We start from the raw sequence: 72,089 nt of genomic DNA, 5'->3' as shown, positions 1-72,089 counted from the left end.
TATTTCATGAAGTTAGTTTTCGAGCGTTCTTTGTCGTATTTGTGCATGGAAGTAAATATGTATTCGAATTTATAATCTGATTAATTGACAACAATGGATCGTGAATAACGCAACCATTACGTTCGTCAGTGTATTTTTTTTTTAGCAGAAATTGAAAGTTTAACTAACTGCATGATGATGTGAACAGTGAATAAATCTAACGTTACGGCGCTTTTTGGTTCTTTTAATGCTGGACCTTGCCGCCTTTGACGCACTGGCGCCTCGTCAATTCGTAACACATTTACCTAAACTGGCCATTGTTGTAAAGATGATATGTTGTAGATTGCGTGGAGCGATGGATCTGTAACGTGTAACCAGGCGTTAATATCCCAAACGTCCGTTCCAGTCAATACTTGGATCCAAGTTGTCCACAAACAATACGGTAATGCTAAAAACTACAACTATCTAAATTATGCACAATGAACTAAAATATACACATTGACTCTTTGTCGATATAAAGTAACAATGGACAATTATATATATACAAATATAATACAATAAACCAGCCTGTCCTCAAGATGGGACGATGTGTCACTGATAGACAGTTTGGCTGGTACAGCTTGTCCTCCGGATGGGACAGTCTGTCAATACAAGCAAGCGGTCTGGTACAACTTGTCCTCCCAGTGGGACAACCTGTCACTACCAGACAGTGCGGGCTGGAACAACTTGTCCTCCGAATGGGACAACCTGTCACTACCAGACAGTGCGGGCTGGAACAACCTGTCACTACCAGACAAGGCGGGCTGGTACAGCCTGTCCTCCGAGTTGGACAGTCTGCCTTGTCAATCCTGTCAATGTGTACGTTCACTTTGTACTTGGTACAAAGTGTCCTTTATATATTAAGGCTCTTACTAGCGCTTAATATAATCAACGTACGCTCTGTTGACTTGAGACGGCTCATCGACAGCCAACCGACAGCCTCGAGTGCCGTTTCTCACTCTGTTATATACCCCAGGGCGACTATACTATTTCCTTGATAGGGGTGTTCTCTAAATGTTACCCTTACGGACAGCCAACCGACAGCCTCGAGTGCCGTTTCTCACTCTGTTATATACCCCAGGGCGACTATACTATTTCCTTGATAGGGGTGTTCTCTAAATGTTACCCTTACGGAGCATAGCAAGTCCTTTACGATCACCCCTATAACTTTCGACCCTGCCACTAATTTCCCCGCCAAACGTCTAAATCTGCGTAACTCTTTCTCGAGCGTAAACCATACATTGTTACACTAAGATTCTACTTGATTTATAACCATAACGACCAATAAACATTACATAACCCACGCCTCAATCTACATGCGTCCCGCATGATACATTCAAAATTACAAAATATAATTCAACAAAATTTAGACACAATATGAATTTCACTTATTTACATTATCAGCCATACATGCTGGTCTCTTACTCTCATGACGACCATTACCCTCCTCTAATCTTATTGAGACACGCTTCCTTTTCATTTGGCGTTTTCTCTTATAACACTTAGCACAACTAGCGACATATGCCCTAACGTCGGACTGTATACCAGGCCAATAGTAAGACTGACATATCTTCTCTCGAGTCGTACGCGTACCTAAGTGACCAGCATAGTCTGTGTCATGACAGTATTCTAATACTTGCTTGCGCTCCGACATTGGAATTACCGCTTGTAATTTCACAATGTTCCGCTCCCGATCGTCGTGACGTCTAACTACTACATCACGAAGGACTTCTAAACAACCAAACTGACTCCATAATGACCTTAGAGAATATCCCTTACTTGATACCTCATTGCACTGTGGCCTTTGACCTTCTGTCAGCCACCGCTTAACAAGTGTAAGGTCCGAGTCATTTGATTGCAACTCTATTAAAGTCAAGTCTTTACTTTTGTCGGGCATCTGACTTTTAACTGTATTCACCTGACTTTGTTCTCTCTTAGAACAATCAGAAACCGTTATTGACTGTCTGTCTGATGTTAACCGACATTGTTTTCTCTGAACATCAGCATTTCTATTTTGGGTACCTTGAACACATAGGGGGACCTTGACGTTATCGATGTGTAATACGTTAGCAGACACGTCAATCAAACACTTATTTTTCTTCATAAAGTCTAAACCTTGAATTCCTTCGACTTGTAGGTCAGCTACAACAGCCTCTGAAGTAAGCTTCTCTTGACCAAAATCAAGTGTAAAATTACCTTTTCCCCGAGGGCTTAAATACTTGTCACTGACGGACTTTATCTGTGACCTAGTTTTACTCAAATGTGGCCTACATAAATCAGGAATTGAATCATATACTCTTGTAGAAACTAAAGTAAGTGTAGCTCCGGTATCAACCACAAATTTGACTGGTACACCTTGAATGCTCAGCTCAACAAACATTCCTGCATTCTCTGATGCTGTAACAACAACAGCGCCTTTGTCATTATACTTAACCTCAGACTTCAGTGTCTTGACCGTACCGTCCGTATATGTTCCGTTATTATCTGTTTCCCGAGTACTAAGTATCTGAATATTATTGGGACAATTTCTTGCAAAGTGTCCTATTTCTTCACAACTAAAACAAGGACCACCCATTTTACCTTTACTTTGTAAGTTATTTATCTTTCTCCGTGGTTGGAACTTTCTTTGGGACTTTAAATCTTTAATTTCTTTTGTTAAGGATTGTATACTATTTTCAATTGTCTGCATCCACGTCGTCATTTGTGTCATAGATACAGCCGTATCAGGACTAGTAGGTGCTTCTGTCCGTTCGTCACTAGTAGTCCGTCGTAAGTGACCTATACTTTCTATTGCTCTACTCTCAGGTTTGTTATATGCTTCAAGTTCAACTGCCAACCGTATAGCATCGTTAAGACCTTTTGGACGAGACTGTTTAATTCTCAATCTCATTTCAGAGTCTACTAACGCATCTATAAATTGTTCTTTGGCGAGCGTGTCTCTTAATTCTAACGGAGCAGTCGGGTATGCCAGATTAGAAAGTCTTCGAACTGACTGACCTAACCCCGGCAAAGTGTCACTTGCTTTTTGTCGATATTCCTTGAATTGTACACGATACAGTTCAGTTTGACAAGATGGAGCAAAGCGTTCCTCCAATGCATATACTAGGTCTGAAAATATTTGTCTCTTTTCCTTTGGTAAATCACCAAGGACTGCTTGAGCCTTTCCAACCAGTGACACGGCCAAGTACAAACCTTTCTGGTATTCAGACCACATATTAACAAGTGTACACATCTCAAAGTGTGCTAAGTAATCTATCCAAGGAGTATTGCCATCATATTTTGAAGGTTTGATTTTCAAATCATTCGAACCATAGCAAACAGTATGAGCAGTACTTTGATTTTTCGTTAATTCCTGCTTATGATTGAAATATCTATCTTTATCTTTAACAACCATTGGACGTACACCCTGCTCTTTAGGTGTAGATGATATAAAACCTTGTCCATGTTGTATTGTGCTTTCACTAAGAGACTGTATTTGTCTACTTATTTCTGCAATCTGATCGTCAATATTTGACATATTTATTACAGTACAGTGTAATCAAAATAATACAATTTTTATTAAATAATACACTCGTGTTACAACTCAGCCGTGACTAATAACTATGCCTCACGGTTGATCCGCTTTAATCTTTCAAATCAATACTGAAAACACATTAAATGACGACAAATCAATCCAAAAATTAATTGATAGACAACTTGAATCCCAACCGCTAGCCACCAAATATGTAACGTGTAACCAGGCGTTAATATCCCAAACGTCCGTTCCAGTCAATACTTGGATCCAAGTTGTCCACAAACAATACGGTAATGCTAAAAACTACAACTATCTAAATTATGCACAATGAACTAAAATATACACATTGACTCTTTGTCGATATAAAGTAACAATGGACAATTATATATATACAAATATAATACAATAAACCAGCCTGTCCTCAAGATGGGACGATGTGTCACTGATAGACAATATGGCTGGTACAGCTTGTCCTCCGGATGGGACAGTCTGTCAATACAAGACAGAGCGGCCTGGTACAACTTGTCCTCCCAGTGGGACAACCTGTCACTACCAGACAGTGCGGGCTGGAACAACTTGTCCTCCGAATGGGACAACCTGTCACTACCAGACAGTGCGGGCTGGAACAACCTGTCACTACCAGACAAGGCGGGCTGGTACAGCCTGTCCTCCGAGTTGGACAGTCTGCCTTGTCAATCCTGTCAATGTGTACGTTCACTTTGTACCCGGTACAAAGTGTCCTTTATATATTAAGGCTCTTACTAGCGCTTAATATAATCAACGTACGCTCTGTTGACTTGAGACGGCTCATCGACAGCCAACCGACAGCCTCGAGTGCCGTTTCTCACTCTGTTATATACCCCAGGGCGACTATACTATTTCCTTGATAGGGGTGTTCTCTAAATGTTACCCTTACGGAGCATAGCGAGTCCTTTACGATCACCCCTATAACTTTCGACCCTGCCACTAATTTCCCCGCCAAACGTCTAAATCTGCGTAACTCTTTCTCGAGCGTAAACCATACATTGTTACACTAAGATTCTACTTGATTTATAACCATAACGACCAATAAACATTACAGATCCTTGAAAAATATGTGAACAATGGGTATCTTTTCGGGGGAAAACTCAAAATTTTGTTGATTTTCTTCAAAATTAGACACCTTATTGACAACATTGGATTAGGATACCTACAAAACTTTACTGTTCTCAACTTCAGGATGATGCATGTAAAATTTTGATGTCTGTTTACGATTCTATAAATAGCGCTAGGTCCCGATAGCATATTAAATTGTTGCATATGATAGCGAAAAATAAACGTTGTGGATAATATTACCGATTTTCACATTGTTATGAATTACAGATACAAAAAGGTAAAATCTATAACTTTTAGCCTAGTTTGAAGAGCTAAAATTTAAGTTTCCTGTGATATTTAATTTTTAACGGACATCGAGTGAAAAAGTCTTTTTTTGTAATTTTTTACCAACGTCGATAACACCAATTATGCATTACGGCAGATATGAGTTTATTGACGTGACGTTCCCACAGAGTCCTTACTTATATGCCATTAAAGGTATGCTGATTTTTTTCAGTACATTAAGACACCATAAAGTGTTGCTTTGACATGCAATGATTGTCACTTTATTTGAACTTAAAACAAAAGAGCTGTGTCTGCTTGAAATTGAGGAATTAACATAGCAAGCAATGGGGCCATGAATTAGTGGTGTACTTCCTATTACAGAGAATCATCAGAAATTCAATTTTTAGAAGTTTTACCTATTCCAATGAAAATTGGTCATATTTGATGTCAGTAATCATGATTAATCAACTTTTGTGGATGAACAATTCTGTTTATGCCAAGTTTCAGCTCTTAAATTGACACAATAAGGTATTTTAGCCTTTTATGGTCATACAACATGCATGCAGTTAAGACTTGTCACCCCAAGTTCTTATTTTTGCATTATTTGGGATTTAAATCAATAAAACATGCATATTATGACTTGTTTATTTTTAAAAAAAAATAGCTCTTGGTCAAATAATCCAATGATTTTTCAAGTTTTATTGGTTTTATACACTCATATAAGAATTCCAAAATCTCACTGTACATGCAATTTTGAACCAGTTTTGCATGTTATCCAGCTGAGGGATATATAAATTGCTCTCAATAATCTGTATTGTACCACAGAAGTTTGGTTTGTACCAAAAATGTCCCTTTTCTAATTTGAAGAAAAAAGGGGGGACAATATTCTCAATTATGTCTTAGGTTTGGACTAATATATTTTTATTAAATGAACATCCTCTGACAAAAATATGACTATTGGTAAGCACATTGTTTTCCTAGTTTAAATTAACAAATAGAACCACGATATTGAGAATAAAAAAAATCATACTGGCCATTGGTAATATCCCTATATGCAGGTTTTTTTTGCATAACACATATGTTACTACCAGTCCAATTTGAGCTTAAAATCAGTAAAATAGTGTTTGGACTAAAGCTTTATATGTTTTTTATTGCTTAGAATATATCATAGAATGAAATTAAGAAATGCTGAAGTCAATATGGCAAGTTTGGTTTTGTTATAGGTGTAACAACACTAATTCGGGCCCGGCCGGAAAGCACATACCATTGCCAGAAAGTAGTACGTATTTAACACAAAATAGTTCCTACGCATGGGTGTAACTTTCAAAATATGTAGAATATTTAGGCAATTTTGATATCAAATGAAAGCTGAATGACTGGTGATCATTGTTGAACACTTTTTGACTTATAATTTTTAATAATAAAAAAAATTGCATGAAATTTAAAAAAGAGGGTACATTTTGCCTGTTTGTCAGATCTGAAGTACCTATTTTGGTACATCCGAAGTTTTGGGAACCAGTTCTTTCTTATATGCCATTAAAGGTATGCTGATTTTTTGTCAGTACAAGACACCATGAAGTGTTGCTTTGACATGCAATGATTGTCATTTTATTTGAACTTAAAACAAAAGAGCTGTGCCTGAGTGCTTGAAATTGAGGAATTTAACATAGAAAGCAATGGGGCCATATGAATTAGTGGTGTACTTCCATCATGACATCTATAGTTGTGCACCTTGCCATTTTAATTATTTATCTGGTCAAAATTGTGGTCAACATCCTGAGGATTTAATACCAATGTGGGAAAGTAGTTTTGTCATGGTCTTTACTGTTGTGAATTAAAGTAGTAGAGATAACAAGAAAAATAGTGTTTGGGGAGATAACTCTTACGAAGAAAGGCGTTCAGTTAAACTGGGTCAGTTTCAATAATGTATAATCTGCTTGATATCATATATAAAATAACTTGGAAACATCTTTTTAAAACAAGAAAACCTTGCAATTTAAAGAATAAGACGGGGGAAATTTTTTTTTTAAAAATTGTTCAGAGAATAATTGACTGAGGTCTAATTCCACCAAAATTCACTTAAGATAAAAAAAATAATTGATAAAGTATGACTGGTAGCAGAAGATACCTTATCTCATATTGATTTTAAAAATACAATGTTTAAAGGGTTTTAGCTACAAGAAATATAATAAAGCAAGATATAGTTATTTTTGGCCAAGTTCATTCATAGTCAAACAGTGAAATAATAATACGCTTTTAGTGGCAAGTTTGCTTCAATTTTGACAAAATAAGCTCAGAAACATTGCTGATGAACTATATTCACTTGCAAGTTTAGATACTCTTCATTACAGATTCTTGTGTTATTTGGAGGAAGGTTCAAACCCATTTTTCGGTGATTCAGTGTTGAACTAGTAAATTGGATACGTCTACAAAAAACCCAGAATGAACATTTTTGTCTGTTCTTTGAATAAATGTAGGTGAAAAACTGTTGAAATGGGTGCAATTTGACGTATTTACACTTGTATGCAAATTTGTCCGCCATTACGTAGAATCACACAGGTTCCCGTAAACTTTGACATAACAATTCACAATAAAAAAGTGATTATTGCTTGACGTCAAAGGGTTATTTGGAGGCGATCTAAGGTCATTTGGAGACAACATCCAGCCAAATACCAAAAGTGTAAAAACGTTTAAGATAAAGTACTGATAGTTAATTTCAAATAAAATAATACTTATTTCGTTTATCATACTTTTATCTTTTAGCAGTCCGAGTTTGTGATAGGCTGAGTCTGTTATAGACCAAGTTTGTGAAGCCGACTTTGTAATAGGCCGAGTTTGTTTTGGGCCGAGATATCTGGTAGTCCGAGTTGAGAACAATTATACTCGGCACAACCCACAACATGGCGTCATCCTCGAAACCTAAACGCAAACGGCACCGCTCAAATTCAAAAATTTCTAAACATGACAAGCAGACATCCTTAAAAAGATATATTTGATAAACCGATATATACGCCTCGTTAAAAGTTTTTTTTTCTAGCAATGAATCTCACGTGATGAAATACATCACATGTAATGTGAAGGACATTTGATTTTATGTACAATCTGTAGAAAATGAAAGTTATATATATTTTGAGATTTACACTATATATAATATTACGAGTTTATCAAGGTATGAGACTTCCAAATAGAATTTGGTTTGTCTGGACATCGGTGGACATGCAACTTTGCCAAACCACTCATTTACAAATGAAAATCAACATGTGTTGATGTGTGACGTCAGCGACGTAAGCTTTGTTAATGTAGCAAATCAAGTCACCGTCCCGCAAACCAGCTTTTCCAGCAACGCTCTTGGGAGATACCTATAATTAAAGATCTAATAATATAACGTATACAAGTATTAAACTATAATAGACTTTTGATATTAATACCATTAATACTCATCGTTGAAATTAAAGGGCGTCTCCGTATGGATGAATACATATAGATCAAATAATTTTTTTATTGATTACTGGGTACTTTTTACATAAGAGAAATATTCAGCTACAATAATTATGGGATATGACTATAACAACTATAATATAGGTCACAATTTATTTAAAAAAAGGAGCGACAAACACCTCGTTATCATTTAATCAGACCAGAGACATATAATACAAGAGATTGGCAACTCTAGTAGAGTCTATATAACGGCCAATGAAATCACTTGGCCACCGGAAGTGCTTGGGATTATGATGTGACCTGGGATGAAGGAGGATCGAGATGAGAAAATTCCGCCATTGTTGTTAAAAGAGACGATACGCTTACAGATTTTTTTTCTCGTTTATGTCGATTGCTTTCACAGCTAAAGCATGTAAGTATATTCAAAAGATACATTTAACTAGTTCTACCAATTTGTTTATACTATAATGTGTTGAGATGAGGATAATAATCAAATGTAGACCAAATTAAATTCGGTCCATTCAGCTTCCCCTCTTTATTGCTGTAGAACCGGTGTGGCCCACCATTTTTTTCCATAAAACTTTAAAATTTACGATTTTATATACAATTTTAAAGTGTTATTCTACTCCCGATTGTTATCCCGTTAAAATGATACTATTTTCGTATATTTTGATCAAATAGTGTTTTCATAAAATACCATCAAAGGTGATTTATTTTTTTCACATTGATACCCAAATCCAGCTATGCGAGAATTACCTTTTTTTCATAAAACTTAGAAATTATCGAATAAATATGCAATTTAATGAGCCTGTATAAATTCCAAATATTATCTTGTTAAAATAAGATCAGCGGGGCATATATGTGTATACCATGGACATGTACACATTCCCAATATATATTCTTCTTTTCTTTATAAATTTTGCCCATTATTCTCTATTCTTTATTTATTTTAGCACCCCATCATTCTCCAATCTTTATATTTTGATAAAATGTTTCCTCTTGTCTTTACTTTTCTGATTTCAATTTATGCAGTTATTCCAATACTCCTATTGTATGAATCATGTAGGACAGTGTCAGAAAGTCACAGGGCAAAAGTCACTATTCATTTTTTCTGATTATTTCTTTAAACAAAAAAAACGCTTATTTCTATTCTTGAACAATTGTATATAAACCAACTTTGTAAACAAAAATTATCAAAAACAATTAAAAAATGATCAAATAATTGTTGAAAAAACAAAATGTCAAACTGGTTTGGCACTTAAATGGCTTCATGGTGCCAAGAAATCTTTCTTTTGCATGATTAAAATTAAATAAATCTTCATTTTTCAAATATAATGACACATTTATTAAACTTTAATATGAATATATGTATTAAAAAGTAAATATTTAAAGATATTTCTCAGATTATTTGTGACTTTTTGTCCTACCAAATTTGTGACTTTATCATGTTTATGTCCTTGTGACTTTCTGTCCGTTTACCTTTTGTAAACACCTTCCCATTGGCGGATCCAGCCCCTTTTTTTGGATGATCAATGAATTTAAATGGGGACATGTGGTTGGAACCCCCCTTTATCCTGGGTTGATCCGCCCCTGCTTCTAGACCCTCATGAGATAGAAGTAGAGACTAAGTAAAGTTGATGTCAGCAACTTACATTGTATGTTCACTGTATGATGTTTAACAATTGACAAATATATCAAATATTTGTTCCTAATAGCAAGCTTGAAAGGTCCATACATGGCAAAATGAAATTTAAAATAGATTTAGCATAATAAAAACCTGCAGAATGTTGTATGACACATGTAGGAAGTAAAGTTTAAAAGTAAGACAAATAGATCTTGTATAATAGGCTCTACAAATTCAAATTTCTTTTCAACTCTAAATTTTTTTCATTTTTTTTAATTTAGAATGCCAAAAGAGGAAAAGATGTAGTAAGTTAACAAAAGGAGTTAAAAAGAAAAGTAATCCTCGACCATGGACAGCTGTTGATACCATTATGGAGGAGATATCTGTTGCAGTTTCAATCCAGAAGATGAAAAGGATCATCCAATTATACACATCTCTGGTCGAGTTTGTACATTCTGAGGAAATTTCTATTACATCAGAAGAAGTCAAAGGAGAACTCTTGTTAGATGAAACAGCCATTTGAGAATGAAAAAATATGTACGCTTGAATTTGATTGCCATGCTGATTTTTTTCTTGCACCACTGGAAGGCACAGAGCAACTGATTACACAATACATTTGTAATTGAGATATTTGCAGTGAATGAGACACACAATGAACATGAAGAACCTTGCCTTTCTCCCATTCTCCCTTTCAGACTTTATGCAATTTATTACAAGTTAGCATCAATGATACATGTACATATATCCTTAGCTGTACAGATACCGAAATTTGCATACAGTTGAACTGTACCAGATCAGTTGCAGGGAAATTAGCAAGAAGCTCTCGGTTATCATTGACAGTAACATTATAAGTGAATGTTTGATAATAAAAATATTATTTATACCTGGAATGAGTTTTGTTCTCTTATATCTTGGTTTAATTATTGAAAAAGGATGGAATGATGTGTAGTGATAGTCTAGATATATTGTATACATAAATACTTGTTCTGATTCTCAGTCTGACTGGTCCTTTTCATTTCAGAATAATGGGATGTATGACAGTGTTTTTTTACAGAATGATGTAATTTGGTCTATCCAAAAGCCACACCAAATTAATTGGTTTATATGATTTATAGATGCTTACTGTGGGGGGGGGGGGGGAACATAACAAACGAAAACATAAAATTGTACGGCCTTTATTATCTTTGTGTCTTTCCAAAGTAAGAAGCCTGTAATTCACTTGTGGTTTGTTGCTGTATATCATATTTGGATTTTTTTGTACATAAATCGGGCGGTTAGTTTTCTTGTTTGAATTGTTAAACCTTTTTCATACATGTAAATAGACCTTGTATAGTTCGCAGTGCAGTATGAATTTTACTCAATGCTAAGAGCCTTATGGTTACCTACAGTTGTTAATGTCTGTATCATTTGGTTTCTTGTGGAGAGTTCAATATTATATTGCATATACTGTACAGAAAAGAAATGTCATATACTCGCATATCAATATATTAAAAATATGCCATGAAATATTTTCCACTGGACGTTAGGCAACCATCAATTAAATCAGCCTGATCAACAACAAAGGTAGGCGCATTTTCGTGCAGTTTGTATAAAGTAAAACAAAAATGTTTTGACTTACAAATCAAGTCAAATAGTTGTAAAACTATTTACACATGTGCATGTCCGTTTCAAAACTAAAAGGAGATTTTAACTAGTCCAAAAGTTAAAAAGAAAGAAAGAAGGGAAACGTGTTCATTTCGAAACATTTAGATATCAATGTGGCATTAAAACTGGTGTATGCTTTGAAGTCACCTTACCAAGCTGACAGAAGTATAACATAGTAAAATGTTTCTTCTTACAAAAATTGTTACATGAAAAGGCAGCAATACCTGCTGCTTTGAGTCTTTATCGTATATTAATCAGTTCCTTACACTTAAAATATGGTTTAATCTCTTTCTATTCGAGGTCAAAAGTGAGACTTATATTGCCATTTTCTATTAAATGATCATTAAATGTAAGTCCTAAATACACAATCCGTGAAAAGGAGAAACCATAAATAAACCGACAATCATAAAAAAAAAAAAAACTCAATGCAAGCTCACAATGTAATTTTTTTAGAAAAAAAAACACTTAAAAAAACAATTTACCGACAATCATAGAAAAAAACTTAATACAAGCCCAATTAATAATGAACACAATAAGTATTCAATTTTTAATGATCTATACAAATCCTTGATCTATACAAATTATGAATAAAAGACGAGGTCGATCATGATTAACGATAAACAAACAAATTAATTATTTTTTTTCTACACATTAATTAATTTTATATTTTTTGTAAATAGTATTTTCGGAAATAGTGTGGACACCTGTGGTGTAACAACTTCTTGTGTACCAGGTGTCAAATAAAACTCTTCAGTTTTAACAGGTTGTGATTTACCTGACCATCGAATAATTCAAGCCTAATATACATGTCACACTGTGAAATTATGTCTCCGAGACAGGTGTATATTTAATAGAAACCCATTGTGAAAGTATCAAATAAAATGAACTCTGATACAATTTATTAAGTGTTAATTATTTAATATTGTTTTTTTTTTAATTCAATATCAAATTATGTCTCTTTTTCAATAATACAAATAAAAATTAAAAGGACATTGAAATAAATAATTATGAATGTATGAACTCAAATTATTTAATTAATTATGTTAAATTTAACACTGAAACAGTTAATTTATGCTTAAACATTCACCATTGCCTCGAGTACTTTTAATACTTTGATAATAACTCTATTACCCAAAGAGATCTCGCGAGGTTTAAATGTGGCCGTGTGATATTACGGGATTTCGCCGAGTTGCCAATCTCTTGTATTATATGTCTCTGATCAGACCAAGGAGGTTATATGTCTCATATAACCTCCTTAATCACTGAGACAAACAAACGAAACTGATAATTATAATCTAAGACTACTGTGATTACAATATATATATATAATATATTATATTATGTTGTGTTTATTTGTGGTCATTCAGGTCACAATTGTTTGTCGGTATTTAGCTAACAAGTGCTGCGCATGACTTTTAAATGGTTCTGGGGACGTATTCCGGTGCTGCATTCGAACGGTTCTGTGACCGTACCGGCTGCCGTATACTGATGAGTTGAGAACAATTATCCTCGGCACAACATGGCGTCATCCTCGAAACCTAAACGCAAACGCCAACGGTACAGCTCAAATTCAGAAGATGATCCACTGTGGACAAATAGATTAGATGGCGATTATTATTCCGCATCAAGCGATAAGAAGAAGAAATTAACTGCACTGAGTAGTTACATTCCGCGTGAAACAAGTGATTGGACGATGAGCGAACTAGAAAATCTTCAGATTAATTGGAACTGGATCGACCCATCCACGAAGAGCATTGATGAATTTTTCGACATGTTTTCAAATATAAATGCAGGTTTGCCACCCCTCGATGCAGATTTAATCAAGATGATGGATTATTTGAATGCTAACTTGACATTTGACACAAGTGTCAAAGAACTTGAACAGGAAAATTATGTTAAAGTTAGAGAATATCTTGTTAAAAACTTTCTTCCCAAAGTTGATGCTGATTCAGATGAACACCATGATGATGAAGAGTTGATGAAAACTGTGGGTAGTAGTTCCAGGTAAAATTAAAATTACCATCTTTTCATTCACTACTGCAATGTCAGTCAGGTACTTCTCAAGTTCTTGTAGCTTTCATGTCAATCGGGCCCTTAGTCGATCCGCCCCAATATAAAAAAATATTTATAGGGAATAAAAATTAAGATACGATGCAGTCTTGTAACTCCGCCCATCTAAGGCTTTGATCGTGTATATTTCTTCTTTATTATATAAAAATTGCATCAAATTTGATTTGAATCTATTCACTGAAAACTCAATGTTACGTACATTTTTTACTATCTTATTTCCGCAATCATATATCTGAAAAGATTTGAAAATCAATCAGACAAATGGGTCACCTCTGTTTTCACAGAAGTGTGGTTGTCCGGTAAGTCCGTCCATGCGTAGTAAACATGTATGGATGACAGGTTTATCATCATGATCATATATTAACGAACTAGAACTTAAGGAAATGATGTTTTATCATGTTTATAAATGGACCACTAAGAAAGGAACTTTAGATGAACAAAATAAAAAAATTCAAGCCAATATGATAAAGAAATTGTTGAAATAGAAAAATAAACCAAAAATATAAAAAAAAACAGAAAATAAAGAAAAGTAAAAAATATGATTATAGATAAAGATAAGAATGTCAATAGCATGGTTAAAAGTATTTTCTTTAAAAAAATGCCCTCATTCAACATGTTCGGTATTCTGAATTGCAGTTACTTAGACACCATCATCCTTGTCAATGGGTTTAAAGTCTGTGCAGTATCATGAGTATATAGTGGTTTTAATATATAACCCAAAATTTTAATTTCAGAGTCAATATATTTTATTTTCAGTCTTTAAAATCGAAAAAAAAAACACCAAAAAAACAGAAAGCTTGTGTCAAACTTTTCCATACATCATTGTACATATTTATTAAAGATAATGGATCTTTAAGATTTTTTTTATTATTTTGCCTTATATTAAATGGCATTGTCTCCCTTTTTAGATCACCGGAGCCCAAAGGGCCCCATGTGAGCTTATGCCATCACTTGGCGTCCTTCGTCGTCTGTTGTCATAAAATATTTCAAAAATCTTCTTCTCTGAAACTCCGAAGATTTGATCCATGGTCAAACATGGCCACCATGGCTACAAATAGAACATAGGGGTCAAATGCAGTTTTTAGCTTATATCTTAAAAACTAAAGCTTTTAGAGCAAATCTGACATGGAGTTAAATTGTTCAATTTGTCAAGATCTATCGGCCCTGAAATTATCAGACAAATCGAGCAACCCATTGTTGGGTTTCTGCCACCAAATTGGTAGTTTTAACAAAATTTTGCAGTTTTTTGTTATTATCTTGAATATTATTATAGATAGATATAAGAAGAAGTCTTAAAAGCTGTACATGTATTTCATGCTTATCTTCGAAAAGCAGCAGGAAGAGTTGATATTCCTGCTGAGGTCCTGACAAACGTTATTAGAACTTCTAATAAAAGATCCAACTATAAAGACCTTGAATCAGGGCCGTAACTACAATGAGGCAGACGAGGCAATTGCTGGCAAAAAAAAATAATAAGGGAAAAAAAGAAAATGGAGAAAGTTAGGCATGCATGCAGAGGGTAGAACACATCCTTGCATTTTAACATCAAGAATTAAGTAATGCATACTTCGAATAGTAATTTATGTTGACGTGCAGCTTCTGTACTTTTATTTCAACGTAATATCTCTGTATCTGATTACCATCGCCAGTAAACCGGCATTTGGTTCTGTAATTATTTATTTCCCGTTAAAATGAATTATTGATAATGGATATTTCCAACATTATCAGTTCGCAAAGTAAATCAAAATTAAAATAGTTTGAATTCTTCACCTTGCTCAGTTAATATTATTAAAGAAGCATTCACAGATCACACATGAATACCTAAACACCCCACAATTTGTATGTAGTTCTCTTTCAAATAAAATGAAGATTTGAGGCATTTTCAAATGTTTTGCTACAAACCTGGCTGCTATTCGAAAACAAAACATTTATTTTGGATGGATGGAGGATTTGTTTGGTTTAACGGCAAATACATGAAGTAGGCTTTCTTTTAGCTATATATAGAGAGCAAGTTACAAAATGTATGTGATTATTCCATTCAAATGTTAAAAGGACAGGACAAGACCTTGGCAGAATGACAATTTGATTGCTTGATACTTTGAATTTCCATGGAGTATTGTGGGAATACTTTGGGCTTGTGAAATAAAGACGGTCGCACAATTAACCATGGTAAAGGTGACTAGAGAGTATTTAATTTTTATCATTATTGATTGGGTGTAATAAAATTGAGAATGGAAATGTGGAATGTGTCAAAGAGACAACAACCCGACCAAAGAGCAGAAAACAGCCGAAGGCCACCAATGGGTCTTCAGTACAGCGAGAAAATCCTGAATCCAGAGGTGTGCTTCAGCTGGCCTCTAAACAATAATGTGTACTACAGTACACACAGAGAGGATGTAATGTCATACTCCCTACACTGTAAAAACTTGGTGTCACACCAAGAAATTCCAGCAACTCTCTCCAAATCTTGGGAGGAAACTTGGACTAATTCCTCCCTAAAACTCCTTAATTGTTTATTACCTTGGTGTGGTTTCTCCCAACAACATGATTTTTATTGCTATGATTACCTTTGAAGTGTGCCATTAGTAGATGACTACAATAAACATTTCTTGTGTTTCCTGTCATTAAATGACAGTCACAAAAATGATGAAAAGTGTGAGATTTGTTAAATTTAATCAGAGACATATTATAATCTGATTTTATTAAAGAATCCTGTACAACTTTATTTATTATAATTATATTCAGCATTTGTTCTGACAGTGTTGGTTTTTCATACCTAAGAAACATACAAAAACAAACAAAACATCACCTGTAAGTGGAGTATTATTAATAGAAAATAAAGACATATATATTTTAATTGAATTTATTCAATCGTTTTTTCTAAATTTAAATGATAAGAAATAAAGGAAGATTATATAAATATAATATATATATGTAATTTATCTACATTATTTTATTTTATTCATTATTTTTTTTTTGTATCATTACTATTATTTTTTAAACCATGTATATGGACCATAATTTGCTATTGGGCTCCGTTTCCTATAACTATAGAAAAGTGATAAAATGTGAATTACTGTAAGAAAAGTTGCAACTACATCTAAAGATGCCATTATTTTTATCAACATACAAGTGTATGCTACTCTTCCCTAGAAAAAAAAATAAAATATACGAATATCAAAGATTCTACAACCGTATTTTTGTGTCGTTTCTCGCGACCAATAAGAATAGTGAGAAGAAAATGCCCAGAACTATAAGTATTTATGTAGCAGATGTAAGAACAGTGGCGTGATTTTTGTGTCGGATTTCGTAACGCAATTTTTAGATGATGTAATCTGCTTTGTTGTAATAGCATTCTTAAAAACAATATGCAAATATGAACTCTTGCGAGATGTTCAAACAGATAAATCCAAGATGATTTACATTCTTGTTTTGATCTTCGTAATAATTAAGTAAGAAAATTACTTTATCGTTATGCGTTACATTTCACAGGAAACAGAAGTCCAGTTATATATTAAAATTGTTTTTGTCCTAAAGTTCTAATCATTTCCAGTCATACGTGAAACATGTGACTAACATGTGATAACGCCATTACGGCCGGATGTACGAAATACTAGGTCTAAACATTGTTTTTGTTTCCAACGGGATGTTAGCAAACATAATCTGTAGACTTGTTTCGTCTTGTTTAAAAGAGGAAAATACAATTGTCAAAGAGATTGCGCCGGTGGTCTGTTATTTTTCCTATGTGCATAATGTTAAATACGATCCTGTGTGAAAATAAATGCACAATGACTTGACAAAATCGACTTCATATTTGACAGACGTTAGAACACACTTTGTTTCCCGATATTTTACCGTAAATATGAAACAAAAACAATAAATATGATACAAACAACGGAGGTAACAAGATATATTTCGAACCATAATGTTACAATTTTCGGCCAGGGGGCCTCAATCGGCGGCTCCCATTAAACCCCTGCCTCGTCTGTTCCCAAGGCCTAGTTACAGCCCTGTGAATTGTTTATTTAGAGCTAATTTCCTAATGCATGTAGAGCAAGACTTTCAGGTTAGCTTACTTACTTGCTTTGTTTGTATATTGTACAATTTTATTGGGATAACGTCCAATTAAATGTAAATATAATATATACAGGTTTAACTATGCCTATATATATTGTTTGAAGATGTCAAAGCTTGAGTTAAAAGTTTATACAAACAAAGCAAGCAAGCCACCAAAGTTTTACTCTACAAGAATTAGGAAATTAGCTCTTAGTAAATTTTAATAGCTATGATTTTAATTGAATTAAGTGATTACGACCAGCCTTACTTTGGTTCACGATCATCAGACAATTGTTGAATAAACAAACCAATTACAAATGTATCTATAGACTAATGATCATTATGGTAATTACATTATTATGTGTTCCAGTGGATTGTGAATATCTATTTATCTCTTCTATGTGTCGGAATTGAATATAAACTTTTCCCAATTGTATTCTGAGTTATCATGGAAAATAACTTCATATTCATATAGAGTGGGGTGCTCATTTTCGCCATATCTTTCCATGTTTTCTTCAGTTTATGTTCAGGTCTTTATGTTTTTGAAGTATACTGATATTTCTATATGAAGATAACTTCAAATGCAAAATATTCTTAGCTTGAAAGCGTGTTTGTTTTGAGTAAAATCATCTGCAGAGTTGGATTAAAGGGTGTTTGAAATTTCCTAACATTTTGTCGATGGGAGACACATATTCGCCGTTTTGACATATCTATTTAAAACCAAATAACTGCAGCTTTTAACTTTATTTATCAAATAAATTTCATTATAGACGAATAGCAGACATTTGAAAGATGTAAAAAACTGAAATTTAGGGCAATCAGTCAAACAATTATTTAGGAATGCTTCTTTGAAATCGTTTTTGTCATTCAGGAAATTGGCTGAAAATCGTTGTCCATTTTTCGGTCCTTTGCCGTAGGTGCCGAAGTTTAGTCACATTTTCTAAAATAATCATATTTGTTATAAAAATATGATTTAACAGCATATTTCTTCCATTTCAACCATCCTTTGAAGTTTTTACACCTCAAAATCATAAAACGGCGAAATTGTGTCCACGGCGAATATGAGCGCCCCACTCTACTAATATCGATGCTGCTTAACAAATTGTACAAATCATACTGATTACTCATTTTTGTATCGATTTAAAGTAATTCATCTGAATGTTTCTCTAAACATGCTAAAGGTAATATTAGGCATCCTTCACTTACCTGCTGTCACTATTCATCGATACTTTTTACAAATTCCATTTATACTGATTCAGATATGTCACAAAATCCGCCGAAGTTAATTATTCATTATTATTTTATTATAGGGCCGGATCAACTAAGGGTGGATAATAATAACTTGTACAAGTAGTACCCCTGACTGAATGTGTCAAGTTTGCAGCATTCTAGACACTTCAGCACCGAGACAAATCGTCACCAGCATGGTGACAGACATTATGTTCTCAACAACTTTGCTTTATATTTTAAAAATCACATTTTTCTAATACTGGATGTTGACTTGACAATGGTAAAACATGGACCAGAGACGGATATGTTAAATCTGTGTACGTTTTCAAAGCACGATTGCTTTTAAGAAGTTCTTCACAGTTATTTCTTCAGGAAAATACTCTAAATGAATGTAAGATAAAGGTATCAGTGATAATTTTAGCATTTTGGAAAATTTGTATGCATAATTAAACCTCACAGCTGTAAAACTGTCAGACAACTTCTTATGGGAGTTATTGCCCTTACACATGGAAATGACAAATGTTACCATTTTTTTTCCATTTTTATACGACTGCAAAAAAATTTTTGTGGTCGTATATTGGTATGAAGTCGGCGTCGTTGTCGTTGTCGTCAGAAGACACATTGGTTTTCGCACTCTAACTTTAATTTAAGTGAATAGATCTCTATGAAATTTTACCATAAGGTTCAATACCACAACAGAAAGGTTAAGATTGATTTTAGGGATAATGGTACCAACAGTTAAGGAATAAGGGGTCAAAAAGGGGACAAAAAAAACCTTCCAGACATAACTTGTGTGTTAGTGTATGGATCTCTCTGACATTGTACCACAAGGTTCCATATCACAAAGGGAATGCTGGGATTGATTATGGGGGTAATTGCCTTAAAATTTTAGGAATTAGGGGCCAAAAAAGGGGCAAAAAACAAGCATTTTTCTAGTTTCATGACAATAACTTGTGTGTAAGTGTATGGAATTTTCTGAAATTGTACTACAAGGGTCCATATTACAAAGGGAAAGCTGGAATTGAGTTTGGGGGTAATTGCCCAAAACGTTTAGGAATTTGGGGCCAAAAAGGGGCCTAAAAACAAGCATTTTTCTACTTTCAAGACAATAACTTGTGTGTAAGTGTATTGATCTTTCTGAAATTATACTACAAGGTTCCATATCACAAAGGGAAAGCTTGGTTTGAGGTTGGGGTAATTGCCCTGAACATTTAGGAATTTGGGGCCAAAAAGGGGCCTAAAAACAAGCATTTTTCTACTTTCAAGACAATAACTTGTGTTCAAGTGTATATATGGATCTCTCTGAAATTGTACTGCAATGTACCATACTATAAAGGGAAGGCTGGGATTGAGTTTGGGGGTAATGAATCATAAGGGCCACAGGTTCAAAAAATTTGGGGGAGGGATTTTTTTTTCCTTTTTTTTCCTTTTTTTTCTTTAAAATTTTCCATTTTAAATTGGTTATTTCTGATTTATATATAAAAGCAAATAATAATGATATGGTTTGAATAGGTAAATTAAAAATATCTTTAAGTTCTTAGACCACATTCATTCTGTGTCAGAAACCTATGCTGTGTCAAATATTTAACCACAATCCAAATTCAGTGCTGTATCAAGCTTGAATGTTGTGTCCATACTTGCCCCAACTGTTCAGGTTTCGACCTCTGTGGTCGTATCAAGCTGCACCCAGCGGAGCATTTTATTTACATTTATAAGTTTTCATTATTTACAGGCCCTCATTAAAATTCAAATATCTGTAATTGGGAGATATCTGTATTGTATTTTAAGCTTGGCCTTCGTGAAACGTAGATTTGACTGTCACAAATTGAGTTTACCTATATACTGAGCTAGCAACGAAATACAATACAGATATCTCCATTCTAATGCAACATATTAAAATAAATTCCATTTGATAAATATTTTGGCTTACTTCCCAAAGTTGGTTTCCGTCCTCTAACTTTAGTTTGCCTCAACCAAATGTTATAAAACTTCTACAAAAGGCTTATTACCACAAAACACAGATCAAGTTTAAATTTCAGTGGCGTCACTTAAACCGTTCTAGAGTTATGCCCCTTTACAAATGGAAAAATTGCTGAATTTTTCATTCCCGTTCTCTAGTTTAGGAGGGGCCTCAGTGGCCGAGTGGTCTAAGTAGTTACTACTGTAATCACTAGCCAGTCAACACTGAGGTTGTGAGTTCGAATCCCGCTTGTGCGGGTGCACTAGACTCCAATCTAAATTGACTAGGATTGTCAGTTTTCCTATCACAGGTCGGTGGTTTTCTCCTGGCACTCCGTCTCCCTCCACCAATAAAAATTGGCCCAAAAGCGGTGCTTAAAAGTGGCGTTAAAACACCAAAAATCAAATCAAATCTAGTTCAGGTTGCCTCAACCAAATGTTATGAAACTTATTCACAATGCTTATTACCATAAAACACAGATCAAGTTTGAGTTTTGGTAGTGTCACTTTTACTGTTCTAGAGTTATGCCCCTTTACAAATGGAAAAAATACTAGTTTTCCTTTCCATTCCCTAACTAAAGTTAGCCTCAACCAAATGTTATGAAACTTATACACAATGCTTAATACCACAAAATACAGACATGACAGATCAAGTTTGAATTTTGGTGGTGTCACTTTTACTGTTCTAGAGTTATGCCCCTTTACAAATGGAATAATTGCTGAATTTTTTGTTTCTGTTCTCTACCTTCAGTTTGCCTCAACGAAATGTTATAAAACTTATACACAATACATATAACCACAAAACTCAGATCAAGTACAAATTTGAGTAGCGTCACTTTTACTGTTCTTCAGTTATGTCCCTTTCAAGGTTACCGCTGGCGTTCTCCATTTTCGCATTTTGCAAAAAAATAAAAATTGTGGCCATTAAAATTCATCATTTGCGAAAGAATTTGGCGAAAGAAATATACATAATGATTTGATTTCATCCATCTTATTTATTTTTCGTTTTGGCGACGCACGTGTTTCAAGCATATTTTTACGTCTCAACTTTTTCATTTACGATGGTCCAGAAAAGAAAACTGTTGTTATGAAGAAATATATTCAACAGGTTGGGAACAACTCCTCAAATAAGTAACCCTTCAATGTAATAACTATCCCTTAAATCAGGGATCAATTTCAAGTGATAAAAAAAAAATGTTTTGTTGTAAAAACCACTTCTTAGTACAAAAGGGCACATATTCATATCATTTGAAGAAACTTTTCCCAAAGAACTATACAACTATCTGGTATTATATGGTCAAAACATGTCCAAGAATTTTGTAATATTCCTGGACTTATACATGTATCTTCTTTATTTTTAAAAATAAGTGGACCCCTCTTTAAGAAAAGTTGTTCCAAATATAATGAATTTTTCCCCTTTTAAGTTAAAAAAAAGCTAAATTTTTCTTTTTACTTTTCTACAACAGCAAAATGATCCCTTGTCTGAGGGACAGTCCCTTATTTAAGGGATATCCCACATTTGGAGGGTTGTTCCAAAACCTGTTGAAAAGTAAGAAAAGTCTCTGCCTTTAGTCTTTATCCTTCAACTGGAAGGGAAATGTATATCCGATAAACTTTTGAAGATGAATCTTGTGTCCCAGAAGTCAAAATTATGATGTCTATATTGCTATTTTTATAGTATCTTTTAAAAAGTAAATGGGGGGGGGGGGGGGGGGGAGTTAGAAAGAAGGAACATTTTAAACGAAAAATATATTTATGTAAGTTGGTGAAAAAAATAATTGACTCGGGGAAAACCCTGCCCTTTATAACTTTATATGATATGCTAGCGGGGGCATCATCTGTGTCCCATAGACATATTCCCCATTTATTTGATTTTGCATATATATATATGTACAGGTACGACTCAAATAGACACCAAGTCTGACTTAATAATAGATTATAGAACAAGTTTCCAAATCGACAGCAGATTCTATGCACCTCTAAGCAGTGTCCAGTTCTTATATAAATAATTAGGATTTTTTTTTCAGAGTTTTGATACATCATATTGAAGCTGGAAGACATGACTTTCAAAATGACCTAAAAGAAATACTTTATGATTTGTTGTTGACTTCTAGAACAGTGGAAGAAATGAGGTTCACAACAATGCTGGAGAAGTTTTGCAGAATGTGTAACCTAAAGGGAAGGTAAATTCTTTAAAAAATATGGTGAAAATAAATTTTGACCATTACTATCATGACTATTGACAAGACTGTTTCTTTAACCACTTTGTGCTTAACCTTAACATACTGCAGAATGAGGACTGACTTTTCAGGGTTTTTTTTCACATTGCTGGACTATTGTGTTACAATACATGTACATACATGTAAAACCAGTAAGATCTTGTTTTTTTTAAATTGAGAATAGCAGTAAGATTCCTTACCAACATCTTGCTACAACAAGAATTGAAACAACATGAGCAAGCTTAATTAGTGGAATGAAAATGTTATTTCTTTATAATTTTGAAATTCAGACAGACATGATACAATGTATATGTAACACTTCCAAAAGTGTCAATCTCCCCAACAATGCCCAAACGTGTCCTCAAAATCCTAAATGATCCAAAGGTGTTCAATTATTATTATTTGCAAAGCGTGTCCACTTTAAAACACCAGAACATCTCAAAACTTTTAGCAATAATATGTCCTCAATAAAGGCAATAACTTTTATGGCAATTTAATTTTTGAAAACATGATTAAAGACGTCTGGTTTTGGTTGCAGGATTCTAAAACAGATCAAACAACATCTGCAGGAAATAAAGGTATTATGTTTGGTAAAGACGAATGCCCAAGACATGGAACATTATCCTGTCTATCCACAGTGAAAGATGATATCAATGACTTCTGCTTTCAAATAGACACCAGATAAGAATTAAAGAATGGCACAATAAAAATGCGTTTTGCTTGCAGTGGTTTTATTGTCGAGCCTGCGACTTTAGTTGCAGAAAGCTCGACTTAGGGATAGTGTTCCGGCGGCGGCTACGGCGGCGGCTACGGCGGCGGCTACGGCGGCGGCGGTGTTAGCTCACTTCTTAAAAGCTATATATTTTAGAAGGTGGAAGACCTAGATGCTTCATACTTTGTATATAGATGCCTCATGTTACGAAGTTTCTGTCAGTCACATGTCCAATGTCCTTGACCTCATTTTTATGGTTCAGTGACTACTTGAAAAAAAAGTTAAAATTTTTTGTATTGTTGAATTCTCTCTTATTCTAAGTAATAGGATAACTATATTTGGAATGTGTGTACCTTGCAAGGTCCTCATGCCAGTCATACAGTTTTCACTTTTAGCCCAAATTGTACCTTGTCCTATAAACATTTAGGAAGATCAAAATCAGTGACAAGAAAAGCATCAACAAAAAACCTCACAAAAATATTTAGCCCTTGACATATTTAAAATCCATGAAATATTGTAACCACCTTAAATAACTGATTAAAACAAGATCGCAATCGATTGACTCGACCTAAATCATCAAATCCTGGTACCCTGTATATGAAAATGATGAAAGGTTAATTTTGAAAATGGTTCTTTTTGTAGTATAGGATTGGTCGAGGAAACCATGATCAAGGATGTACGTGTTGTGGCAGTTCCAGACTTAACTTTCAGAATTTCATCAAATGAAATGCCTGATGTAATACAGATAATGACAGTTGCAGAGGTACTTCTTCATATATAAATAAAGTAAAAAAAATTCAGGCTTGTGTGTCAACAATTAATTTTCATTTCCAATTGTAAAACATATAACTCAAAAACTGTGAAAGTACTTATATTTTCGTGGTACATGTGGTATGAGCAAAAGCTACAATACATGTTCATGGATTTTAGTTTTTTGAAAAAAATCAGTGGAGAAATTTTAAGCCATCTGATATAAACCTTCGATATAAATTCTTTAAATATTTGGCAAAAATAGTACACAGGAGAGCACTTACAAGACTAGACTTAAGAAATCTGCATACAGAACTATGTATCAGATATCAGAATGCAATTTTTAGCTCAACTGGCCCAAAGGGCCAAGTGAGCTTTTCTCATCACTTGGCGTCCATCATCATCGTCGTCCCTTAACTTTTACAAAAATCATATCCTCTGAAACTACTGGTCCAAATTAAAGCAAACTTTGCCTAAATCATCCTTAGGGTATCTAGTTATAAAAAAACTATTCGATGACCCCGCCCATTAACCAAGATGGCCACCATGGCTAAAAATAGAACATGGGTGTAAAATGCAGTTTTTGGCTTATATCTCTGAAACTAAAGCATTTAGAGCAAATCTGACAGGGGTGAATATGTTCATCAGGCCAAGATCTATCTGCCCTGAAATTTTCAGATGCATCAGACAATCCGTTGTTGGGTTGCTGCCTCTGAATTTGTAATTTTAAGGAAATTTTGCAGTTTTTTGTTATTATCTTGAATATTATAATAGATCAGTCAGGGGCATTACTTAAACAAGTAACAATTAAAATTACCTATACAAGTAATGTTGAAAACGAGGCTAATTTAAATATAACTTATACAAGTTATTTTTCTAAATATTATTTTTATAGGTGTTTAAGAATACAGATTTTACTAGCTTTAAATAATTTTCACAGTTATCTGGTTATTTTTCCCTTGATATATAAAAACTAATTCTTCAGAAACACTAATTAACTTTCCCACACACTTATCTTACATACCAACGCTTCTGGGTCAAAGATTGGTCTCTTGGGACTATTAAATTATCATTTTCCTCTAAAATCTTGAAGGTAGACTGATATAAATAGATTGATACTTGTGAATTAATTAAGACCTGAAGTTATTTATAATTTGTAACCTAATTCAATTATGTGCCTTTAATAGGTAAGTGTAATTTCTATTTTTTTTCAAAAATGTTAAAAATAACTTATTCAAGTAATATTTTTGACATTATTTTCAAAGTAACCCTTTATCTCTATACTCCTCTCAAATCTGATAAATTCTTTATTTTATCATATAAAATGGTGTTTAAAATCATGAAAACTACATTTAGTCTATGAAGACCGATTGGTTTTCGCACTCTTAACTTTAGTTTAAGTGAATGGATCTCTATGAAATTTTACCATAAGGTTCGATACCACAAAAGGAAAGTTGGGATTGATTTTGGGGATTATGGTACAAACAGTTAAGGAATTAGGGGCCAAAAATAAGCATTTTTGTAACTTCCTGACATAACTTGTGTGTTAGTGTATGGATCTCTCTGACATTGTACCACAAGGTTCCATATCACAAAGGGAATGTTTGGATTGATTTTGGGGGTAATTGCCTTAAAATTTTAGGAATTAGGGGCTAAAAAAGGGGCAAAAAACAAGCATTTTTCTAGTTTCATGACAATAACTTGTGTGTAAGTGTATGGAATTTTCTGAAATTGTACTACAAGGGTCCATATTACAAAGGGAAAGCTGGAATTGAGTTTTGGGGGTAATTGCCCAAAACGTTTAGGAAAAAGGGGCCAAAAATAAGCATTTTTCTAGTTTCCAGACAATAACTTGTGCAAGTGTATGTATCTCTCTGAAATTGTACTGCAAGGTTCCATATCACAAAGGGAATGTTTGGATTGATTTTGGGGTAATTGCCTCAAAATTGTAGGAATTAGGGGCAAAAAAAGGGGCAAAAAACAAGCATTTTTCTAGAGTCATGACAATAACTTGTGTGTAAGTGTATGGATCTTTATGAAATTGTACTACAAGGTTCCATATCACAAAGGGAAAGCTGGGTTTGAGTTTGGGGGTAATTACTTTAAATGTTTAGGAATATGGGGCCAAAAAGAGGCCAAAAAACAGGCATTTTTATACGACCGCAAAATTTGAAAAAATTTTCGTCGTATATTGCTATCACGTTGGCGTCGTCGTCTGCGTCGTCGTCGTCGTCTGAATACTTTTAGTTTTTGCACTCGAACTTTAGTAAAAGTGAATAGAAATCTATGAAATTTTAACACAAGGTTTATGACCACAAAAGAAAGGTTGGTATTGATTTTGGGAGTTTTGGTCCCAATATTTTAGGAATTAGGGGCCAAAAAAGGCCCAAATAAGCATTTTCTTGGTTTTCGCACTATAACTATAGTTTAAGTTAATATAAATCTATGAAATTTTGACACAAGGTTTATGACGACAAAAGAAATCTTGGGATTGATTTTGGGAGTGTTGGTTTCAACATTTTAGGAATTAGGGTCCAAAAAAGGGCCCAAATAAGCATTGTTCTTGGTTTTCGCACAATAACTTTAGTTTAAGTAAATAGAAATCAATGAAATTTAAACACAATGTTTTTTTCCACAAAAGGAAGGTTGGTATAGATTGTGGGAGTTTAGGTCCCAACAGTTTAGGAATAAGGGGCCAAAAAGGGACCCAAAAAAGCATTTTTCTTGGTTTTTGCACCATAACGTTAGTATAAGTAAATAGAAATCTATGAAATTTAAACACAATGTTTTTTTCCTCAAAAGGAAGGTTGGTATTGATTTTGGGAGTTTAGGTCCCAACAGTTTAGGAATTAGGGGCCAAAAAGGGACCCAAAAAGGTATTTTTCTTGGTTTTTGCACCATAACGTTAGTATAAGTAAATAGAAATCTATGAAATTTAAACACAAGGTCTATGACCATAAAAGGAAGGTTGGTATTGATTTTCGGAGTTTTGGTCCCAACAGTTTAGGAATAAGGGGCCCAAAGGGTCCAAAATTAAACTTTGTTTGATTTTATCAAAATTGAATAATTGGGGTTCTTTGATATGCTGAATCTAACTGTGTATGTAGATTCTTAACTTTTGGTCTCGTTTTCAAATTGGTCTACATTAAGGTCCAAAGGGTCAAAAATTAAACTTAGTTTGATTTTGACAAAAAATGAATCGGTTGGGTTCTTTGATATGCTGAATCTAAAAATGTACTTAGATTCTTGATTATTGGCCCAGTTTTCAAGTTGGTCCAAATCGGGGTCCAAAATTAAACTTTGTTTGATTTCATCACAAATTGAATAAATGGGGTTCTTTGATATGCCAAATCTAACTGTGTATGTAGATTCTTCATTTTTGGTCTTGTTTTCAAATTGGTCTACATTGGTCCAAATCAGGATCTAAAATTTTTATATTAAGTATTGTGCAATAGCAAGTCTTTTCAATTGCACAGTATTGCGCAATGGCAAGAAATATCTAATTACACAATATTGGGAAATAGCAATTTTTTTTTTAATTAGAGTTATCTTTCTTTGTCCAGAATAGTAAGCAAGAAATATCTAATTGCACAATGTTGTGCAATAGCAAGAATTTTTTTTAATTGGAGTTATCTTTCTTTGTCCAGAATCAACTTAAATCTTTGTTATATACAATATACAATGTATATTCACTTTTTACTACCAACTAATAAATTAAAATAATCTTTACCATTCAGTGATAACAAGCAGTTTTGTTTACATCTTAATATTTTATGATGTATTTAAATGAGTAGTTATTGTTGCAAACTCCATTAGAAATTTTAATTGAGATTAGTTTTGGAATAAGGGAAAGGGGGATGTGATTAAAAAAATTAGGTTCCATTTTCTCATTTGAAATTTCATAAATAAAAAGAAAATTTCTTCAAACATTTTTTGAGAGGATTAATATTCAACAGCATAGTGAATTGCTGTAAGAGAAAACAAAAATTTTAAGTTCATTAGAACACATTCATTCTGTGTCAGAAACCTATGCTGTGTCAACTATTTAATCACAATCCAAATTTAGAGCTGAATCCAGCTTGAATGTTGTGTCCATACTTGCCCCAACCGTTCAGGGTTCAACCTCTGCGGTCGTATAAAGCTACGCCCTGTGGAGCATCTGGTTCTAGTTTCCAGACAATAACTTGTGTTCAGGTGTATAGATCTCTATGAAATTGTACTGCAAGGTACCATACCACAAAGGGAAGGCTGGTATTGAGTTTGGGGGTGATGAATCATAAGGGGGTTCACAAAATTAGGGGGGGGGGATTTTTTTTCCCTTTTTTCTTCTTTAAAATTTTCCATTTTAAATTGGTTATTTATGATTTATATATAAAAGCAAATGATAATGATATGGTTTGAATAGGTAAATTAAAAATTTTTTTAGTTCTTAGAGCACATTCATTCTGTGTCAGAAACCTATGCTATGTCAAATATTTAATCACAATCCAAATTCAGTGCTGTATCAAGCTTGAATGTTGTGTCCATACTTGCCCCAACTGTTCAGGGTTCGACCTCTGCGGTCGTATCAAGCTGCACCCAGCGGAGCATTTTATTGTAGTCTTTTACAAAAATCTCCTCTGAAATTACTGTGCCAAATTAAACCAAACTTGGCCTAAATTATGCTTAGGGTATCTTCTTTAAAAAATGTATCCGATGACCACACCCATTGACCAAGATGGCTGCCATGGCTAGAAATAGAACCTTGTGGTCAAATGCAGATTTTGGCTTATATATCTGAAACTAAAGCATTTAGAGCAAATCTGAGAAGGAGTAAAATTGTTTATCAGGTACAAATCTTTCTGCCCTGAAATTTTCAAATGCATCAGACAACCTGTTGTTGGGTTGCTGCCCCTGAATTGTTAATTTTAAGGAAATTTTGCAGTTTTTTTATGCCCGTTTACGGGTCGTATTATGGTATACCGTTGACCGTCTGTCCGTCCGTCCTTCGTCAACATGTCGGACATTAACTCAAAAAAGCTTTAACCAATATGCATGAAACTTTGGTGAATTGTTTATATCTATTGACGTGAGCTCCCTTTCATTTTTTATAAATTTCAGAATTACCGTTTCCAAGTTTTGGGGTTTTATTCATATAACCAATTCCAAGTTCTTTGGCTACATTTATTCAGAAACCTATAATATGTCAAATATTTAATTACAATCCAAATTCAGACCTGTATCAAGCTTGAATATTGTGTCCATTTTTGCCCCAACTGTTCAGGGTTGGACCTCTGGGGGCGTATCCAGCTGCGCTCAGCGAAGCAGTTTATTGGTTATAACCTTGAATATTATAATAGAAAGAGATAAACTGTAAACAGCAAAGTAAGCTCTACAAATAAGTCACCATGATCAAAATTGTCAATTGACCACTTCAGGAGTTAATCTTCTACAAAAATTTTCTGCTCTGAAACTACTGGGCCAAGCTCATTATAGATAGAGATAACTGTAAGCAAGAATGTTCAGTAAAGTAAGTTCTACAAACAAGTCACTGACACAAAAACAGAGAGTTTTGTCATGAATTCTATTCTTGTCTTAAATAATGTAGAGTGTCCTTTGTTTAATATGCACTGCAACACATTGACCAAGGTGAGCAACACCGGCTCTTAAGAGCCTCTAGTTATTATTGCGATATTAAACCAGTCAAATTATTTGTATAAAGAAACCTTGCAATAATTTCTGAATGTACAGTAGTTATTAATTATGAATTAGTGGGTCCTATATGGTTTTCCTTGTTCTTAGGTTAAAGTTTCAACCAATGATTCATTAGTTGATCAAAAGATTCATGTTACTAGACAAAAACCAGAGGCTATTGATAAGGAGACACTTCAAACTATGGATCCATCAAAGATAAGAGGATTTAGCCAACATGTTGGACAGCTGATCATTGGACTAGGCAATTCTTGCTTCAAAAAATAATGTCTTGGCCTTTTGCTCCATGAGACAAAGGTAATGTTAATATATAGCTAATTGATTAAAATGTTTCGATCAACTCTTAAATGATTAACACTTTCAGTCCAGTAAAATTAATGATCCCTTTTGATAGATAAATGATATTTTCTATAAAATTGCATTACTATCAGTACAAATCAGTTTAGTTATTTGGATGCCCTGTCCCGATGTCATGGTCTAGCGACTTTGTATTAATTGTCAATGCTGCTGTCCCTCAAATTGTCTTTTTCAGAATTTTCTGCTGACAGCAAGACATTTCTCTGTGTCAGCAGTTAATTATACCCCACACAACAAATAAGGACTTACTATGTAGATGTGCATATCGACAGGAAATTACGATTTTTTTTTGTAGGAGTTATGCCCCTTTAACTTAGAATTTTGGCCAAAATATACTACTGCAACAGTTTGTCATCCCAACTTCTCTGAAACCACACAACAGAATTTCATGAAACTTTGTAGATAATAAGGACTTACTATGTACATGTGCATATCGACAGGAAATTACGAATTTTTTTTTGTAGGAGTTATGCCCCTTTTACTTAGAATTTTGGCCAAAATATACTACTGCAACAGTTTGTCATCCCAACTTCTCTGAAACCACACAACAGAATTTCATGAAACTTTGTAGATAATAAGGACTTACTATGTAGATGTGCATATCGACAGGAAATTACGATTTTTTTTTTTGTAGAAGTTATGCCCCTTTAACTTAAAATTTTGGCCAAAATATACTACTGCAACAGTTTGTCATCCCAACTTCTCTGAAACCACACATCAGAATTTCATGAAACTTTGTAGATAATAAGGACTTACTATGTAGATGTGCATATCGACAGGAAATTACGATTTTTTTTTTGTAGGAGTTATGCCCCTGTAACTTAGAACTTTGGCCAAAATATACTACTGCAACAGTTTGTCATCCAAACTTCTCTGAAACCACACAACAGAATTTCATGAAACTTTGTAGATAATAAGGACTTACTATGTAGATGTGCATATCGGCAGGAAATTACGATTCAATTTTTATTGTAGGAGTAATGCCCCTTTAACTTAGAATTTTGGCCAAAATATACTACTGCAACAGTTTGTCATCGCAACTCCTCTGAAACCACACAACAGAATTTCATGAAACTTTGTAGATAATAAGGACATACTATGTAGATGTGCATATCGACAAGAAATTACGATTCAATTTTTTTCTAGAAGTTATGCCCCTTTTACCTAGAATTTTGGCCAAAATATACTACTGCAACAGTTTGTCATTGCAACTTCTCTGAAACCACACAACAAAATTTCATGACACTTTGTAGATAATAAGGACATACTATGTAGATGAACTTATTGCAGGAAATTACGATTCAATTTTTTTTCTAGGAGTTATGCCCCTTAGAACTTAGAATTTTGGCCCAATTATACTACTGCAACAGTTGAAACTTTGTAGTTTATGAGGACATAATATGTTAATTGTGCATATCCACAAGAAAATTTTTATCAGTTGACTTTTGTAGAGTTATGAGTCTTTGAACTTAGGAATCTGGTGAGATTTTGTTTGTCAAGTGACAATGTGGGGGTGTGGGGTATGTGAGGTTCTTTAATTTTTTTATTAAAATTATTTTTAGGGTTTCCCCTTAGCAAATCATGGACTTTGCAAGGGGAAGGGTTTATCATTTTGTGGAGCAAGATCACTGGGTACTTCTACTTTTTTTCCAGTGTGCTATATTCACAAATATCAGTTTAAAGTGTCTTTTATACCATCTCTTGGGCAGGTAACAAGTAACTTTCTAGTGGTATACTAATTAAGTATAACTGATTTTTCTTTTCAGATACTGATAACATGCCTGTCTACATCACCCAGGTATTGTACATATATCAAAGATAAATTAGGTCCAGAAGACAAAGCTACTCTGCATTTTATTGGACCTTATGATATATTAAAGGCAAGGGAGAGGAGCCAGCTGATAAAAGCTTTTCTACGTTTAGGAAACCGACAAAGATTAGGAATACCAAAAGTATAATCTGCCTTTTGTGTTACTAGAATCTGCTCACCCTATCAAAGCTAAAGTGAATACCAAAGTTGATTCATAGTAATGAATATAGAGGTGTAATACCACCAAATCATGGTACGTCACATCTGGTTGCATACGAAAGTAGGTCTTAAAAAATATTCCCTTGAATTTGACCGTTGTAGGTAATTAATCCTACATTTTATTGCAGTAAAACTATTTCTGTGTCATAAACATATGTCTTGGGTATTTCAAAACACCATTATTTTTATTTGTGATTTCTATAGAAAATTTTGTAATCTTGAGGTTACATGGTTACTAAACCTTGTACACAGATAGAATAAGAGGAGAAATTTGATTGGTTAACTTCCAATGATTTTTATTTTCTTATATGCAATGAAATGTTATGTGAAACTTTTTCTATAGAACTGGACAGGATAAAACTTTACTCATGCCAAGTATTTCTTTATTTGAAACAAAGATAAATTCTGCACAATTTTTTGAAAAGTGCAAATTTAACAAAGACTAATAGGGGAAAATCAATGATGGTATTACACCTAGAGGTGGAATCTCTTAAAATACATTTATTTTTTAGTACAAAATCTTAGTGAAATTGTTGCCACAACATTTTGTAATTCAAGAACAAAGCAACAAAAAGTTTATTTATACAGCATCAGAGTTATTTTCAGAGCTAGATATAAAGATATGTATATATATTAACATTATTGTGACATAGGAAATGTACTAGAAAATGCAAGAATGGTGAAATTCATCTATTATCCATTACTTATCATCCCCTGTTTGACACATTGCAAGGGACATAGAAATACCCTGCATCCATCCAGTCTTGTAAGTGCTCTCCTGTGTACTATTCTTGCAAGATATTTATAGAATTTATATTGAAGGTCAGCAATGTCTAGAACAAGTTTGAAAAATCAGTGCAGATCAATTTTTATGCCCCCGCCATAGCGGAGGGGGTATTGCGATTAACCCTTGTCCGTCTGTACGTCCGTCCCAAAATTGGTTTCCCTTCTCTAACTTTAGTTTGCCTCCACCAAATGTTATGAAATTTATACACAATGCTTATTACCACAAAAACACAGATCAAGTTTGAATTTTGGTGGCGTCACTTTTACTGTTCTAAAGTTATGCCCTTCTACAAATGGAAAAATTGTTGACTTTTTGGTATCCCTTCTCTTACTTTAGTTTGCCTCAACCAAATGTTATGAATCTTATGTTGTGTTTTGTGTACTATTGTTTGTCTGTTTGTCTTTATCTTTTGTAGCCATGGCGTTGTCAGTTTATTTTTGATCTAGGAGTTTGAATGTCCCTCTGGTATCTTTCGCCCCTCTTATATGCACAATGCCAATTACCACAAAACACAGATCATGTTTCAATTTTTGGGGCGTCACTTTTACCGTTCTTGTATAAAAATTACCATCATGTAACATCTATCAGCCCAGCCCTGACATATAAAAGTATATTTACAGTAAACATCTTATTTATTTGTAAACCTGTTTTCTCTTAACCATACATACAGATTTTATTACTATTTGCCTTTTTAGTTCACCTGGCACGAGGTCCACTGTGAGCTTTTGACATCACTTATTGTCAACTGTCGTCTTCTGTTAAATTATACATAGATCATCTCCTCTGCAACTACTAAACCAAATTTAACCAAACATGGCAAAAATTATCAACGGGATATCTATTTTAAAAAGTGTGTCATCTCAACCTGCCTGCCGACAAACATGGTTCACATGGCTAAAAATATAAGAGCAATTTTTGTCTATTAACTTGAAAGCGCTATAGATAAAGAAAATTGGGCAGGAACAAATATTTCAGAATGATGAGATCTACATAATATCATTTGACATCAAAACTGTCAGATCACTTCTTATACGAGTTATTGCCCTTAATTGAGTTTAGTAAAAAGTTATGTTTGCCTATTATTTCGAATTATGATAGATAGACAGAAACTTTAAATAGCAAAAATGATCAACAAGACAAGAAAATTAATAAATAAGTCAACATTATTGAAATCCCCAGTCAACCCCTTATTGAAGTTGTTGCCCTTTAATGACGATGTTTCCCTTTTTTTCCAGGATTACCAATTTCTTGAAAACTATGATAAATAAAACTTTAAAATGCAAAAATTATTGGCAAGACAAGATCAACAAATAAGTCAATATTTTGCAGTTTTGTCTATTTCCTTGAAAACTATATAGATAGATAAAAAATTGTAATAGAAAAATGATCACCAGGACAACATCTACAGATAAGCCATAATGGCTGAAATCTTTAGTTGATTTGATTAAATTTTTTGAGTTATTTACCATTTAATGATAATTATTACTATTTTTTTTCTTTTTTGCCTTTTATCTTGAAAACTATAATAGATATATAGAAACTTTAAAAACAAAAAAATATTCAGCTGAATAGAATCTACAAATGTGTTAAAATGACTTAAATTGCAAGTTAACTAATAAAGTTATTCTCCTTTTATGATGATTTTTACTTAAAAGTGGCCATTCTGAAAGATGCAGGTGAGCAACACAGGCTCTTTAAGAGTTCTGTTTATTGACAAAAGCATTAAAAGACAGGTGTTAAATTTTAACTGAATGTATTCGACTTTGTTCTTATATCTATATTGTTATTCTTATTTGTGCATATGCAAAAATGATGGCAGTTATTTATACACATTAATAGATAACTTGTAAAAGAAATATGTGATATTTAAACAAAAAATAATCTACTTGATTGTGTTTTACTTTGAATATAAGTTTGCTTTCTATTATTATGGACAATAAAATCAATTCTTACTTTGTTTCTGTTTAAGATGATGAATTGTGCAGGAACATATATATAAATAGTAACAATATAATGCATTGAACTTTCTTGACCAGATTTTATTTTTACCTGAGCCACAACAAAACTTCAGACTCGCCTATAAAATGCTATATTTTTGAGTAACTACACATTCAAATAATTTATTTAATAAATAGTGTTTTTTTATTTTAATCAGTATATTACGGGTGAAATATTCTATATATTTACTAAATTTTTAAAGAGAGTTTTCAATTGCAAAAATTGTACTTGCTAAACATGTAATTTTAATATGTTGTTACTGATGACAAAATAGAGTTCAAGTTCAATAATGACGATTTTGACTTTTACCGTTCAAGAGTTATGGCTCTTGAAAGATCGTAAAATGGTGTTTCCATTCACGTTGTTGCATTTACTCACAAACCATTCAATCTAAGCTTTTCAAATTTTAATATGCTGATACTGATGACAAAATAGAGGTCAAATTTGATATTGACGATTTTCACTTTCACCAATCATCAGTAATGGTTCTTGTGATATTGCCAGGACACAAATAAATGCTAATAAATCTGGTTTGCTGTCGTTGTGACAGCCTCTTGTTATTGGTTGCAGTCGAAACTCGCTGCATCCAATCAAAAAGCGCCTATAACATGAACACGTGTAAATGTAAGACATGTTTGTAAACAGTTGCCACATGTTTATTGTGCAACAAGTCTTTACATCCCTAAACATATGAAAATATTAATTGACAACTTGAAGGTTTTTAATCAACTATTAGAAGTTCCTGTGTGTATGTCTCATGCACAAATGCATGAATGTTGACATATATTTTTCGTTTCCGGCTTTACCAAGTGTGTAGAATCTACATGTTTTTACCTCCAAATTGAAGAGTTCAAGTTCTACCATTGGTCAAGAATAATGTATTTGGAATGGGTGTGACTTTAATCTTCCAATAGATGGCGCAACATTGTTATCACAAATCTTGACTCAATCCACCAAGGGTGAAGAGAACGGGTGTTGATGGTAACCTTTGGCTAGCGAAGATAATGAACTAGGCGTTTTCACTAATTAAAAGGAAAATAATGTCAACATTGAAATTGTCATCTTCGTCATCGTCTGAATACTTTTAGTTTTCGCACTCTAACTTTAGTAACAGTGAATAGAAATCTATGAAATTTTAACACAAGGTTTATGACCACAAAAGGAAGGTTGGGAGTGATTTTGGGAGTTTTGGTCCCAAGATTTTAGGAATAAGGGGCCAAAAAAGGGCCCAAATAAGCATTAATCTTCGTTTTCGCACAATAACTTTAGTATAAGTAAATAGAAATCAATGAAATTTAAACACAAGGTTTATGACCACAAAAGGAAGGTTGGGATTGATTTTGGGAGTTTTGGTCCCAAGATTTTAAGAATTAGGGGCCAAAAAAGGCCCAAATAAGCATTTTCTTGGTATTCGCACTATAACTTTAGTTTAAGTAAATAGAAATCCATAGTTGAAAGCAAGCTATGAAAGACCCTAATCTGATAAAAAGTAAAACCAAACAATAACCAGAAACATATGTATTAGACAAGTGCAACCACTGAATTACAGTCTTGTTACCTTGAGACAGTAAAAAAAACATAACCTCGGAATTAAAGTCTCCTGAATTTGAACAGGGTTCAACCCTCCTCTAAGCCAGGACAGTGGTTTAACATCATCACAAAATTAAACTAAAACACTAGAGACATAAAGTACTGATCTATGAGTACTCACAGTTACTGCAAGCTAGTTTCCAATTAATTGCAGCAACAACTAATGAATGAATCATGTTTGCAGACTAAAATATCAATTAGTACTGTGACTACTATTTTAATAATATATGTGAAAAGATGTCAAATGCAGTCTTTTTTTAAATGTATTGGTTAAATTTCACAAGTTAGTCATTGTTTAAAATTATTTGTTCCAATTATTGAAAGAATGCACCCATTTTGTGAAATAAGGATTATATCTTCATGATCTTGTCAATGAAGAACTTGTGTCAAATGCATTCCTGATTACAAAATTAATATTATTACCAATCATATCTGAGTATATAAAAATCCAAAATTTAAAACCTACCACAAACACATTATGTCCACTCTATTTTGTTTATTTGCTTAAGCTATATCAAATGGTGTCTGCCATGTTGGATTGTAGCAGAAAACTATCTGCCTAGATTTTTAAAGAAATGTGCAATTTTTTAAAAGAAGAATGTTTAATTCATTCCTTAAACTTTTTCTAAATGAAGAACATGGTGTCTTCTGTCATGTTTTTTACAAATACAGAAATTTAAGTTAATTATGTATGCACTTTTTGCTTTTAGGTCTATCAACAAGTGCAAACCATCTTGAATAGTGTAAACTCGAAACAAATGTATTGAATTTTACTAATGGAAGTAAAAAATGTTTTAATTTTTTCAATTATATTATCTTACTGGGTTTTACTGTGAGTTTTAAGTTTGCTTGTGAGCAGGACAATGAAATAAATCTACACTACCAAGAAATTGTATCTTAAACTTAATAAAATCAACATGGACTAATCTAGTATCTAGAAGACCAATGTAGATTCGATATCGATACACGACTTTTCGTATGCATGTTGTTTTGTCCACATGGCCTGAATCCTCTTTCTTGAAAATTGATGACTGAAGTTGGCTGTAACCAATTCTCATATAATCTGAAGAATGATTGTAGGTTTAAATTAATAGGCAGCAACTTTTAAAAATCAATGTAAGTGTGTTAGCCATATTAGGTGAGGTCTTATTTTAGCATAAATCAATACTTCAGTCTGTGTTAATACAAAGATGTATTTATATTTTTACATGTGGTATTCCTATCGAATGAATTTTTGAGTTACTTGCATTTGAGATATATTTATTTAAGACTATTGGATCACACATTTTTATGCTTCCTTTGCAGTTCATCTTATACATTGTTATATTAAGTCTTTTGTTTGATTGAACACATGACAAATCTTTATTTAATTTATTATAACTTTTCATGTGGTTTTATTATTTGAGTTTGATTGTCAAGTTATAGAAATTGTGTTTCTCATAAGAAGTCATATGTATATGTGTAATCTGGAGCGTTTTGACAACATAAATGTATTTAGCAGACTTTTAAAACCTGTTTTCTTTCATCCTGATGTCCTTATTCTCAATTTAAACGCACAATTAATGTGTTTATGTGAAAAAAAATCAAATAAGCAACTCGCTCTCACCCTCTTACACAACCTAACAAAGAAATAGAGTTTAGAGCATTTCTGACATAGGATAAAATTGTTTTTCAGGTCAAGATTATCTACAAACGTAACAACACATTGTTTGGTTGCTGCCCCTATAATGTAATTTTAAGGAACACCGATTTTTGCATTTTTTTATGTTGTTTATTGACGACAAACCATTTTCTATATTTGAAAATGCCTGTACCAAGTCAGGAATATGACAGTTCTTGTCCATTCGTTTTTGGTGCGTTTTGTCATTTGATTTTGCCATGTGATTATGGACTTTCTGATTAGATTTTCCTCTTGAGTTCAGTATTTTTGTGATGTTGCTTTTTGGTATGATATATACTTTTTATACTGACAATGTAGACAAAGGTGTATTCCCCTTTACTATTTTTGAATTATTGGCTTCTAAACACTAATTCACTGATATTTTCCAATATCTACCAGGCCTCTTGTTTCAACTTCATCAACCTTGCAGTGCAAATGGAGTGGGAAACAAAAATCAAACATTCACTGATAGGTAAATACTAGTAGAAAAAATGTTTCTTAAAGAATAAATTTAATACAACAAATCATCTGTAAAGTGATCCACATGCTCTGTGTTGATTTTTTTTTTTTATCAAAGTCAAGATTTGGTAAAATTTAGTAACAAACTCATAAGTAAATAAGCCTGCAATTAACAACCACTGAATGATATATTTATTTTTGAAAACACATTATAGAATCATAATCAATTTTAAAATGTAACATACTGGACTTAGATAAGTATATATTAAGTTCAATAATTTTAATAACATTTGAATGACATGAGATATTTTCCTGAATTTAGGTAGATTTTTGTTGTCGGAATATTTGAGATAGCATAAGCTGGCAAGAACTTTTTTGGTGTAGCTGTGATGAAAAATTGTAATTTTCATTTATGTGTTTATTATGTAGATGCATTTCCATTTCATGGACTTATACACTTCAGTCAACATGATAACTTATGCAAATCTATTCTGTTTATACATTGTACAAAAACATTTTACATTTAATTGATGCCAGTTTATTATTATATCATTATTTTTCTTTGAATAAGCTTATACATATAAACTATATTTATTGAAGTTGAATGAACTTATTTATATACACAATGAATTTATGGATTAAGATAAATTTGTAATTTTTGAATAAGCACTTATTTATTATTAATGCAGGCAACGGGTGAAATTACTTTTTATTTTGGAAATATTTTAATAGCAGATATATATATTTATAAACCGATTGAATTATTACTTTTTTTTTTTGCAGAAAATGTAATCAGTTTTTCGTGTTGATATGTAAACATTATAATTATAATTTTTATTCTTTATTATAATATTCCCATTCATGTATATGTTAAAGAAATAAACAATGTATATACTTGTAATTTTTGTTTATCATTTTGATTAATATTCTTAAAAGCAATAAAGATTAATTAAATATGAATCAAATGAATCATTCTAATTGATAATATTTGATTGACACAAGAAAATGTGGTATGATTGTCAAGGCTACCACGCTCCACCAGGGACTACATTATGTAGAAGGTCATTAACTAAAGGTTACAGGACAGTCTTTCCCAATGAGCAAACCAATCTTAGTTTTTAATTGAAAAGGAATAGAATCTGTTGCTGTTATTATTTAAAAAATCCATTTGTCTGACCCAAGTCAGTGTAATTTGTATGTCATGTTCTGATGAAGCCTTTGTTCTTCTTCTTTCATTGTCTTTTGAACTTGGTGTTACGAATAGATTTTCTATGTAATTTTAAGGGCCTGTTTATTTCTGTTACAAAACTATGATAACATGAATAGATATAAGTATAACCTTAATCTTATTCCTTGTGTTCCTTCTTGGTGTACACATTAACTGTACCTTGAAGTACTGACCAATATAATCTACAAACACCCAACCCTTGTGAGTACTAATGTATGCAACCATTAAGACTTTCAAAATGCTTTGTCTTCTTGGCATACACATTAACTGTACCTCAAGTACTGACCAATATAATCTATAAGTATCCAATCGTAGTGAATACTAAGTTGTGCAACCATAAAAATTTTAAAATGCTATGTCTGGTGGACGTACACATAAACTGTACCTCAAGTACTGACCGATATTATCTACAAACATACAACCCTTGTGAGTACTAATGTATGCAACCATTAAAACTTTCAAAATCCCCAGCCTTCTTGACATACACATGAACTGTACCTAAAGCATTGACCAATATGATCTACAAACATCCAACGCTCGTGAGTACTGAATTGTATGCAACCATTAAAACTTTGAAAATGCTTTGTTTTTTTGACGTACACATTAACTGTACCTCAAGTACTGACTGATATTATCTACAAACATGAACCGAAGTTAATATATGAATAGCGGTTTAGGGCGACCAGAGGTAAAAAACGTCAATGAATGTGTTTGGTGACCAGAAGTAACCAAAGTGAACGATTGTGTTATGTGAGCATTATAGTAAGGTGACCAGAGGTCAACATAATGAATATATGTACGAGGTGACCAGAGGTTACCAACATAAATGAGTGTGTTATTTGATCAAAGAATCATTGTAACTGGACCAGAGGTAAACATTGTCAATATGTGTTCAAGGTGAGCAGAGTTAACCTAAGACAACATATGAAGAGTGGTGTCTGATCACCTTAGTCAATATTGCTAGTGTGAACAGTGTGTTACTTGCTATATTTTTATACCCTTCCCAAATTTGTTTCTTCATGTTTTATGACATAAACTACATTTGTAAAAAATTTTGGGTCATGGATTTTGAATTAATGTAATCACTCCTTTTGTAATAGCAACGTTGACAGTTTTGTGAACTTCTGATGAACAGACTCTACAGGCGAAAGGACTCAGTCTAACATGTATCAGGGGAAACGAGTACCAATTAATGTTAACGTTAAGTAGACACAGCCTGTTGGAAAGTTTTATTGTAATTTCTATGATAGAAAAAAAGAAGAATATTGTTCCAATCAAGGGCCCTTAAAGTACACATAAAAAATGCATCATGATTTGTATATGCATTTATCGGTTAGAAAGCAAAATTAAATTTGAAGGTCCCATCCAAAGGGTGAAAATAAAGGAAGCAAAAGGAGGTGTTCCACGCGGAATATTTGTATTTTATGAACTCTTACGTACGGTGACCTATAGTTGATAATGTCTGTGTCATTTTGGTCTTTTGTGAATAGTTGTCTCATTGGCAATCCGTTGAAAGTTTGCAAATATCCTTATGACCAAATTACACGGATGATAAATATTCACCATTTGTTACGTTGCCGTGTTCTAAGCGTATACATGCAGGTCATGAATTAATTTGTTGAATGAAATCAAATTGGAGCTTATAATTCTTCTATACAACAAGTATTGTTGACCTATTGCTTATAGTTTAAGAAAAATTGACCAAAACACAAAAAATTAACCTGAGCAATGAACCGTGAAAATGAGATCAAAGTCAATTAAACCTGCGAGACTTTATTTAGAATATCGTTGATCATCTCAACGAGATTGATTTTCTCGCTTGAACCGGGACGGCGAAATCGAGAAAGGCAATCGAGTTGAGATGACCAATGATAATCTGTTTATAGCTATTCTAGCAACGCCACGTGCCTGCTTAGTTTTTAGCTATAATTTTCCTTCTCAAGCAAGTAGCACGAACTGAAAAATTATCACAAAAAAAGATCAAAGGCAAAATGCACAAAATAGCGATAATGACAAATACATAATGATATATTTGCATACAACAAATAATAATATTAACGGTACCAATTTTCTTGCACCAGATGCGCATTTCGACAAAACATGTCTCTTCAGTGATGCTCGTGGCCAAAATATTTGAAATCAAAAGCTTATATAAAAGATGAAGAGCTATAATCCAAAAGGTCCAAGAAGTATAGCCAAATCCGTTGACCTATTGCATATAGTAATAGAAAAAAAGACCAAAACTCAAAACACTTAACTGTAACCACTGAACCATGAAAATGAGTTCAAGGCCAATTGACACCTGCCAGCTAGACATGTACACCTTACAATCATTCCATACATCAAATATAGTAAACCTATTGCAAACAGATTAAGAAAAACAGACCAAAACACAAAAACTTAATTATAACCATTAAACCAAGAAAATGAGGTCAAGGTCAGATAACACCTGTCAGTTGGGCATGTACACCTGACAGTCCTTCCATACACCGAATATACAAGACCTATTTCTTAGAGTATCTAAGATATGGACTTGACCACCAAAACTTAACCTTGTTCCCTGATCAAAAAATGAGGTTGAGGTCAAGTGAAATCTGTCTGACGGGCATGAGGATCTTGCAAGGTACGCACATACCAAATATAGTTATCATATAACTCATATTACTAGTACTCTTAATAGGAGAGAAATTAACATTAAAAAAAAATCTTAACTATTTTCAAGTCGTCACACAACCATAAAAATGAGGCCAAGGACAATGGACATGTGACAGACGGGAACTTCGTAACATGAGGTATCTATATACAAAGTATGAAGCTTCCAGGTCTTCCACTTTCTAAAATATAAAGCTTTTAGGCAGGTAGATAACGCCGCCACCGAAGTCGCCGCCCTATCCTTGTAGCGAGCTTTCTACGACATGTGTCCCAGGTTCGACAAATACCTGAAACATATCTTCTAGCATACATTAATGTTTAACTACCTTTCGATTGCTGTTCTTCATTCTACAATAGCTATTAAGACATCAAACTTCATTATAAAATGAGAACCCTTTTGTTTCAAATTGTTAGTGTGCATAGTAGAATAAGCCACGAAGCAAGAGCCCCACGTGAGCTGTGGTCTGTTGATGAAGTGGTAGTAGGTTCTTCTCTAAAAAAACGATTACTTTTAGCCGTCGTGAAGAAGCTCAATGGAATTTACATTATATTTTGGAGAAATTGTCTCTTTAATGATGATAATTCAATAAATGGAAATAAACTAAGAACCTACAGAAAATTTAAAGTAAAGTATGAACTAGAAAAGTACCTTATATTGAATTTAGATAAAAATGTTACAAAAAATTATGCTAAAATAGGAATAAGTAATTATAGTATGTTGGCTGTTGATCGCGGTAGATACAACAAAACAGCTTTAGAAAATAGAATATGTCCTTTATGCCATAAAGAGGTGGAAGATGAATTTCATTTTATCATAACATGTTCAGAAATTAATAAAACTAGGATCAAAATGTTAGATGAAATTTCTAATATTGTCCCCTGTTTTAATAAATCAAGATTTTTTAAAATTTTTATACGACCGCAAAATTTGAAAAAAATTTCGTCGTATATTGCTATCACGTTGGCGTCGTCGTCTGCGTCGTCGTCGTCGTCGTCGTCGTCGTCGTCCGAATACTTTTAGTTTTCGCACTCTTACTTTACTAAAAGTAAATAGAAATCTATGAAATTTTAACACAAGGTTTATGACCACAAAAGGAAGGTTGGGATTGATTTTGGCAGTTTTGGTCCCAATATTTTAGGAATTAGGGGCCAAAAAGGGCCCAAATAAGCATTTTCTTGGTTTTCGCACTATAACTTTAGTTTAAGTAAATAGAAATCTATGAAATGTTGATACAAGGTTTATGACCACAAAAGAAAGGTTGGGATTGATTTTGGGAGTTTTGGTACCAACAGTTCAGAAATTAGGGGCCAAAAAAGGGCCCAAATAAGCATTATTCTTGGTTTTCGCACAATAACTTTAGTATAAGTAAATAGAAATCAATGAAATTTAAACACAATGTGTATGACCATAAAAGGAAGGTTGGTATTGATTTTGGGAGTTAAGGTCCCAACAGTTTAGAAATTAGGGGCCAAAAAGGGACCCAAATAAGCATTTTTCTTGGTTTTTGCACCATAACTTTAGTATTTATAAATAGAAATTTATGAAATTTAAACATAAGGTTTATGACCATAAAAAGAAGGTTGGTATTGATTTTGGGAGTTTTGGTCCCAACAGTTTAGGAATAAAGGGCCCAAAGGGTCCAAAATTAAACTTTGTTTGATTTCATCAAAAATTGAATAATTGGGGTTCTTTGATATGCCAAATCTAACTGTGTATGTAGATTCTTAATTTTTGGTCCCGTTTTCAATACTATAAGCAATAGGTCTAGTATATTCGGTGTATGGAAGGACTGTAAGGTGTACATGTCCAACTGGCAGGTGTCATCTGACCTTGACCTCATTTTCATGGTTCAGTGGTTATAGTTAAGTTTTTGTGTTTTGGTCTGTTTTTCTTATACTATATGCAATAGGTCTACTATAATTGGTGTATGGATGATTGTAAGGTGTACATGTCTAGCTGACAGGTGTCATCTGACCTTGACCTCATTTTCATGGTTCAGTGGTTATAGTTAAGTTTTTGTGTTTTGGTCTGTTTTTCTTATACTATATGCAATAGGTCTACTATAATTGGTGTATGGAATGATTGTAAGGTGTACATGTCTAGCTGACAGGTGTCATCTGACCTTGACCTCATTTTTTCATGGTTCAGTGGTTATAGTTAAGTTTTTGTGTTTTGCTCTGTTTTTCTTATACTATATGCAATAGGTCTACTATAATTGGTGTATGGAATGATTGTAAGGTGTAGATGTCTAGCTGACAGGTGTCATCTGACCTTGACCTTTTTTTTAATGGTTCAGTGGTCAAAGTTAAGTTTTTAGTTTTGGTCTATTTTTCTAATACTTTATGCATTAGGTCAACTATATTTGGTGTATGGACATATTTTATGATCTTTATGTTGGTTAGGCTGGTTTAATTTGACTTTGACCTCATTTTCACGGTCCATTGCTAAGTTTTAAGTGTTTGTGTGTTGTGGTCTGTTTTTCTTTATTTATAAGCAATAAGTCAACTATATTTGTTGTATTGAAAAATTGTTAGCTGTACATGTCTGCCTGGCATGGTTCATCTGACCTTGGCCTCATTTTCATGGTTGATTGATAAATGTTTCCTTTTCTTGGTTAATGTTGAGTTTATGTGACAGTTGTAATAAAGCTTTATATTTAGGTCTATCAAGATAGTATCAGGAATTAGTAAAGAAGGCGAGACATTTCAGTGTGTGCACTCTTGTGGTGTAGTAAGATAGTACTTTAATGTTAGATGGGCTATCTATTGAACCATGCTTGATGTAATTGGTTTTTTTTTTGTGTAGCGCGATAGTACTACGATTTTATATGGTATATCTATTGAAACATGCTTGGTATATTTGGATTTTATTGTTTAGTAAGATTGTACTATCATGTAAGATGGTCTATCTATTGAAACATGTTTGGTATATTTGGTTTTTATGGTGTAGTAATATAATTATATGATGTTAGATGGTTTATCTATTGAAACATCCTTGGTATAATTGGTTTTTATTGTGTAGTAAGATAGTACTATAATGTAAGATGGGCTATCTATTGAAACATCCTTGGTATAATTGGTTTTTATGGTGTAGTAAGATAGTACTATGATGTTAGATGGTCTATCTATTAAAACCTGCTTGGTATAATTACTTTTTATTGTGTAGTAAGATAGTACTATGATGTTAGATGGTCTATCTATTGGAACATGCTTGGTATAATTGGTTTTTATTGTTTAGTGAGATAGTACTACGATTTTTTATGGTATATCTATTGAAACATGCTTGGTATAATTGGTTTTTATGGTGTAGTAATATAATTATATGATGTAAGATGGTTTATCTATTGAAACATCCTTGGTATAATTGTTTTTTTATGGTGTAGTAAGATAGTACTATGATGTTAGATGGTTTATCTATTGGAACAGCCTTTGACCAAAGGGTCAAAAATTAAACTTTGTTTGATTTCAACAAAAATTGAATGTATGGGGTTCTTCAATATGCTGAATCTAACCATGTATTTAGATTTTTATACGACCGTATATTGCTATCACGTTGGCGTCGTCGTCCTGCGTCGTCGTCGTCGTCGTCCGAATACTTTTAGTTTTCGCACTCTAACTTTACTAAAAGTGAATAGAAATCTATGAAATTTTAAAACAACGTTTATAACCACAAAAGGAAGGTTGAGATTGATTTTGGGAGTTTTGGTCCCAAAATTTTAGGAATTAGGGGCCAAAAAGGGCCCAAATAAGCATTTTCTTGGTTTTCGCACTATAACTTTAGTTTCAGTAAATAGAAATCTATGAAATTTTGACACAAGGTTTATGACCAAAAAAGGAAGGTTGAGATTGATTTTGGGAGTTTTGGTCCCAAAATTTTAGGAATTAGGGGCCAAAAAAGGGCCCAAATAAGCATTATTCTTGGTTTTCGCACAATAACTTTAGTATAAGTGAATAGAAATCAATGAAATTTAAACACAAGGTTTATGACCACAAAAGAAAGGTTGGGATTGATTTTGGGAGTTGAGGTCTGAACAGATTAGGAATAAGGGGCCAAAAAGGGGCCCAAGTAAGCATTATTCTTGGTTTTCGCACCATAACTTTAGTATAAGTAAATAGAAATCTTTGAAATTTAAACACAAGGTTTATGACCATAAAAGGAAGGTTGGGTTTGATTTTGGGAGTTTTGGTCCCAACAGGTTTTTAGGAATAAGGGGCCCAAAGGGTCCAAAATTGAACTTTGTTTGATTTCATCAAAAATTGAATAATTGGGGTTCTTTGATATGCCTGATCTAACTGTGTATGTAGATTCTTAATTTTTGGTCCCGTTTTCCAATTGGTCTACATTAAGGTCCAAAGGGTCCAAAATTAAACTTAGTTTGATTTTAACAAAAATTGAATCCTTGGGGTTCTTTGATATGCTGAATCTAAAAATGTACTTAGATTTTTGATTATTGGCCCAGTTTTCAAGTTGGTTTAAATCGGGGTCCAAAATAAAACTTTGTTTGATTTCATCAAAAATTGAATAATTGGGGTTCTTTGATATGCCAAATCTAACTGTGTATGTAGATTCTTAATTTTTAGTCCCGTTTTCAAATTGGTCTACATTAAATACCAAAGGGTCCAAAATTAAACTAAGTTTGATTTTAATAAAAATTGAATTCTTTGGCTTTTTTGATATGCTGAATTTAATCATGTACATAGATTTTTGATTATGGGCCCAGTTTACAAGTTGGTTCAAATCAGGATCCAAAATTATTATATTAAGTATTGTGCAATAGCAAGAAATTTTCAATTGCACAGTATTCAGCAATAGCAAGAAATCTTCAATTGCACAGTATTGTGCAATAGCAAAAAATGTTCAATTGCACAGTATTGTGCAATAGCAAGAAATCTTCAATTGCACAGTATTGTGCAATAGCAAATATTTTCAATTGCACAGTATTGCGCAATAGCAAGAAATATCTAATTGCACAATATTGTGCAATAGCAAGAAATTTTCAATTGATTGGAGTTATCTTTCTTTGTCCAGAATAGTAGTTGAATCAACTTAAATCATTGTTTTATACAATGCACAATGTATATTCACTTTTACTACCAACTGATAAATTAAAACACTCTTTACCATTCAGTGATAACAAGCACTTTTTGTTACATTTTAATATTTTATGATGTATTTAAATGAGTAGTTATTGTTTCAAACTCCATTAGAAATTTGAATTGAGATCAGTTTTGAAAAAAGGGAAAGGGGGATGTGAAAAAAAAATGGTGGTGGGGGGGGGGGGGGGGTTAATTTTTCTCATTTCAGATTTCATAAATAAAAAGAAAATTTCTTCAACCATTTTTTTGAGAGGATTAATATTCAACAGCATAGTGATTGCTCAAAGACAAAAAAATTATTTTAAGTTCATTAGACTACATTCATTCTGTGTCCAAAACCTATGCTGTGTCAACTATTTAATCACAATCCAAATTTAGAGCTGAATCCAGCTTAAATGTTGTGTCCATACTTACCCCGACCGTTCAGGGTTCAACCTATGCGGTCGTATAAAGCTGCGCCCTGCGGAGCATCTGGTTAATATTTGGACCTGGTTATCAAATTGGTCCACATTGAGGTCTAATTAAAGGGATCTAAAATTGAACATGATTTGGTTTCATCAAAGATTTAATTCTTGGGGTTTTATGATATGCTGAATCTAACCATATATTTAGATTTTGGATATTGGACCATAATAGGTTTTTAAATGTCCAATTTGAAATTTTTAAGTTTTTATGTTTGAGTTGTTAGACCACATTCATTCTGTGTCAGAAACCTATATTGTGTCAACTATTTATATTTATTTAATCACAATCCAAATTCAGAGCTGTATCAAGCTTTTATGTTGTGTCCATACTTGCCCCAACCGTTCAGGGTTCAACCTCTGCTGTCGTATAAAGCTGCCCCCTTCGGAGCATCTGGTTGATTGAGGTGCCAATTTGGGCATAATTGGTTTTTAAATGTCCAATTTGAAATTTTTAAGTTTTTATGTTTAAGTTCATAGACCACATTCATTCGTGTCAGAAACCTATATTGTGTCAACTATTTAATCACAATCCAAATTCAGAGCTGTACCAAGCTTTTATGTTGTGTCCATACTTGCGCCAACTTTTCAAGGTTTGACTCTGCGGTAGTATACAGCTGCGCCCTGCGGGGCATCTGGTTTGTTATTTTTTTGACTACTATAGAGCACTCTGCCACCAATACCCCAAAAGACATCAATCAGGTCTTCATAGGTGTGTGCATGACCTGATTTCAGTTTTTTTTAAGCCCCCCCCCCCTCCCAATGTTCTTTGGATGAAATTATTTTAATATATTAAAAGTCGCTTTTTTTTTATTTCATTATAAACTAGGGATCATTCTGATTTCAGTGATATCTAGTTTTATACAAGTATCTTTATTAATCCTTCCACCACTAAGGGTCACTCATGCATAGTCCCTAAAATATGATGTCATAGAGAAAAAAAATGTTGATTGCACCCTTGTGTAGGTGCACTCAACTCCAATCTTAATTAACTAGGGAAAAGTGCCATTATTGGATATTAATAAAAACATAAAAAAGAGAACTGTTTTGAACAGAGGATTTTATTTTATAGCTTAAAATACTGAAAGATTTGAACAAACAGTAAAATGATTCCATATTCTATAAAGAATTTGTGTTAGCATTTATAAGAAACATGATGTAGATGTTCTGGAAATTAAGTCTTACGAAAACAAAGGTCAAAAGACTGCTACTATAGTTTAATTCAACTTGTTTCATATTGTACTGTACAATGCACGCAAGTGACAAAATCCTCGTGTGTAAACTGTTAAAAAAGCGTGTATTACACGCGAATATCATGTCACTTGACATGTATGCCTGTATATCATCTTAAGATGGTACCTAACACTACAGGGAGATAACTCTGTAAAATCAGCAGAACGTTTTAATGACGTTGTGTTCATAAGGGAGGGCCCTCATGGGGTTTTTGATTATGTGATTACTTGGCCGTTTTTTTAATGATTATTTGATTATTAAGCCAAATATTTCATGATTATTTGATTACCTAGGACTGTATTTTTAGTTTATGATTATTTGATTACTAACGATAAGCAAATATTTAATGATTATGTGATTATATTGGCAAAAAAATGGTGATTATGTGATTACTAGGACCCCCCCATGAGGGGCATCATAAGGGAGTATTAAGCTTCTCAATGATCAAAATAAGTGTTTGTCAAACTGCTATATAACCAGTGTAATTTTTTCTGATCAAACGGTTGGTTCAAACTTTTTGAAATTTTTATATTTTTGTCAAAGGGTCAAAGTAAATACTTTGTCAACATTTTAAGAAAATTAAAGGAGCCAAATTAATTTGAGTTAAAGTGTTGGGTACCACCTTAACGAATTTATATCACAGGTTCTACAGCAGTAATATTTTCCCCCAAAAAAGGCCTTACAGATACTTTATGATGACTGATTTTTGTAGGACCTTGCTTCAAGTAAAAATAAATTGCAAAGATGGTTGAAATAAAAGCATATTTTGATTCACTAAGTAATTTAAATTTATTCATAAATATATTAATCCTTGTTCTTTACAATTTTAATCTTTTTTTCATAGTTGGTCCTATGGAGTATTGTTGTGGGAGATATTTACACTCGGAGGGAATCCTTATCCATCTGTACCTGTGGAAAGATTATTTGAACTTTTAAAAGAAGGTCATAGAATGGGCAGACCTCCATATGCTTCAGAAATAATTAATAAAACGATGCAGTCCTGTTGGCATGAGAATCCATCAGGGCGACCATCTTTCAATAACCTTGTTATTGATTTTAATAAAATGTTGACCTCTATGGACAACAGAAGTGAAGTAAGTATTTATTCTATAATTATGGAATTATCAGAAAAAATAAATAGTCAAAATGGTTTTTTTTATAAATTCATTTAAAGTTTGATATTTACTTTATAAATCTTGTTCTCAAATATATGTCTATATTATACAAATGTCAGTGTAATTTTGTATGTATTTTCTGTTAGGCCAGGGTTTTTCAATTTTGCTGGTTTACATATTTTTCACATTAAAAAGTCAGGTTGGTCGGTAGGAAAAAAAAGTAAAAAATATCTTTCAAGACCACAAATATGTAAAAAAAAATATCTTTCACATTTCTAACAATATGAGTGGTATGCTATTTTGTCATCATTTCTTAAATTTGTTATCCTTGAAATTTAATTACTCAACGGTTATAAACAAAAAATGTATGGTATCCTCATCCAAGTTTTGTCTACAGACAAAGACAACATTATATTGTCATTTCACAAACAGATCCTCATAGTTGTCTTCCTGGAATTCATCAGTTGTCATGCATTCCTGTTTGAATATCAATAATGGAATTTTGGATCCTCAATGCTATTCAACTTTGTACTTGTTTGGCTTTATAAATATTTTAATATGAGCATCACTGATGAGTGTTATGTAGACGAAACGCGCGTCTGGCGTACTTAATTATAATCCTGGTACCTTTGATAACTATTTGTTATCCAAAAGGAAGATTTTTGTTTTTTTTATTATTTATGAAACAAGAAAATTCCAAATTATTTTAACTTTAACTTGACGACTTCCACGTTTTGACAGGTTCATTTAATCTTTGAGGTGATACATCTTATTGAATTATGACAAAAAAGTGAAACAAACTTATTGTTATGGGTTTTGAACACAGGTTTCTCTCATCAAAATTATTTGGCTATTTTTAGCTCACCTAGCCTGAACTTTTACAAAAATCTCTGAAACTACTGGGCCAAACTTAACCAAACTTGGCCACAATCATCATTGGAGTAAAGTGTTTAAAAGATATAACCAAAATGGCCTCCATAGCTAAAAATAGAACATAAGGGTAAAATGTAGATTTGGCTTATATCTCTGAAACCAAAGCATTTACATCAAATCTGACATGGAGTAATATTGTTAATCAGGACAAGATCTGTCTGCCCTGACATTTTCAAATGAATCAGACAACCTGCTTATTAATTAGTAGTTTTAAGTAAACTTTGCCATTTTTAGCTATAACTAAAGTTGCAATACTTCTTCAAATATATTTTTTTTTCATTTCAGGAATATCCAAATCTAGATGATTGTAACAGTATACATCCCATCATATCATCATGATCATAGTCTCTCTCATGTACGAGGCATTCACTGACAACTGTGTTTTATACTAATAGGCAGTGGTTGTTTCATTATCTCAATCATCTAGATCGTCTTCCACATATTGAATTATACTTGACTTAATTGTTCAAAGAAGACAACCATGCATCTTATTCAATCTCATGTTTTTACAACAAGTGCTATAGTGAACAAAAAAAAAGTTTTTGTTGCTCTAATGTTCAACCTGTGCAACCTCATTGACACCAAAGACAAAGAAATACTATTAGAAATCCAGTGTCTGTGATTTTTTTTTTTGTGATTTGTGTTGACAAGGATAAATATGTTTAATCATGTAAAGTACAGGAACTTATTTCAAGTCATTTTTTAAATGGAAATGTCCAAAGTTTTTTGATGACAATTTATATTAATTGTGACGAAAATGCGTTCAAATGACGACGAACGAACTTCAAATTGTGATCTTTTGAGAAATAATGAAATTCAAATCAGCGAACTGTCCGGGAGTATTAAACAAATTATTTCGATCAAATGACGAAACTATACTCCTGGTTGTTGAAATGCCAACTGACTAATTTTACAGCAAAAATGTTCTTTTATAGTTATGATCTGTAAAATTTGCATCATTTTTCCACATTTTCTATATTAAATTTTACAACAAAATTAAGCTAACAATACACAGGATTGTCAATATAGTTTTTTCTGTTTTATCATTCTGAAAGTAGAAATTGTGCAGGCACAATACTGTTTTTTATTGGCTCATGCTTTGCAACATTATACACTATTTTATATATGATTTTGGTTATACTGTTGAATTACTTTAGTATACATTTCAATGAATACAAATGTACAAATTTTGATTATTTAGAAGAATGAAAATAAGTGAATTAAATTTTCATTTAAATTCATACATGTGTACATATTAAAGAAGCATAGCAGATGCAGTTTAGCAAGAGGAAATGAGAAGTTTTTGGTAAATGAAATGTGTTTAAGACAACCTTATGCTAAGCTTTTATCCACACACGGTACCAATAATAGCCAATTGCCTAAGGTTGCTTTGACCCGAATCCTTAGGTGGTAAAAGGTGGGACTATTTTAGTTGAGTTCCAAAGTTATGGTAGGGTGAAACAACCTCCTTTATTCTGCAATGCATAAAAAAAAATCCCATCGGGAAAGGTTTTGTCCACACTTAGTTCAAATGATGGGACCAAGGTGGGTAAGGTTTTATAAGGTTTAAAGTTTGGGTAGTGTTACCACCTTCCAACTTTAATTTATCAAAAATTCCCTACGGCACAGCTTTGTCAACAATAAGTACAAATGATAGGGAATTACCTAAGGTTGTTTGGACCCAACGACCAAGATGGGTAAAGTGCTTTAACTTTTTTATACGACCGCAAAAATTTTAATTTTTTGGTCGTATATTGGTATCAGGTTGGCGTTGTCGTCGTCGTCGTCCGAATACTTTTGGTTTTCGCACTATAACTTTAGTTTAAGTAAATAGAAATCTATGCAATTTAAACACTAGGTTTATGACCATAAAAGAAAGGTTTGGATTGTTTTTGTAAGTTTTGGTCCCAACAGTTTAGGAATTAGGGGCCAAAAAGGGCCCAAATAAGCATTTTCTTGGTTTTCGCAAGTTAAAAGAATACATGTCAGTTTTCAAATCCCATGTACAGAATAAGGATAAATCATGGATATCTAAAAAAGAGGGACGAAAGATACCAGAGGGACAGTCAAAATGCCAACGAGGTTCAGGTTTTGCTTTTCTTATTTTAAATGCTTCATGGGAATATAATATACAGCATTTTTATATTTAGAGAGCTTATATTCTTCTGCATTTTTTAATCTCGTCTATAAATAAAACTAACCTTTGGAGTACATTATCATATAAAGATTAAAATAAATTGCAAAAAATACCAAGTAGTCCAAGATCAAGATATTTATAAATATCTTCGAAGTTGTGATTGAGAACTTTGTTTTCCTAAAACATATCTTTTTTGCAGTTTAGCAAGGTTCTTAAATTGAAGAAAATACAGTTCTAAAATTAACATTGTTGATCTCAAGTAAAAATTGAATGTATAGTAAAAAAAAAGGCAGTGGCTATTTGACTGGCAGCGGCAAAATAGCAAATTTGCTATTTAGCCGGCTCTAATTAAATTATATTTCACTGGAATTAAAATATGTAAAAACAATAATCAAATATGAGATTGCTCATATAGAGAATAGATAAGCAACAATAGAGCTGAAAAACGCTCAGTGGTCAATTGTGTGATTGAACAGTATTGAACATTTATTGAACATTTAAACATTTTGAGATGAACAGTTTTCGAATGATTTAATGTATTGTTATTCTTATCTGTTATTGATTATAGTATCTAATAAAAAAAATATAAATCTTTTGCAATTTTCTTTATACATATGCATGTGCTTTATGGTTTCAAAAGGGTTAGAAATGCGTTCATTATATATATTCCGGACCATATGAGTATTTTGACCATACGTGTATGGTCATGACCATATGCGTATACTCATATGGTCCGACCATACGCGTATGGTCGGACCATATGAGTATAATACTCATTTGGTTTTTAACGGGCCGGACCATATGAGGTATATTTTTTTTCAAATTACATTATAAAAGAGGGACGAAAGACACCAAAGGGACAATCAAACTCATAAATCTAAAACAAACTGACAACGCCATGGCTAAAAATGAAAAAGACAAACAGAAAAACAATAGTACACATGACACAACATAGAAAACTAAAGAATAAACAACACGAACCCCAACAAAAACTAGGGGTGATCTCAGGTGCTCCGGAAGGGTATATAATGTTTCAATAATACAAAAACTTTATCTAAAAACATGACAATTTTTTAATTTTATAATCCAAAAACTTCGTAAAAATTGAATATTGATGACATAGTTAGTTTTCATCGCTAGTTACATTCGTGCATGTAGGCTTGGTTGACATTCACTTCCACATGGTATCATAGCTTTTTTGCATTTGCAAGAAATTTGTGCACGATCGTTTTCATTTACACATTTTGTTTGCGAGTGAAAACAAGCCTTTCTTGCAGCTGCATACAGTGATACCGAGCTCTTTGGCCATTCCGATGTCTACGGTGTTTTTAAGAAGCTCTACATCTCAAATATCGTAACATGACTGCAATACACCATCTTCACAACACAACTTAAATAAACTAATTGAATGTTACTTTCCAGTGCAGTGACTTCTTATATAAATGTAACAGTTCATTAAGAAGTTTTTGGTATTTAATTTTTTAGTCGACCTATTGCCATTTACTCGAAATAACAAATCGGTAATGACCATCGGTAATGACCATCGGTATAAAATGTGTTTACTATAAATTTGACAATTAAGTAAAATAACTATGTGAAACTTCTTATTTTTATTTAGCTTATCTTTTTATTATAATATAATAATAAAATTACCTACATGATAGCGTCTTTTTAATGAACGGTCATACCATATGCAGAGTTTAGAAGTATTTAAAAAAAGTAAACTGTAACAGAGTGTTAATTACCCCGACCATACGCGTACGGTCGGACCATATCAGTATATACCCATATGGTCATGACCATACGCGTATGGTCCAAATACTCATATGGTCCGGAACATATACATAAAATATACATAATAAGACATATAAAAATGTGAAGATGTGGTATGATTGCTTAAGAGACAACTCTCCACAAGAGACCAAAATGACACAGAACACATAAACAAGCAACGTGTCCACCGCAATATTCAATAAAAATAATAGCGCTAATAGGGGTATTTCATCTATAAGAAAACATTATTACCACCAGAGATATGAACTTAATTGAAAGTCCTTTTCTAAGAGGTGCAACGTACAACAAACGTATTATAAGTGAATAGGTAACAAATAGGTAACAGGGTATTTACCGAGTGCTGGAACGGGTACATGCGCTCTAATAGGGTAATTTCATCTCTAAGAACACATTGTTACCACCAGAGACATGAACACAATTAAAAAACGATTTATTTTAAAGTGCAACGTATACCCTGCGCATTAAAAGCGAATAAGGAACGAATAAGTAACCGGGTATTATCCGAGCGCTGGAACGGGAACATACGCGCTAATAAGGATATTTCATCTATAAGAACACATTATTACCACCAGAGATATGAACACAATTGCAAAATCCTTTTCTAAAAGGTGCAACGTACAACAAACGTAAAAAAGCGAATAGGTAACGAATAGGTAACAGGGTATTAACAGAGCTCTGGAACGGGTACATGCGCGCAAATAGGGTCATTTCATCTCTAAGAACACATTGTTACCACCAGAGACATGAACACAATTGAAAATCCTTTTCTAAAAGGTGCAACGTACAACAAACGTATTATAAGAACGTATACCCTGCGCATTAAAAGCGAATAAGGAACGAATAAGTAACAGGGTATCACTTTAGCGCTGAAACGGGTACATATATTCTATTAGGGTAATTTCACCTCTAAGAACCAATACTGTTACCACCAGAGACACAAAACTATTTCTTTTTTAAAGTGTAACGCATAACACACATTTTAAAAGCGAATAAGGAACGAATAAGTAACAGGGTACCAGTCGAGCGCTGAAACGGGTACATATGTTCTTTTAGGGTTATTTCACCTCTAAGAACCGACAGTTACCACCAGAGACACAAAATCATTTCTTTTTTAAAGTGCAAAGCATAACACACGTTTTAAAAGCGAATAAGGGTCGAATAAGTAACAGGGTATCACTGAGTCGAGCGCTGAAACGGGAAGATATGTTCTATTAAGGTTATTTCACCTTTTAGAACCGACAATTACAACCAGAGACACAAAAATATTTCTTTTGTTAAAGTGAAACGCATAACACACGTTTTATAAGCGAATAAGGAACGAATAATTAACAGGATATCAGTGTAGCGGTGAAACGGGTACATAGGCGCTAATAGGGGTTTTTCAACTCAGAGAACACATAATTACCACCAGTGACATGAACACAATTAAAAAACGATTTATTTCAAGGTGCAACGTAAATCACGCGTATTAAAAGCGATTAAGGAACGAATAAGTAACAGGATATAAACCGAGCGGGTCATTTCATCTATAAGAACACATTTCATCTCTAAGAACACATTGTTATCACCAGAGACATGGACACAATTGAAAATCCTTTTCTAAAAGGTGCAACGTACAACAAACCAAGGTGTATCTCTAGTAATATTTTCAAAGACCAGGGACCCTATATGACATACACAAGACCCCATGGTCTTATCCTAAGTAATATTTACAAAGACCAAGGACCCCATATGACATACACAAGACACCATGGTCTTATCTCTAGTAATATTTTCATAAGACCAGGGACCCAATATGACATACACAAGACCCCATGGTCTTATCTCTAGTAATAATTTCATAAGACCAGGGACCCAATATGACATACACAAGACCCCATGGTCTTATCTCTAGTAATAATTTCATAAGACCAGGGACCCCATATGACATACACAAGACACCAAGGTCGTATCTCTAGTAATATTTACAAAGACCAAGGACCCCATATGACATACACAAGACACCATGGTCTTATCTCTAGTAATATTTTCATAAGACCAGGGACCCAATATGACATACACAAGACCCCATGGTCTTATCTCTAGTAATATTTTCATAAGACCAGGGACCCCATATGACATACACAAGACGCCATGGTCTTATCTCTAGTAATATTTTCAAAGACCAGGGACCCCATATAACATACACAAGACCCCATGGTCTTATCTCTAGTAATAATTTCATAAGACCAGGGAACCAATATGACATACACAAGACCCCATGGTCTTATCTCTAGTAATAATTTCATAAGACCAGGGACCCCATATGACATACACAAGACACCAAGGTCGTATCTCTAGTAATATTTACAAAGACCAAGGACCCCATATGACATACACAAGACACCATGGTCTTATCTCTAGTAATATTTTCATAAGACCAGGGACCCAATATGACATACACAAGACCCCATGGTCTTATCTCTAGTAATATTTTCATAAGACCAGGGACCCCATATGACATACACAAGACACCAATGTCGTATCTCTAGTAATATTTTCAAAGACCAGGGACCCCATATAACATACACAAGACCCCATGGTCTTATCTCTAGTAATAATTTCATAAGACCAGGGACCCCATATGACATACACAAGACACCAAGGTCGTATCTCTAGTAATATTTTCAAAGACCATGGACCCCATATGACATACACAAGACCCCATGGTCTTATCTCTAGTAATATTTTCAAAGACCAGGGACCTTATATGACATACACAAGACACCATGGTCTTATCTCTAGTAATATTTTCATAAGACCAGGGACCCTATATGACATGCACAAGACACCACGATCTTATCTTTAGTAATATTTTCAAAGACCAGGGACCTTATATGTCATACACAAGACACCATGGTCTTATCTCTAGTAATATTTTCAAAGACCAGGGACCCTATATAACATACACAAGACACCACGGTCTTATCTCTAGTAATAATTTCATAAGACCAGGGACCCCATATGACATACACAAGACGCCATGGTCTTAGCTCTAGTAATATTTTCATAAGACCATGGACCATATATTACATATACAAGACACCACGGTCTTATCTCTAGTAATATTTTCATAAGACCAAGGACAATATGACATACATAAGGTGCAAATTGAACATACCTTGTGCAATGTGACGATATGCACGGCATGACATTTCAAGGCGCTTGTGTGCATAAAATGCTTCTAATATGCGTGGCTGCACTATTTCCCGTGCATAGTCTATTCAACTTCACAGGACAGAATTTAATGCATTTCTGTTTTGTTGTGTACGCTACTGACGACCACCTAGGACAGTTTGTTAAAAATAAAACACGTTGAGACTTTGTTAATCTCACAAACAAGAAATGCCACAAAACAGTCAGCCTTAAGTTACATAGATTTAATTATGACTATTGAACGTGTAGCTAGCCTAGCTGCTACATAGATATTGATAGCAGATAGACTAGCTACTCGTTAAGTAAAAAAAATCTCTCATGGATGTGTAACTAAGCTACTGGACCAACTTCAGTGGGAATCACTGCAACACAGACGATGGAAACAGTGTCTGGTGCTGTGTTACAAGACTCAACACGAGATGATTGCCATTCATCCAGCCAAATACTACACAACAGGGGACAGTAGGACCAGGGGCAACCATAAATTTAGAAAAACTAGAGTGAAGAGGGATGTATACTACCACTCATTCTTCCCAAGAACAACTAGAGAATGGAATAAACTCCCCGAATCTGTAGTGGAGTCTGGATCTCTAGAGGACTTCAGGGCCAGAGTGAATACCATCCCCTGGACCCAGCCACATCTGAAATAGACAGCAGGATAACCAGTGTACATAGATGTAATTAATATCATATTTTATTGTAAACACCGTCCAGTTTATTTCCTGGACTTTTACTTTTGGCCAGAAGAGTGGCCTCCTGTCTGTTTGAGATGCGCCCGAGTCAATTACACTTTACTACAGAGTTCGACTCGTAGTGGGAAGAAGAAGAAGAAGAAGAAGAAATGATAAAAAAAAAAACTTTGGAGACTAAATAATTGCAGGAAAGCAGGGTTGGGTATAACGGACCCACTTGTAGAAAAATAACCATATGTTAACATAAAGTTTTGTACAGATATTATTTCATTGTAGATTAGAGAAAACATATTTGTATCAAACTTTATGAAATTAACTATACTAATATTATAGTATTGCCATACCAACGCTGTTTATTGTATTTCGTGTATAAGAAGAGGTGGTGGCAATTTTTTAATACTTTTACCCCCCCCCCCCAGGGGCGGATGCAGGAATTTTCGAAAGGGGGGGTGCTAACCCAGGGCACCCAGGGCAAAGGGGGGGGGGGTGCAAAACATATGTCCCGATACAAATGCATTGATCGGCAAAAATAAAGGGGGGGTGCGCACCCCCGGAACCCCCCTCCTGGATCCGCCACTGCCCCCCATTTTCTTTGAATTTGGGTCTTTCTAAATTTCACTCTAGTTGCTAGGGTCACCCTACCCCAACTTTGGGCCTCAATTTAAAATGTTTCATAACTTTACCCACCTGGGTCTTTGGGTCTAGGCAAACTGTAGGGATTTTTGTTTATGAATTGCAGAATGAGGAGGTGATGTCACTTTTATTGTAAACATTAGTTATTTAATACTGAGAGAGGTCAGATTCGTCTTTGAATATCTTTCTACTTTGGAAATTAAAGTACTTTAACACATTTAATACAATGATTGGTTCATCAATTAGGCAAAAGTCTTTATTCAAAATTACATTCGGGGCTCATTTTGTCCGAATTGCACTAAGACGAATGAATGACCAATCAAACACGACATGTACATCAAATACAGTTTTTCACATTGGGTTGTCGGCCTTGAAATTCTTTTACACAAACAGCGTATTTTTAAATCAGAAGTTAACTGTCATTATTTATTTTAAACAACACATTCGTCTTATTTCAGGTCAAGAGTACTTGCTATTTATCAAGCTTCCTGATCACCAAATCTTAATTATACATGTTGTAATATCATACATAAAAAAACACCGATGTTTGTTAAATAGTTTAATGTATACTCTATGCACTGAAGCCAAGAAAGGTGAGGTCTGTTCCCGTTGAAATATTGTTAGTTACCTACAATGAATTTCAACACATCTACCTCAGGTTTCAACGGGGCCCTTTGACCTCAATAACATATGAGTATAGAATTGATTGGGATTGGGATTGATACACTTTAATAGAACAAGGACTTGTATAGGCTGTTTAGCATTAGTTTTTTAATTTTTGAAGTTGAAAATTATGTTACAGGGCACAAAGGTATCTTTAAATTTATTTCTTACTGAAAATCTAAAGCTATTAAACCATTGATGTGGGTTATACATCCAGTGAGTGGGAAGATGATGATCTCAGAGGTAGAGATTAACTTATAAAGATCAGTAGCCAGCTGGGCTACGAGACCTGAAAATTGCGCTTTTTGTTCAGAAATGGCGCATAGAGTGACACATGTAAGCTCCCACATGGCGCACAATATGTTTCATTTTGTATCTAAATGTTAAGATATTGTAAAATGGATATGATATATAATATATAAAACACCCGGCCCATTGAACCTTTTACTTTCAATTCAATATCAATGTTCTAATATCACATACTACATGCAATAAATCAACTATATTTGGTGTATGGACAGTGTTCAAGCTAGTCCTTTTCACAGGGCGGTCCACCCGCCCTTACCCGAGTGCCGCCCTGTGCCCTTTGTACAGTTTCCAGGGCGCCCTGCCTTTTTTTGAAGATGGATTGTATATTATTTTGTTCGTATTGATATGATCCGCCAATAACGAAATTTTACCTGGCTTTCTTTACGACTCCAAGCTAATCAACAGTAACATCAGGTGTCACAATCTGTTGTTCTAGGTTATCCGTTTATTGGATGGGTCATTAATGATCATCAACATTAATTCATTCAAATAGAATCGGTCCTGCTTCAGGTTAAAGTTTTTGGTCAAGGTATAGTTTTTGATGAAGCTGAAGTCCAATCAACTTGAAGCTTAGTACACTTGTTGCTTATCATATGATCTTTCTAATTTTAAAGCTAACTCAGACTTTTGACCCAAATTGCATGGTCCACATGAAATAGTACATAGTACACATGTTCCCTTTGATATGATCTTTCCAATTGTAATGCCAAATTAGATTTTTTACCCCCTTTTTTAATGGTTCACTAAACATAGAAAATGATAGTGCGAGTGGGGCATCCATGTACTATGAACACATTCTTGTTAATAATTATTTTCACTGTTCACTATATGATCCTAACATTGTGCATTTACAGCTGTTTTTTGCTGTATTGCCATTAAGCACGCGCACAGCAGAGGTAGAACAATCATGCATAATACACCAGTTACTTCTAAAAATACAATGACAGCTAATCACCTTAAGACAGTACAACATTTCTTTATACATTATAATTTAAAAGCAGGTAATCCAAACATAACATTGTACTTAAAACCATTAACAAGGAAACCCTTTTAATTTGTGATCTTCCCTTATATTTCCATTTCCGCTTGTTTTCCCCACTAAAATGTTATAAATATAAATAGATTTTCTACACCATGATGTATAACACACCTACCTTTGTTGGGTGAAATCATTATTTCATAAAAAAAAATATGGCAAGAGTTGTACACATGAGAGCGCTTAGTATACAATTTCCCAAATAGTTCATGTTTCAACGGGCATTATTCTTTTTAAAGTAAGTAATCCACACTGATTTTTGAACTCGTCCAAGATAAAGCTGATTTAACCTATGAGCCCAAGACATTGCTGATTTAACCTCTGATATAAGTTGTTTCTATGTACCCTTCAAAGCATTGTGTGAGAGGAAAAAAGGCATGTGACATATACAATATGTACATGCATGGTAAGCAATGGTAATTAAAAAAAAAACTGTCCACATAATTCGCAAGCCTATACCAATCAATCAAAATCTTTAGAAAAAATCTAGGACAAGTTTTATGATAAATGGGTCTCATTGGGGTCTAAGCGTGACGCGGGATTGCCGATTATTTTGTAAGCGTGAAACGTGAAAGTCAAATTATTGTGTCGTGAAAACGGGAAATGAGGTCTAGCGGGATCCAGGAAATGACAAAAAAATGAGAATTGCTTACGTACATAGTGTAAGCGGGAAACGGGAATGTGACAAAACAGTAAGCGGGATCCGGGATCGGCACACCCCAATGAGACCCCCTGATAACAAAAAGAATCTGCAGCTTATCGTTCAAACTTTTGAACAGGACAGGAGTCAGAAAATGTCTCAAAAGCACATATACTTTAAAAGGGTAAAGAAATAATCTTCTACCAATCTTCTGAAAAACAATATGAACTGACGGCAACGCCTATTCACATTAGGAAAAAAACAAATTATACAACGGTATTATATAGTTAACATGGTTAAGAATTAATCTAAGAAAGTTTCAATAAATTCTAAAATTTTAGAAGAAATGGAGGATACACCATATACACTCCCCATATATAGCAATGAACAGTCAAATATTTGCTAAGCGAAAACCCAATTAATTTGTGGAAGTTTGTTTGAACGAAATTCATTCACTGGTTTAGAAAAGTATATTTACGCAAAAAAGAAGCAGTTGGTACATATAGCAAAGAATACAATTTTCTTAAAAAAAGAAGAGAGGAAACAGCTAGTGCAAACATTTTTAGATATTAGAAAGTTATTAGAATTTCTTTGAGAACAGTGATACTAAGTTGTTAACAGAAATACTTTGTGGTGAAAGAAATATACACATACTTTGTAAGCAACTGGGATTCTAAGTATTATCATCACAACTTTGGACAGCCTTGGTTTTCTTGAGATACACATCAACACTACTTCAAGACTGGAAGTGCAAAACTATTCTACCTACATATACCCAGATATGATAAATTAATGTATTGCCATAAATAGTTTGGAAGGCTTTGTCTTCATGAGGTTCATATTATTTGAACCTAAAGTATAGACCAATTAAATTTTCATACATACTGTAAATCGATGCCTCGTGTAGAGAGTGCTACGGTCACTGCAAGATAAGAACCATTGTAACAGCTCTTTGAAGGGTCCATATCCAATTAACCTTCATTTTCCATTTGCAGTCCAAATTGCCTCGAACTTTCAAATCGGTCTACATTAAGGTCCAAAGGGTCCAAAATTAAACTTAGTTTGATTTTTACAAAAATTGCATTCTTGGGGTTCTTTGATATGCTGAATCTAAACATGTACTTTGATTTTTGATTATGGGCCCAGTTTTCAAGATGGTCCAAATCGGGGTCCAAAATTTAACTTTATTTGATTTTAACAAAAATTGAATATATGGGGTTCTTCAATATGCTGAATCTAATCATGTATTTAGATTTTTAATATTTGGTCCTGGTTATCAAATTGGTCCACATTGAGGTCTAAAAGGTCTAAAATTGACATTATTTGATTTCATCAAAAATTGAATTCTTGGGGTTCTATGATATGCTGAATCTAACCTTGTATTTAGATTTTGGATATTGGACCATAGACCACATTCATTTGGTATATATTACAGCTAGGACCTTGGTACTCGTTTAATACATATACATGTACATCTATTGGGAAATATAAATTGACATCAGATTTACACTCAGGGATTTGTGTAACGTAGTAGCATATTAATTTTGTGTTTCTATTTTTTTGGAGGTCAAACGACCCCGATGACTTCCGTACACTATATTCAAAATTAATGGCAAATCATCGGCACAGACCTGTCTAGTGTACAGTCAAGCTATATTTTTATCTATTGTGGTCTATTAGACAGATATTGGTAAATTTATTTTTTCACAAGGGCAAATAAATACACATTTGATATTTGATTATCAAAAACATCTTCAAATACAGCAAATATGACATGTTGACATGTTGCCACACATTAAAAAATGTTTTTGAAAATTGCTTTACACCTTTTGGGAAAATATTGTGTACGCGTTTTTCCAAGGGCAACTAATCTAAACGAACGACCATTCTGCACCTGAACAACCGCTACGGTAAACCGTCAACAAAAAGATGCAAACAATTAAATCATTGAACACTGTCATCCTGAAGAATATACTACACTGTCAGTATACAGGACACCAATGTCATTGTGATTTGCACATCTTAAAATTTTTAATTATGTTTTATATAGTTTTGTCTGATTGTAGAATATTCTGTACAAAATACCGTCAGACATAGTGAAAAAAATATATGATAGGATATGTCTAAGGCGTTACGCGCGATATGTTCGTACATGTAAGCGTAACACAACGTCGCGAATATTTCGTAACGTTCAAACCGAAAATTCGACTGAAACGTTGTTTTTAAGCAAGTGCGACATTCTTGTAAGACTCGGCAAAATCGACGGTGCTTTTTAACTACTTATCGAAAATTGATGTATTTCAGTTTTTTGAAAATTTAAGAAAAATAACATTTTAAAAAATCATAAATTCTACCATTATAAGAGCAGTGATAAGCAAACAATGGACGTAAATTTGAGTTGAGTTCGTTTTTAAGTTAAAAAATGGCGGTGCGACAAACTTGTAAGCCTTTGAAAAATCGCTCATAAATTACCATATATCATGTTTCAGGATATTTGTCTTTAAATTCATAAAATTAAGCAAATTAACATTGATGTAGTAAATACAAATACTACACTTTTTTCATTTTAGATAAATATTTTTTGATTCTCAAATCTGGAATCCCAATTTTTTTTCCCGCGGGACAGATTTGCCCTTTTAGTATTGAACGCGTTTTTTTTTCTATGACGTCATCATAACGTCATAAAAATGCATAAAGGAATGGAGGAACTATTCTGTTTAATAATGGAAAAACACGTTTTTCAAAATATTAAATAGTTTTGACGAAAATCATAGTTTAGTGGTTACAATAACTGAAATATGTTACGCGGGACAACCTAAAAATAGCCGTTTTTTTTAAATGAAGTTTCAACAATTATTTTATTTGTTTTTTATTTTAAAAAATCGTTATTTTTTAAAATACGTACAATGAGGGGGAGGACAGGGGTAAGGGAGACAAGGAGAAAGGGGGTAGGAGAAAGGAGAAAGGGGGTGGGAGAAAGGAGAAATGGGTAGGAGAAAGGAGAGGAAGGCTGGGAGAAAGGAGAAAAAGTTGGACAAAAAAATAAAATATGACAAAATAAAATATCTCTCTTTTTTCCGGTAAATTAAAAAAAAAATAAGGAGAAGAGGGGTAGGAGAAAGGAGAAGAGGGGTGGAAGAAGGGAGAAGGGTACCCCCTGTCCTCCCCCTCTACAATAGCAACTACTCAGAAGTTTTATAAATATTTTTCTCTAATTTTTAGTCAATTTATCCCTTTCTAGTGCACCCATTGTATAAAAAAAATCCACGTGTGCTTCGTTTGATCTCAGTTCTTCATTGGTTAAAATCCGATTATGACGTCGAATTTTCTTGTTTTCCTCCGAATTTCCTATTGTGACGGCATGAAAAAAAGGCGACCATGCCTGATGACATCACATAGAAAGAACACATCTTTTTGCAGATCAGTCGCAAAGAAGGAATAAGTTTGCCTGCGTATTGTTAGAAAATCATTAGATAAACAGATTCCACCACCAAATCTCGTGTAATACGATATTTATCCACTCTCGACAGTTAAATTTTAAATATTTCTTCTTCCGAATACGGGAGTAGACTCCTAGGTAGGAGTGTAAAACGCTCGGCGAGTCTCGGGTTTAGTCGCACACCAGTCGTGTCCAATCCGGATCTCAAAAACCGATTCCGATATGCAGTTTATTGTATAATAGATACGTCAGCAAAACCAGTGTACACATCATGCACATATTTAATGGATTTGTCATAAGGCGCTAACAACAAAACGCAACGATAAGAATAGGAAACACAACCATAAAAATAATTATGGAGGAATGGTGAGACAGTGGCGGACCCCTCCCCCCCGTATTTTCCACCTTTACCAGATGAACCACTTCAGTTGGAAAATCCTCTTGAAGTGTAGAATCCCTTATTGTTGATTATTCACTATTGCCGTATTGGAGGGGGAGGACAGGCGTAAGGGAGACGGGGAGAAAGGGGGTAGGAGAAAGGAGAAAGGGGGTGGGAGAAAGGAGAAAGGGGGTAGGAGAAAGGAGAGGAAGGCTGGGAGAAAGGAGAAAAAATAAAATATCTCCTTTTAAAATTTTTTCTTATATTTCAAGAAAAAATATCTCAAAAGGAGATGTTTTATTCTAATGGGAGAAAGGAGAACAGGGGTAGGAGAAAGGAGAAGATGGGTGGGAGAAGGGAGAAGGGTACCCCCCTGTCCTCCCCCTCGTATTGGGCTATTCCAGAAATAATCCATACCCCCCTATAGTCCAAATAATTATGACGTCTTAAAAGGCTATTATAATTTTTTTCTTTGACGCCTTACATCGACGACGTTAATGTAAGGCGTCAAAGAAAAAAATTATAATAGCCTTTCAAGACGTCATAATTATTTGGACTAACCCCCCTATAGAAGGTTAAGGATTTCCAGAAAAAAAATCTGTTAAAATCTCAGATTTTCAAGAAAATATTCTGTAAGTTGTCAATAATTTCCAGATTATTTCAAAAATTCTAAAAAATATTCCAGGAAAAAAATGAGAATAATACTAAAAATTCCAAGAAAATATCCTGTGGAAATAAATATTTCCAGACAAATTTAATTTCCAACAGAAAAATTCCAGATAAACAATTTTCATGAAACATATAAGTTTTAATATTGTTTTTTGTGTGTCATACATGTAGATGATTAGATCAAACTGGCATTCATTCAGTGTATGGCAGCTGTATGCTTACTTGTTTTTGTTTAAATGTCTTTGTGATCAAGTTCATCCATTTCAAATGTACAATCATTCAATGGATAATTTATCTTGGGTCTTTTTATATTGTTATGATACATTACGGTCTCTGGTAAGGGTGAAGGTTGGCTCCTGTTGTAATGTTTAAAACACTACATTTTTTTATGCACCTTTTCTAAATCAGATGCCATTGACATTGTTCAGTGGTTGTCATTTGTTGGTGTAGTAACTTGTTCATGTTTCTGGTTTCTTTTTTTTTCATATAGATTCCACAGTTGGTTTTCTGTTATTTTTGGGGCCCATTATAACTTGTTGCTTGGTGTGAGCCAAGGCTCCATGTTTTTGACCTATACCTGTTAACTTTTTATGCGCTGTGATTTGGGTTGAGAGATGTCTCATTGGTATTCTTACCACATCTTCTTGTTTATACATGTAGGACTCTAAAGTGCGATGGTACTCTAAAGTGCGATGGTCACGCTAAAGTGCAATGGTCTACGCTAAAGTATGACGGTGTCTCACGCTAAAGTGCAATGTTTGTTTGTTCCCTAAAGTACGATGGTACAGCACGCTAAAGCGCGATGGAACAAAAGAGAAAGATTCAAGGGCACTAATGTCAAAAACAAGTCTTTTTGCGAAATCTAGTTTGCAATGATTCAACATATATACAACTTAGATTGACAACTAATACAAATAAATTTTGGAAAATCACTTGGATCATTTTGAATATCAATGTTTAGTGAGAGTTTAATGTCTCTAGCATATTTTGATTTTTCGTATTATAGGTGGTGAGCAGTTCTCTTTTCTGTAGTTCCACATAAACGACAGTTATAGTCTGGGTCCATTTTTTACCATATCTGTTGACAAAAAAAGACTATTTTGGATTTGTTTTAAAGGGTTGAAGGGTAGAAAAAGCACATCATAAGTTGTGATTGAAAGTTGTTTGTCTTACGTCCAGTGGCATGTATTTCATTCATATTTCGGGACTGTACATATTGAAAATTGAGCCGATTTAATCAAGATTTAAAAAAAGACAATTTTATTATAGAGCAATTATAAGACTTACAAATGTACTCCAAATCCAGGGCTGGTTTAACACCATGTTAAATAAGGCTTTACGTATATTATTATATACAGTGGCGGATCCAGAGGGGGGTTCCGGGGGTGCGCACCCCCCTTTATTTTGGCAGATCAATGCATTTGAATCGGGACATATGTTTTGCACCCCCCCTTTGCCCTGGGCTAGCACCCCCCCTTTCGAAAATTCCTGCATCCGCCACTGATATATGAAATATCCTGACTGCCAAATATACATCACTGATTTCTGATTTCATGGACATGTATATGTTAAGTGCACTGTAAAACAGTTTCAGTTTACGTTTTTGAAATAGACATTAAACCTTGTTTTTTAAGTGCATATATAAAGTATAAGATTTACAGTAGAAGTTGATAACTTTAAGATTTGTCCTTGTGAGAAAACAATACTCGGGTCATAAAGACTTTTTTTAAATCTTGGCTAGTATATATATTGGCATAGTCATACATGTTCAAATGATAAAATACTGACCATGGCTTTATATGATCGGAAAGGTCTTTCAATTGCGGGTAGACATGAAGTTTTTATATTCACAATTAAAAAGATATTAACCAACATTATATAAATAGCTACACAACGAAGTGAGATCTCTGTTTTCTTCTTCTGTATTTTGTTGATGTTGGTACTTGTTCGATTAATTTTCGTATTTTAAACTGGAAATTTCTACTTTCCAGGGTTATCCAGTACCTTAACTATATAGACTACTCGAAACTTCACAGTAATTATTTTTATCAAATATATTTATTTTTAACCGGCGGTAACCGGAACACACCTTAATTACGATTTAAACTTAACCCACAAACTAATGAAATATTGTCACTCACCACTTCAAAACGTTGTAGTATTCAAAGTTCTCGTCCGATTTTCTTGTTTTGTACATCAGTCGATTTGTTTTGAAAAATTGAATAATTCTGAAAGACCACAGACGAGATTGAAATAAACAAAGGGGTTTTCCGACAGGTATTAGAGATAACCTTTCGCAATAAAAACCACGTGATGATAAGAAGTATGTCTGGTCAATTTAGGACGGCGGCATCGCACATGGTCACAAAGGGCTATTAACGATAACATACTAATTAGTCAGTTTCCATATCTTTTCTACAGAGCTCCCCGGGTTATAAATAAGTGCTAACAAATCGTTGTAGTTCCTGTCAATATAATACTTCCATGGTTCAACATAAATAGATTGTTATATTGGTTATCAAAATCAGCTAGTGGCAAAATCTTCTGAGTTTTGAATTTTATAAGCTCCAGACATCCCCCCCTTTTTTTTGTAAAACAAAATTTTTGTTTAGTATGTATGTTATCTTTATATTTATATTATAAAATCTTCAATATAAATTTGAATAAGAAATGACTGATTTTCTACAAAAAAAAATTGTATACTGGAATGAAATTTGAGAAGTTATCAAAGGAGTACATGTAGGTTCAGTAAGACCCCTTTTTGGCTCCAAAATTAAGCAGCTTTGCAAAATTGAGCAAATGTAATCTTTTAGCTATTTTTTGGAAAGTAGAATGCTTCTGCTACATAAATATGTGCTGTTTTTGACAATACAATGTACATATATCGTGTACTAGCATCATAAAGTCATGCTAAATTACTGAAATCTTCACAATTATAGCATTTTAGTTAAATTTTAGACAGTTTCCGTCTAAAGCTTAGATAATGCAGCCTCTAATGAAGAGAAGTTATGTATACAGCATTACGGGTAACGAGGGTAAAGGGGCGAGTTTCTTCATATTTTGGCTTGGTAAATATGAATGTCATGTGAATATTCTGAGACATTTATTCAGGAGATTAAATATTTTCTTTGGTAATATCTTCTGACATCAGACTCGGACTTCTCTTGAACTGAATTTTAAATGTGCGTATTGTAAAGTGGCCGCATTCGTGTTCATTCATAATATTAAAATGTAAGTTGTATTTGATGATAATACATAACATATACATGATATATAAAGGTTGAGGATGAACACGGATGCGGCCACTTTCATTTTTGACGAAAACCATCTTAAAAGTGACGTTTTTTGGCATATTTGTTAGATTTTTAACCGGATTTTTGTGACAAAAATGTCGGTTATTGATTTGGGGATGTACGGCGGGCGGGCGGGCGGGCGGGCGGCAATCAAATGTTGTCCGTGCATTAACTCATGAACCGTTCAATCAAAGCTTTTAAAATTTTAATATGTTGTTACTGACAACTAAATGAAGGTCAAGTTCAATAATGGCGATTTTGACTTTTACCGTTCAGGAGTTATGGTTCTTGAAAGATTGAAAAATGAAGTTTCCAGTCGTGTCCGTGCATTTACGCATGAACTGTTCTACTAAAGCTTCCCAAATTTTAATATGTTGTTACTGATGACAAAATGGAGGTCATGTTTAATAATGACGATTTTGACTTTTACCGTTCAGGAGTTATGGTTCTTAAAAGATTGAAAAATGGAGTTTCCAGTTGTGTCCGTGCATTTACGCATGAACTGTTCTACCAAAGTTTCCCAAATTTTAATATGTTGTTACTTATGACAAAATAGAGGTCATGTTCAATAATGGCGATTTTGACTTTTACTGTTCAGGAGTTATGGTTCTTGAAAGATTGAAAAATGGTGTTTCCAGTCGTGTCCATGCATTTTCTCATGAACCATTCAACCAAAGCTTTTGAAATTTTTATATGTTGTTACTGATGACAAAATGGAGGTCAAGTTTAATAATAAGGATTTTGACTTTTACCGTTCAGGAGTTATGGTTCTTGAAAGATTGAAAAATGGAGTTTCCAGTCGTGTCCCTGCATTTACGCATGAACTGTTCTACCAAAGCTTCCCAAATTTTAATATGTTGTTACTGATGACAAAATAGAGGTCAAGTTCAATAAAGACGATTTTGACTTTTACCGTTCAGGAGTTATGGTTCTTGAAAGATTGAAAAATGGTGTTTCCAGTCGTGTCCGTGCATTTTCTCATGAACCATTCAACCAAAGCTTTTGAAATTTTTATATGTTGTTACTGATGGCAAAATAGAGGTCAAGTTCAGTAATGATGATTTTGACTTTTACCGTTCAGGAGTTATGGTTCTTGAAAGATTGTAAAATGGCGTTTCCATTCACGTTGTTGCATTTACTCATGAACCATTCAATCTAAGCTTTTCAAATTTTTATATGTTGATACTGATGACAAAATGGAGGTCAAATTTGATGTTGACAATTTTCACTTTCACCATTCATCAGTAATGGTTCTTGTGATATTGCCAGGACACAAATAAATATTAATAAATCCGGTTTGCTGTCGTTGTGACAGCCTCTTGTTCAT

General features: G+C 33.6%; 2 protein-coding genes across 4 annotated transcripts; both read left to right on the top strand.

Moving 5' to 3' along the window:
- The first annotated feature begins 13,014 nt into the window (after nucleotides 1-13,014).
- On the top strand, nucleotides 13,015-40,065 carry LOC143059875 (uncharacterized). 3 transcript variants are annotated; one of them, XR_012973651.1, is made up of 6 exons: nucleotides 13,023-13,601; nucleotides 22,940-23,095; nucleotides 24,486-24,606; nucleotides 30,375-30,581; nucleotides 32,408-32,683; nucleotides 33,151-40,065. XR_012973651.1 is itself a non-coding variant. In XM_076233442.1 (5 exons), exons 1-4 carry the CDS (start codon nucleotides 13,117-13,119, stop codon nucleotides 30,549-30,551), a joined length of 939 nt encoding a protein of 312 aa, XP_076089557.1. In that variant the 5' UTR covers nucleotides 13,023-13,116; the 3' UTR covers nucleotides 30,552-30,581; nucleotides 32,408-40,065. The 3 variants fall into 3 exon arrangements, 2 of the variants coding, with proteins under 2 accessions (XP_076089558.1, XP_076089557.1); XM_076233442.1 differs by having other exon boundaries at nucleotides 32,408-40,065; XM_076233443.1 differs by lacking the exons at nucleotides 24,486-24,606; nucleotides 30,375-30,581; nucleotides 32,408-32,683; nucleotides 33,151-40,065 and adding an exon at nucleotides 23,670-23,850 and having other exon boundaries at nucleotides 13,015-13,601.
- A 1,724-nt stretch (nucleotides 40,066-41,789) lies between these two features.
- Nucleotides 41,790-54,615, top strand: LOC143059876 (fibroblast growth factor receptor 4-like). Its single transcript, XM_076233445.1, has 3 exons — nucleotides 41,790-43,184; nucleotides 50,680-50,929; nucleotides 52,169-54,615. The coding sequence occupies exons 1-3, from the start codon at nucleotides 43,180-43,182 to the stop codon at nucleotides 52,220-52,222; spliced, it is 309 nt and encodes a 102-aa protein (XP_076089560.1). The 5' UTR covers nucleotides 41,790-43,179; the 3' UTR covers nucleotides 52,223-54,615.
- The last annotated feature ends 17,474 nt before the right edge of the window (nucleotides 54,616-72,089 follow it).

This window comes from Mytilus galloprovincialis, unplaced genomic scaffold, assembly GCF_965363235.1.
Source record: "Mytilus galloprovincialis unplaced genomic scaffold, xbMytGall1.hap1.1 HAP1_SCAFFOLD_33, whole genome shotgun sequence".
Classification (NCBI taxonomy): Eukaryota; Metazoa; Mollusca; class Bivalvia; order Mytilida; family Mytilidae; genus Mytilus; species Mytilus galloprovincialis.
The sequence above is the reverse complement of the archived record's forward strand: the minus strand, read 5'-3'. Positions and strand labels throughout refer to the sequence as shown.

Coding starts and splice junctions, on each gene's coding strand:
- LOC143059876 (XM_076233445.1), top strand. Junction 50,930..52,168: donor CTATGGACAACAGAAGTGAA/GTAAGTATTTAT, acceptor TTTTCATTTCAG/GAATATCCAAATCTAGATGA.
- LOC143059875 (XM_076233442.1), top strand. CDS start 13,117: ATGGCGTCATCCTCGAAACCTAAACGCAAACGCCAACGGTACAGCTCA. Junction 13,602..22,939: donor ACTGTGGGTAGTAGTTCCAG/GTAAAATTAAAA, acceptor TTTTTTTTTCAG/AGTTTTGATACATCATATTG. Junction 24,607..30,374: donor AGATAATGACAGTTGCAGAG/GTACTTCTTCAT, acceptor CCTTGTTCTTAG/GTTAAAGTTTCAACCAATGA.